The following is a 60,219-nucleotide window of genomic DNA, read 5'->3' as shown; positions in this document are numbered from 1 at the left end:
ACAAAAAAATTCAAAATTTGCTTTATACTTTTTAGTAATATTTTAGTCATTCCTGTACAAAGTTTTTGTAATTTTTTTACTTCAAATTGCTATCAGATTTGTCATCTGCGACCTCAAAATCCCTGCGTAACGGTTTTGCAATTTTTGACACCTGCACCCTTAATCATCTTCCCCATACAGGAAGATGTTTGCAAAAGTAATGGTTGAATACTGTATTGTCTTAGTAACTGTGCAAAATTTCATCAATAGGCAATGTCAGGAAGAATGTTAAATTAAGAATGCAAGATTTGAGGACAAACATGAAAAAAAACATTGCGAGTTAAAATAAAGCAAGTAAAAATACCTCTTAGTTGTATAAATCAGCCTAACAATTTTTTTTAAATTAATTTGAATTAATTAAATCTCAAAAAGAAACATTGCTTCTTTGGTTAACGAAAGTCATATGAACTCTATTTTGGAAGTAAAATAGATCAGGACAAGTTTAGGTCACTCAAATCTCCTATAATTCCTATGCGACTTTACTTAGAAGTTGGCTAAATGGGAAATCATGAATATGCATTTAGTGTTCCTATGGTATGGAGAGAGGCTAAGAACACTTCATCACAAGTAAATTCAAAGAATCTGTTGCATATTCTAGTCTACCTTTGGTCATAAAATTCTATTCCAGATAGTAGAGTTACCTATTCCAGGTTCACATGGAATTTGGAAGAAAATATTGATGATGAAGAAGGCTATGATGATTTACAAAATAATGAAGAGGAAGAAGCTTCAGATTTCCAAGGTGAGAGCACTAAACCTCACAACACTAAAGGAGAATTTAATGATCTGGTTTGTGAGGTTAATTTGTTTAAGATGCAGTCAGAGTTTTGCTTCAAGGTAAAAACACTGGAACTGTCTTGATGACATTAAAATATATTTTTTTCATGTTAGACAACAAGAATTTCAACATCTGGTCTCCTAATAGGATAATATAATATACCACAAAGATGTAAACTCTTTATTGAATTTATAAGGATACATCACAATCCTATGGAATGGAGATTGTTTATAAATTCCTCTAAAATGAGTTTGAAAGCCATCCTCCTTCACAACGGAAATTAGAAACTGTCAAGTTCTCTTGCTTATGCAGGGTAAATTGAGATGTATGACAATATATCAGGCATTTTTAGTGGCAATGATACAGTATGAAAAGTATTCTTGGCACATACATAATCTGAAAATAAAATAATGAGACTGGTTCAGAAAAACTTTTTATTTACAATCCAGTTTTACGTTGACTCAAGGAGTCGACATAAAAGTTTTCCTTCAGTTTTACTGAAGGAGCATCATGAATCAAATCAATACCATGCTAATTTGTTTCTTTGATAGTAATGACATTGTCCATAAGGAATTTTTGCTTACAGAACAGACTGTAAATCAATATGTTTACAGAGAAATTCTTGAAAGACTGCAGAAAAGAGTTGCCCACGTGAGAACAACCATCAAAGACAACTGGATGTTGCATCATGATAATGCACCTTGTCACACTGCATCTCAATTAATGAGTTTTTGGCAAAAAAAAACATTCCTGTAGTTCTTCAACCACCTTATTTACCTGACTTGAGTCCCTGTGACTTTTTCCTGTTCCTGACTTTAAAAAAACACCATTTTGAAACAGTAGAAAACATTAAAAAAATGTAACTGACCATCTGAAGAATATTCCGGTTTCTGTGTTCAACACTGCTATGAAAAGTGGGAAAACGATTTGAAGCTTTTCATGGCTTCCCAAGGGAACTATTTTGAAATAGTCCATGTATAATTGGATTGTAAATAAAAGGTTTTTCTGAACCAATCTCATTACTTTATTTACCGACTTTGTAAGTGCAAATCTAAAGATGATAGCCTTTTTATTAGGACTGCAGCTAGGTTTTATTAAGTACTATTTTGTTTCTTATGCGAATAGGGCAGTAGACAGGAAAAACCATTAAATTAAAAATGATTGGCTGAACAAAGAAGCAGTCATAGATAGACAGGAAAATGTTATTTGTCAAGTTCTTGTGAATCTGCAGAATATGTATCTTTCACCATTATACATAAAACTTATTTTGAGAGAAGTTTGAACATATCTGAGAACATGGCAAGGATATCATTTCCCAGTACTACTAAATCATTCCTGGGCAAAAAGAAGGTTGAGAACCATGCAGAATTGGTGGGTGGCTTTTTTTTGGGTGAAAAACTTTTGTTATCGCCTGGAAAACAAAATATGAAATATAAATACAAAATCTAATAGAATAACAAAAACTAAAACAAAATAAAAACTTAAAGTAGACAGATAAAAACAAAATCAAAACAAACTAAAACATTAAAAACAAAGACAAAATAAAAAATTTTAACTAAAATGTTAGACACAAAACATACAACTACGTAAAAAAATCTAAAAACACTATTAAAAAGTATGTAAGATATTAGTATTCAAGAAAAACAAAGTACCTGGTCCAAAAGTTCCCTATTATTGCCCAGGATTTGATAAAAATTCCTGGCCAATTTAAATTTATGATGCAAGGCTGCATAACATACGCATTCCACATTTGTATTCATATTTGACTGTGCGCCACACAGTCAAGTGGCAGGTGTATCATATGCATACTGCTGACATCAGATACCTGTGAGTAGCCCTCGTATGTCCTCTCCACAATCAGCAGAAGACCACTTCCTCACGATGAATTTTCCTGTATAAGGAGTCCTATGGCAACACAGAACCTTTAATGTGTTGAAGTTTGCTATGTACCATATGAAGAGTGAGTTTTATATATAGTTAATAAAGTTGGATGAAGTAACACAGATAGTGAAGCACCATTGACTACATTCATCTTTAGCAGTGGGATCTGCTAGTTCGTTACCCGGAATCCACACATGGCTAGGGATCAGCAGAAACTCACTTTTTTGTTGTGATTGTTCAACTGTGCAATTGCATTGTAGATTTTGGTGACGATAGGATCTCTGGAATAAAAATCCTCTTAGGCTTGGGGAGCACTACATGAGTCGCTACAAATAAGGATATGATGGTACTTAGGGTTAATGATAATCAAAGTCTTATTTATAGCATACAGTTCAGTAATAAAGACACTCGTAATACCAGGTAGACTGAACATATAGGTTCAGTCATTAACAATAAATGCGCATTCAATGGCATTATTGTGTTTCGATCAATCTGGGTATATTACTGCATCTGGGTTTGTCTTGGAGAGAATATGGTGAAACATTTGTTGAAAGAAAGTCAGTGGCATTGATTCCGTATTGTATATTGTGAGGTCAAACATAAATTTTATAAGGTTGATTTTCCACAAAAGTATATGAACATTGATAAATTAGAAAAATAGAACATGCGTCAACATTCATAAGGTGCAGTAAACGTCAGGTGCAGTATAACATGGACAGTCCTCACATCTCCAAAAATAAGAATTTTCAAGGAATGCGTCAAAAGCCAGGTGATTTGGTTGTCTCTTAAGATGGATAAAAAAAGATGCCAAAACCTGGTTCCATATATCCCAAAGTGATGGCTCACCACAGTCAACAAAAATGCTTATGACAGGGCTTGATCTAAAGGTACTTGTAGAAAGCCGAAGGAAAGCATGATGTACAGCATCCAGCATTTTAAGCACAGTATTACACGCTGAAGAGCAGGCTACACAACCATAATCTAAACAGGAATGAACTAATGAATAATAAAAATGCAACATACATGACTGATCTGCACCCCAATTGGTATTGCTAAGGACTTGCAGCATATCTAAAAGTTTGGAACATCTTGTTTTTAATTCTTTGATGTGTTTGAACCAGGTAAGGCAGCTATCAAAAAATAAACCTAAAAATCTGACATCAGGAGAGATAGCAATTAGCTCTCCACTGAAAAACTTGCGGAATGAAGAGGTCCTGCAGGCGAGAAAAAACTACACATTTTGTTTTCTCAGGTGAAAATGTGAAACCAGTAACCTTGGACCAAGCTTCAAGGCAAGATACAGTGTTCTGTAGTACACTCTCCGCTGTGGCTGTTGAACGGAACAATATATATATATATATATATATATATATAGCAAAATCAACAAATAAAGAACACGAAACATGCATCTGCACACATTTTGTAATACTGTTAATGGCTATAGAAAATAAGGTGGCACTGAATACACTTCCTTGAGGTACTCCATTCTCCAAGGTGACGCTAACCAAGAGAAAATCTCCAACATGAAGACGGAAAGGCCACTCAAGAAACCCCTAATAAAAGCAAGCATATTACCTTAGACTCCCCATTCTTTGAGGGTGTGTAGAACACCACGTCACGTGTTGAACGCCTTTCTGATATCAAAGATAGCAATGAGGTGCTGTTGTGTTAGGAAAGTGTTTTGAATAGCTGGTCCTTGTCAGAAATCACTGTTCTAGGCATAAAAGGCCATGTCTCTTCAAGTATCATGTAAGTTCATGGTTCACCATCCTCTCCATTGCCTTGCATAGGATGCTTGTCAAGGCGATAGGGTGGTAGCTTGAGGGGATGACTTTGTCATTACCAGGTTAAGTACTGGTACGACAGCGGCTTCTGACCAGATGGGTGGGAAGACTTGTGCAGAGAATAGATCATTATAAACATTCAATAGATGTTGTAACGCCGAATGAGGAAGGTGTGACATCATACCGAGATGAATGTTGTCAAGTCCAGGGGACGTGTCATGCGAGTATTTAAGTGCATGTGACAACTTGTTGAATGCGAATGGAGCATTTAATTCATTGACCGAATAACCAATGTTCAATGATAATACTTCCAAGTGTATCTTGTACCTCTGAAATTTGTTACTATATGATGAAGTGAGAGACACTGAGCAGAAAGTATTTGCTGAGTAGTTGCCACTGCTGAAGATGATGAAAGGAGTTCTTCATGAATAAACTCAAGAATAAATTGTTTTGGTGACTAACAAATCGCATGAATATTTTTCCACACAGTAGACATGGGAGTAGTGTGTGAGATCATGTCCATGTATTTCCTCCTGGCATCTAAAAATACCCAACACGACATACCACTCTAGCCTTAGGGTATAAATTTAGATGTTCATCTGTAGGCCTACAGTTAAATTTACATAGTGCCAGCCGTCGTTTGCTAATAGTGTTTTGGCAATCATCATTCCACCAAGGAACAGAAGGACGTCTAAGGATTCCCAATGTTTGTGGGATATATCTATTAGCAGTTTTAAGTATCATGGACATAAAGGAGGAAAGCTGATCAAGGACGTCCGCACCACCATCATACTGTGATGGGAAGGCTTTATGGTAACTGTTCCAATCTGCCTTTTCATCAATTCATCTCCGTGGCTTTTCCTCACCTCACGGTCAACATTAAAAGCAGTAATAATTGGCCTGTGATCACTGCCATGAAAGTCATCAAAACAGACCAATTAAAACAAGGGAATAAACTCAGTGAGCACATGGAGAGGTCGATATTGGACAATATACAAAGTCTTGTCTCACTCTGTTTCATATTTGCTAGAGAAGAGCAGAAAGTTGAGCCCCAGGAAATATGTTGGGCATTGAAGTCACCTACTATTAACAATGGTGATGGGATTTGCATGAGGAGATTTGACATTTCTAGAGCATTGAACTCTGAGTTCGGTGACAGATATAAACTGCAGATATATTATTGAAGACTATAAAAAAATGGGATGTAATATTCTCTAAAATTATAAACATGGCATTCACATTTGGACTTTTTCTAAAAAAAACCTTGGTGATGTAAGTGATGAGCACGATGAACACTTTCACAGACATATTGATGATGAAAATATGCTACCGGGAAAAATTTAGATCACATATGCATGTTAATTACTACTGAAGACTAAGAAGAAACATTAAAGAAGCTGAATGCAGGAGAAAACTAAAAAAAAAAAACTAATGTTAAATAAGATAATATCATCTAATATCAAAATCATATCACAATGTTATAGGCTACATAAATCCTTAAAAAAATCAAGTTTTCTTCAAATCTATGTTAAATTACTAAAAATCCCTGGTCTCCATCAAATTTTGGTTTGTAGATTTGATATTGGTGCAAAAGCTATATAAAACACACCTTGGTGGATGCATTTAACAGAAAAAAATTTTTTTTTTTGTAGACCAGTGTTATTTTTTAACATTTCCTAATTAAACATATACAAATATATTGTCATTATACTACAAACTATCTAAGTACCTAACCTACATACACTTGATAAATTACATTTCGACAATTAATGGACACCTTATGACTGAGCATCCTTTAATAATGCGAGTTACAACAGGATCCAGGCTCTGTCTTAGTTGACTTAACTTAGTTATATGTGCCTGCCCTGATCTTACTTATAGAATTGCCTTAATTTCACAATTACATCTAATTACTGAATAAGATTTGTTATTTTTAATCAATATACTTTTATTCCATTTTTACTTAACTCTGCCCTTCACTTTGTTCACAAATAGTGATTTCTTAAACAATAAATTACATGTAATTGACAGTCCAAATATCTTCAAAATATAGTTTCAAAATATTTTTAATTCATTCAGTAACATAATCCTTTTATAATAATTATATGCATCTAATGGTACAAATCTTTTTTTTTCACTTTTTTCAAATATTTATTTTTTAATAATATAATGAACATATCTAAAACCTTCACTTTAACCAGGTCATTCTATTAACTTTAAATGAATTTTATAAATATACTAATAGTCAATATGTATTGTATAACTGTATGATTGACTTATTGAAATATGCTATAGAAACAGGTGTTATTTACACCTGCTTTTTCCTTTTATAAAATATAAAATCCTTAATAAATATAACTACTAGTTTTGGTAAAAAACCCTTCTTTTTATCTATATAGCTTTAAAAATAAATGTTTAGTGTTTCATATCAAATCTTTACAAATTAACAGTACACTTACAAGCTTCATTATTTCTAAATAATTTCCAATTGCAAAAATACTAAATTTAAAAATAAATTATTCTACTTCTCAACACCTAATGATGGCAAGTATAAGCTAGTAATAATATTATAGAAATGTTTTATTTTTATATATTTTTAAAATAATCTTGTGATGGTGTTGTAGAGTGTATGTGCAAGGTATGCAAAGTAAGATTTAACTGTGCTTTTAAATCATTTGTATTAAGAAAAATTGTATCTCAGTTGTTTAAATAAATAAAGACAAACTTACTTTCATGATACATTTCTGCCCCTATTTTTTAAATCAATTTTTTTTTAGTTTTGGGATCAGCTACTGTTATGGTCATTAGCCAATAATAAATTCAAGCAGCATTAAATGAAAGCTACTCTACTGTTCTTTAACTTTACTTATCTATGGAGAATGGTTAATTAAAAAACATTTTAGCTTAATTTCAAACTTTTGAACTCAAAAATGTTGTCACTGAGACATTCCAAGCATTTTAGAACCAATATGTTGTAAGAAATTGAATTTATCATCTTACCTAGGACACAAAAAGGTTAACTAAATACTACAGTTTCTTCAGTTACAAGTTAAAATGGCAAACTAACATACAGGTTTTAAAAAATCATAGTTTTGTACAGCTCAAGATTTTTCCTAAATGAATGAATTATTACTGTGTACTGAGTGGGATAATAGTAAAATTTTATTTTTACTTTTAATCAAGCCTCCCGAGACACAGCATAAATCGTTTTGATGAACAATATGGGGTAATGAAAAATCAATATAACTGAAATTAACTTTGAAATAGTAACTAATTTTATTACAAATAATATTCATAGATACAAAAATATAACAGAATCACAAATAATTATGCTAAAATATATATATATTATACCTTGTTAATGATAATTTCTTGTAACAATAATTACAAGAAAAAATAAATTTTATTTAACTTATTAACTGAAAACGAAATAAAACTTGAATTAAATATGTAAAAAAATCTTATCTCACAAAATGTTTTACAATCTTAAAAAATTTCAGGATTTTTTCTTTTATTTTAGGTATCTTTTGTATGGTTGCCTATTAACAGATTGGTCATGACACCCACCAGAAACACAAACAAATTGGAAATATTTACTTTCTAAAAAAGTTGTAAAAAGAAAACTGTATAAAATAGTTATTAAGATTAACTGTATCAAATTTCAGAAATGAAATTTTGATAAATCTTAAATTTGATTTTATTTACCTTGATAAAGATACTAATTATATATATTTACGTACATAATATATGAGTATTCATGTATTTAAAACTAAAATAATTTTCATATAGTCTTATTATTACACTGTTTTTTGTTTTAAATATGTTTATGCCATGCACTATACAATTTATAAGCAACTACTTCAGCAGTATATCTGTAAAATTGAATGTATATATATTAAAATATAATAAAGGCAAAAACATTGCTGTTATAGTTAATTACATTTTATGAAGTGTTTTTGTCAAACTATACTAAGTCAGACTGAAATCTACATCATCACACTCAACATATTCAATATGAATATGTTACTTCTTAATAAACTATAATTTTTCAATCAGCATAATTTTCAACAAATTTAATGAAGAAAAAGATAAGAGCATTCCAATTTATTTGGCATTAAATAAACAGCTAAATAAACTAAAAGGTTATTTTTGTTCAAGCAATTTCATAATAGCATCTAATTTACTGTTTTGAGCTATTTCAATATCATTTAATCTCTTTTCTAGCTTATTTGTTAACATTTCCTCCATATCGTTTATACGTTTATCAATATAATCCTTCATTATTTTAATATAATCATCAATATTACCATTACTAATGATATGAACATTATTATTTTTATGATTGTTAATCAGATTAGGAGAGGTAGTTACAGTTGCTGTCACAGTTTGTTCAGTGTCTTTATATATGTTATCACTACCGGTACTAACCAATGTCTGTTGTTCAGCTTTATTCATAACAAACGGTATTAATCTCATTAAACATTTTGACATACTTCTACTAGTTTCTCCCAAGGGTTTTAAATATTCACCCTCAAACATTTTTATTAACACATGCGGATCTATTGCACCACTATTATCAATACTGCTACCACATTGTTGTAATAATTTTTTACAATGCTCTGCTTTTTCTGAAATAGGTCGACTTGACTCTTTTAATATACTATTAACGTTTGATAAATTAATTCCAGCAATCTTTACTTCAGGCAGTGCAATTTGTTTTACAGTGAACATCAATCCATATAACCACATACTGTTCTCATTTTTCATTCTTGCAAACTGCAACATAATGAAAATATTTTAATCTTATAAAAATAGCACACACACACACACACACACACACACACACAGACAGAGAGAGAGAGAGAGAGAGAGAGAGAGAGAGAGAGAGAGAGAGAGAGAGAGAGGGGGGGGTAGATAGGGGGGGGGAGAGGGGGAGCGGAAGAGTGAGAGGGGCTGAGTGAGAGGGGGAGAGGAAGAGAGAGAGTGAGAGATTCTTTGGGTTTGGCAAAATACTTCTTTCAGCTGAACATTAAAAAAGGTGAAAAAAAATGTAAAAAATGCAAAACATAGTCTTTTAAATGAGGGTGAAATTTCACCTAAAATTTTTATCTCACTAAATGTTCAGGTGTGGTCTTGGCAAATAGTTCTCATAGATTTTAATATTAGTAACATATATACTGGTACATTGACAACAAAAGATAAGAATAGAGAACAAGGTTATGAAAGGTAGATGTCATCTTATGTTTCTAAAGTACAATTTCAACTAAAAATAATAAATAGTAGCCTACTAAACAGTTCATGCTGAAATGAATTATGTATAAAATGATGCATGAATAATTTTGGGCAACATTACTTTAAAATTAACAGAAACAATAGATATACATTGCCATTATAAATGGCTTATCTTCACTCTAAGCTAACCTTATCTCAAACGTGGCCTTTTTTGCAATAAATAGTATCACTATATTGAAAAATGAAATTAACTTTACTCACACTAGATTACAATTATCCAAATTTTACTACAGTAAGCCAGTATACTCGCCAACAGAAATAAAATTTTCATCAAAACCTAAGATTTTTAACTGCTACAGATTGACAAATCCTATTGTGTAGTATTATATATATATGGTGTATATTACAGAGCTATAATTTCTTTTTAATCATCCAGCAAGGAAAATGTTTTATTTCATTATTCTCCACATGAAGAAATAATAAAAGTTTTTACTTATCAAACAGTCATTATGCTAATTTTGAACACTTTATTAAAATAAGTAACTGGAATGTAAGAGTACAATTCTATTATATTCCTTTTTTTGTATGGGGTTTAAAAAAAAGGATTACTCTGATGTGATCATTATCTCTTGACACATTTCAAGATAGTTTACACCTTAAATGGCACTATCCCCATAGAAATAAAGTGCAATTACATTAGCACAACGTACTTCTCACCCTATCTTTGAACTGAAGTATATTAACTATTCAGTAGTGATAACATCTACATTACTGGATGTAGGGCAACTGCATCATTAACAAGTTCATTTAACTTGAACCAAACTTCATTTGCCCGCAAGATATATTAGAATAATTCAACATCACCCTTTTTTTTTATTGCATATTCCACACACAATTAAAGTTGCACGTCTGGAATACAATGTTAGGATGTAGCTGCATTGATATGCCTGAATAGATAAGGTTCATTTAAAATATTTTTTTCAAACTTTTATCAGACGTTACTTTCTTTTTCAATGTTTGTGTGGCTGATTTATGAAGTGATTGATAGGCATTTTTTCCACCAGTCACAAATTTTGAGCTGTTAAAGTTGACTGAGTGAGAATAGTAAAGTTATAAATTCTGTTTGCTCAAATCTTTTATTAAAATTGTAAGTTTTTAGTGTGATGAGTATTAAAGAAACAATATTCAAACATTGTCTAACTTTTGAATAATCACGACCATACTATTATCGATTAATCAACATACTCAGTACAAAAACTCAACACACTGATGCAGAGACTAAAAAATGATGTTCAGAACATTTCAGAAGATATAAAAACAGAAATTCAAAACCTGAAACCTCAGAATATCTTGTAAAAATACACTATAACCAATATAAAGTATAATCAATATTGAAAAAAAATATATAGAGAAATAATAGAAATAAACAACAGTAAATAATGAGAACAGTAGGAACAAAATTCAAATAGAATAAATTGCTCTGGTATTATTCACAGATTAATATCTGGAATGAAACTAGTACAGATGAATATGTTTTGAAAGTGAAGAAAGTACTGGGATCAGACTCTTGAATAAGACTTCTGAAAACTGGTATATGTATGAAAACAGGTATATTAACTCCGCTATAGATATTTATGTGGAGTCTGGGAATAATATTGACTACTAAATTCTATTATTAGCTAACACAGAATTAGTTATGCAGAACCACATATGACAGTAGAAGTAAATAAGCACTTTAGTGAGGTGAGATTTGGATAAAAGTTTTACACAGGTTAGACTGTAAAGAACCTGGTGATAAGATTCAGATTTGTTATTGAGAAGGGCACCAGATATAATTTTATCAGAATTCAGTGGAAATTATTGATACACAATAAAGATAATATATTTGAGACACAGAGAAGATACAAGGATGTCTGATATCTGTTAAAACCAATCATATTCTTACTTATTATAAATGATATGGATACATTATGCAACTTTAGCAAATGATAGTATTAACAGTCTTAGATAAGACTTTTCTTGAGTAACATTAGCTACTAGAAGAGTAGCTAATGTTGAGCTACTAATAAGAGTTTATAGGGCCCAGCAGACATAAAATTGTGATTTAAAAAAATCATAGGCGTTGAAATTTTGTGATATGATTTTTTAAGTACTTAGGAATAAATTTTACCACATCATTCTAGTCAACCGAGCACTGGGAAGAAAAATCATTTGCTAAAAATATTTCATATGAGGCAAAAATTCACACCTTTAAAACAGATTCCAGGTCACCAACCTGCTATCGCATACAAATACAGTATAGGAGAATCTGTGAAAAGTTCCTTTTTTTTTTCTTAAGAAAGGTTTCAATTTGTCTACTAAAGCTACTCAAGTAGCTTTTTAGATTTGTCTACTCAAGTTACTTATTGTACCATGGTACTAACCTAATACTAATCTTTTTGTTCACTGCAAAACTCCATTCTAAACATATGCAAAGGTGAATACAGCTACCTTCAAACTGATATCCAAAATTGTTTCTAGGTATATAATTCAAAGAAAAGTATTTTTTCATTGAAATAGAGAAAGAACTTGAAAAATTTTATTACTTAGTGATAGAAGTTTTACCAATTAAGACATAGATTACAACTATACACTAGCTAAAATTAAATTTAATACGAAGCAATAAAATTAAATCAAATATTACCCAAAAATGGGTAATTTACTGAATATTAAACAACCACATATTACATTACTGCCAGCTAAATTCTGTTAAGTAATTTTTGTACTACTTTCTCTGCTACTAATAATCTATTAGCTAAATATTGTGTGTATATGTGTCCATCCAATAAAATCATTTAATTTAATTAATTTTTTTTCTCTTTCATAACAAAAAAATAATGTTAAATAATTAAACAATAATATGTTACAGTATTAATGACAGAGATTCTAAATGAAAATAGAGAATAAATTCTGTTATTTTTCAGTTACGATCAATGAAAAATGTTCATTAATACGAAGGCAACTAAATAAGTTAAAGGGCATTCATTCATGAGTTTATGGGTTCTGTAAACACAGCAATAAAAAAAATCAAGCACTAAAAATGATTATTTTTTATTTTCAACACTAAACATAGTAATTTTGTTGTATAATGTTGTTACAGAAGTGCAATAATATTTCCTCGACAATAAAAACATTCCTTATTCCGACTGGTATATATTAATACATGATACTGTTCAGCCAGCACAAGAATAAAGTTGCGGTATGAGACATGTGGAGGAAAGAAATAGTCCCATTCATCTATCTGTGTCACACACATACGCGCGCACGCATGGTAGTAGCTTGCCATTACAGCATTCTTTAGAGCTCTATTCTAATAGTTAGACATGCTATTTCATGGATAACAGAGGGAACTGCCCCAGCATTTTTTAGGATGGATTGAGGGAAACTGTGGTAAAACCTTGAACGGAGCAGTTCCACAAAATATACAAGTACAATAAAATATCAGTAGTAGAAGTGATAAAATTTCAAATTAAATTTTTAAAATACAAACACATGAAACAATATTAACGTAAGTTCAAATATCGATACTAAGTACAAAAAGAATAACAAAATATCTCACAATTCAGAAGGCGTTACCGAGAATTATTTGAACATATATTTTTTGAATACAATGAATGAATGGAGATTCAAGGATTTTTTGATTCTTTAATTAGCGTTATTTAAAATTCACGCAAATTAAATAAATTGATGGAAAATGTTTTTTTAAAATGGTTCAGTAATTTATTAAAAATGGCAATGGTAGCATAATAAGGCCCCCTTTCTTGTAAGCTGAAGTATTGTGTTGAATTATATGAAAACACAATACCATTATCAGGTTTGACAGAGCTGGATTTTATTATTGTTTAAGAATAGGCAATTATTATTTTATCATAGATGACACAACCGATTAACTTGTCCATAGGTATGGACATTCTAAACATTCTAATAGTCTAAATTTTCTAGATATTAGGCCTACATGATGACATTGTGGGTTCCAAATGAATGACCTGACAGTTCATTATTGTAACTTGAAAAAATTTTACAATTTCATGGAGCCTCCAAGAAATAATATTATATTCCAAATAGGAATATATATAAGAATAATAAATATTTAACAGTAATGACAAGCTTAGCGTTTTATGAAGGCACTTTAAAGCAAAATACACTGGTTTGATATTTTTGCAAACAAAATCGATTCAATCATCCCTAGAGAATTTGTTGCCTGACAAAACATTCAAAATTTTGCTTTATGGACAACAGAAATATTAATATTGTCATTAATGGGAATTCTAACCTTGCAATTAGCAATAATATATCTACCTGAAAGGCACAATTTACCCATTTTTTTGTTTTACCCATTGTCACCCATGTCACAGTTGTATTGAAGTTTATAGTGAGGTCTTATATTTTATTCTTTTTAAAAGAGGAAATTTTAACTATTTATTTATGGTTAATTAAGGTATGACTTTAACCAACTGTAAGCAATTCATCTGAAATTAATGAGGTCTTGCTTTTCATAGTTTTACTATAAATTGTTGGGATGTATAAACTACAAATATTGAAAGATTACTGCAAGATATCAGATTTCCACTGACAGGATCAAATACTGCAACTAAACAAGTAAATTTTGACATTAATATTTAGTTTACCCCTTAATATTTTTTCAGGTATGTTAACTCATAATTAATTAATAACAACAAGAAACCAACAACCTAATTGGATACACTTTATTATACTAATTACCTTAAGTGTGACCTCTTGGGTTGGTGGAAGCATTGATGAAGCAGAATATACTGAGCATCCTTCAAAATCATCCATATGCTCTGCATGCACAGTATTTGTGTACTCTTCATAATTGCCATAGCACTCTATTATCCTAGCCTAAACAAATAAAAGATCAAATGTTCAAAAGATTTCAATTCATAAATAGTTACTCTCAAGAGTCTAGAAAGAATTACATACTAAATATTATTATACCAGCCAAAATCTTCTACATTTAACTTTTTATTAATAATTACAATCACATAGATTAATGATCACTAAAGCGATGTGAGATCAATCTGATCCCAAACAAACTGCACTGTACAAATTACTGTATTAACTGTATTGCTGGCACAATGTTGTATTAATTATCAATTGATTATCTGTGATAACCAGGAAGAGGATCGTGGATAATCCAAAATCATAGCCAAATCGCAGTTATCCAAACATAATATTTAATAAAGTAATATGTGTTAAAATGACCTAATATTGTACTGTAGTACAGTATTTACATGCAATTTACACTAAGGTATAACAGTAAATAATAAAATACCATACACTAGACTACATTATTACACACCCGGTAAAAGTAAAACAGAAGTTTATTCAAAAAAACGTATTACCATATAACAAATTTTCACTATCACTAATACTGTACGTAAATAGATTGTACATGCAGTACTGTATGTACTACAAAATGCGTAACAAACACTTATTAAAACTATAGTAGTTAATGAGAAAAAATTAACATTAAAAAAAAATTGATTTTACTTTCTTTTTTGTTTTAAATAAGACACAATTGACTGTTGTTTTAGCGACTGAAAACGCTTTCTTTTAACTGAACTTCGTAGTGCATAGCACAGTAATACCACACAATGACTACTGTCCTACCATATCCACAATGAGCTATGGTATAGTGTTATCATATTCAAAACATTCATTCAAATAACAAATGAATGAAGTTGCAAAACTCCACAGTATGATGAAAAAACTTAAATTTTTAGTTTCTTTATAGGTTTTTAAACTTTATTTTCTTCAGAGAGGCATCACAGTTAAGTTGCAACAAGATTAAACCACTTGACAATAATCTGGAGTTATCGCTGATAAATTTATTTATGAAAAGGGAGTCCCTTATCATGGTAAGGGTAACTTATGTTAATAAATTAGATATCATTTAGCCACTTTATATAGAAAAAATGTATAAGAAAAGCCAGACTTAATAAAAAAATAACATGATTTTTTTTATATATGCTTACCTCAGATACGGTATCTATTCTTGTAATTACAAACTGTGACTTCTTATCAAGTTTAACATATATTTTACAAGGCACAGCTTTCGGTCCAGTGAAACTTAAATGAACACATGATTCTACTTGAACAACATCCTCCAAATCATAACTGAAACAAAAAAAAATTAATACTGGTAGACAAAACAACTTAACAAATAAACATTGAGAAAAAATGTCTGATAAAATTTTACAAAATAAATTACAGTTACATCAGGAAATGACTAAAATTAAAGAAAAAAAATTTATTAAATGCACTTAAATATTTAATTCTTTTGTAGGAGTACTAGATTATAATCAGTATTAAAAATTATTGAAAGTTGTCTTTTTAATAAAACAGTTGCATTGTAAGATAGAAAATAAAAGATATTGCCTTAAAGATAGAAAACTTATCATCTAAGAAAATGCAGTTAATAGTAATAAAGGAAGATTGGTAAAAAAGGATGGAGTGAAATAGAAAATAAAATAACTTTAGAAAGGTAAATATAGTATGTAGAGAAAAAGATGAGTACTGGCGGGGAAAAAGTCACAATTTATTAATAACAGGGATTTGAACAGAGGACTGTTTTCATAAAAAGAAAATAGTAGGTAGATATTCATAAAGAAAAAGCAGGTATAAAAATGACAATTTCAGAAATTTTGGAGAAAAACAAAATAGAAAATTTTGAAGGTTACACTACAGTAAAAATTCAATTTTAATAATACTAGTTTAACAAAAAAAAAAAAAAAAATAACCCTAGTAAGACTGATAGAATCATCAATCCTAATTGATAGCTTTATTTTTGGAATAAACAAAAAAAAGAAGAAAAGTTATACGACTGGTATAGGCCCAATTTTAAAAGTAAACAATAGTAAGTAGCAAAAAGTGGATAATTAGTTAATTAGTCATAATACAGAAAACATTTGCAGAAATTGTTATTTAGATAGTATATTGGAACATGTGGATAAATATGTAAGATAAAAGGAATCGGTACAAGAAAGAAAGGTTCTCATTCAAAAAAGAAGACTGATATTACCAAATGCTGATTTATAAGTATGTTGTTGAAATCTTGAATTTTTTAAATGTATGTCTAGTATACTCATACATTGTAACACGTATAAAGTAATTTTCTAAAGAGTGTCTGCAGTTACAAATCTTAAAAATTAGATGGTTGACAGTCAACAAAACAATTAAGAGTTAGATTTGTAACAAAGTTTCTTGTAGAAATAAGAAAAACGTTTTTTGGGTCAAACATTGAGACAATTATTGCTTAATATCATATTACACTGAAGAACAAAAGATAATTTTTTGTCTCACGAAGAAAGATAAGCAATTCTGATAGTATTTTTTCTCCTGAATTCATATATGATAGTGCTTTTTCCCTATCACGCAAGGTTTCCAAGAGACAGGCATTTATAATTTCAAACATTTTAATACTTTCTGCATTCTCAACTATACAATATTCAATATTTGACTGACCTTGTAAGTAAGAAATGACAATTTTCTGCTATATTTCACCTGTGGAACATCCCTCTTGATGGTCCAACAATAATTGGCCAGCATATGAGGATTCCAGTTGCCTTGATACCTCTTTTCCATAGCTGAAAGTGTTCTCCACCCTCATTGCTTACTGCGCCAAGATTTTCTGGGAAGAAATCTAGGTGCAGGAAGTGTACTTTTAAGGACATACTAAAACTCAAATTTTTATAAGATTGTTGACAATATCACAGTAATTTTCCACCTTTCGATTTCCCAAAACCACGGTAATTTTCCACCTTTCGATTTCCCAAAAAAATCTCAAGTAAATTTCTGAATGTTTGCCAAGCTGCTTCTCCAGTAGATTCAATAGTTTCTCAAACTTTTCATCATCCATTAGTGATCATACTTGTGGACTCACAAGTATTCCTTTTTTAATTTTTGCATCACTAATTTTAGGAAACTTCTGTTTTAAGTACATGAAACCAGGAGTATTGTCCATGGCCTTGATGAAATTCTTCATTAATCCTATTTTGATATGTAATGGAGGTAGATACACATTTTTCGATTACACAATGGATCATATGTTTCATATTTTTCTGTTCAGATATGAGTGAATCGTGTTTAGGCCATTCTTTTCTAATGAAATGATTTTTTCTGTCCCTACTATCCCATTCACACAAAAAAATAATACTTTGTGTTGCCAAGCTGCAGACAAAGAATAAGTGAAAAGCCTTTTGAAATTTTAATAGCTAAAAATTAAATAACATTAACAGCAACCTGATAATCATATTACATACAAAAATCAACATTATGCTACACTTAATACAACACTAACTCACATCAACAGAAAATAGTAAAAAAATAAACATAGCACAATCATACACGTAATAAAAAATAATTCATAATTGCAAAAGGCCACACATATGTAATTTCTGGAACAAAAAACCAGAACGCCATCATTCATAAAATAATGTTCCAGAAAAATATAAACTTAATTATTTTGAGGAATCTCGAAGTTTACAAAAATCTGCAATTTTAAAGAAATAATGAATACATAAAAAGTATTCTGAAGCAACAATTCGCATTTGTCAATTTAAAGACACCACAAATATGTCACTTAACAAAAAAATCTAAATATTCTTCATACAAACAAAAAAGGACCACATCCTAACAAAACTTAGCATTATGATGTATACAAACCTAAAACAATGCAAATTTAATGAACAGCTGCAATTTAAATCTATTCAGTTAATCAAACACATTTAAGTTTCTCTTTGCAACTCAAAAAACTGCCAATAATATCTTCAGATCGAACCACAATCTAAAACAGCAATACTACCGCTGAAGGGAATTTGGAAGATTAACAGAAAATTGGGGAAAAAATTTTTCAAATCAGTTTCATCATTAAAATGTAAATTCTGTGTAATACTCAAAAAGGTATAAAAAAATCTCATCTTCCTCCATTTTTACTGGATTTAAATTATTTTACAGACAGATGCCCTTCCTGAAAACAACCTACTAAAGGATGGGAGCAGAATGATATAAATCAAAATGTCTATTAACTTTCATTATTACTTAATATTAAAGTTTAAATGAGAAACAGTGTATTCACATGGTTAATGTCAAACATACTGATTAAAAAATAATAAATCAATGATCATTAAATTTGTTGAGCAACATATTACTTATTTGACAATTAATTAATTACTTTTCTACAAAATGTTATTTGGTGGGAAGTTTTTTTATAATAGCAAAGCAATAAATTTATGTCAACTAAACAAATAAAATTCAACTTCAATTTTATACTTCACTTTGTTGACATTTTCGGTTAAGGAAATTTTAGAGATCTTTGAATAATCTTCAATAATGCATGATGTTCTATCTATTCACAACATAACTTTTAAAACTGATAAATTATAACAGTTAACAAATTTTAACTGAAAAATTACACATACAGGACAGAACAGTAATAATCTCTTCAAAAATACTATGCATAAATTATGTATAAGGTTGCATTGTTGGAATTATGATGTTTTATTGTAGAACAGAAACAAATTTATTACAATTTTACAACAGCTAAAATTAACACTTTCAGAGGCAAAAAAGTAACAATGTTAAAAAAATGATCAAAAATTATTTTTTAATTAATAATAAACAGAATTTAACTGCATATAACAGCAATTTACTAGATAAATACCTATGCTTTGAAGAGAATTTGACAGCGTTTTTCAAATCCTGACAACCAGAGTCCACAACCCAAGAGCAATTAATTAAAACGCCGTTTTTTAAAGAACACTCTAATTCCATTTACAATGCTAATGAAAGTTAATTAGCTAATTCTGCTCTTTAAACTCAAAATTATATTAAACCACAACACACTCCACGCATAACCTCAAAGTAACAACACATTCACCTCCTTTTACTTCAGTACGACTACAATTTAGAATAATAAAGTATTGCACACGTATAACAGTGTAATAGCCACCAGGGTCGATATCGTTAAAAATGTAATTATAAAGAAAATAATCGATGAAACTGTTATCAAAAATAAGATTAAAACGTATCTTTTACAAAATATTTTGGTAAAATTAAAAATTTTGATAAAACACAATGAGATATTTTTTCGTATTAAAAAAATGGAAAAGGTAGTTGTAGTAAAGACGGCATAGAAAATGCGCGCATATATAAAATTGTTTAAAATTTAAAAATAAGAAACGCTATTTCTTGTCCACTTTACACACCGTTTAACAGTTCAGAAATAAAAAAAAATCCCTATGATCCTATAACTTCTGGAGATATTTCAGAAAAATGTAGCATTCCACTAAAAAAAATTAGTTAAGATTTTCTTTATTAAAGAATTTTAAATTATCATCACAACTTCCTTGTACCCGTTATATTTTTAATATCTATATTTTTTTTAACCTAATAATTATTTTCTCAGTAATTTTATTTTATTGATTTCTAGAATAACTATTTTGATGGTTATTTGTGTTAAAAGCGGACATGCTACATGCACATTTTAACAGGTTTTCTTAAATAATACATGAAAAAACTGGCAGGCAAGTTCAATCAGGCTTTTAATTAAAATCACTGATAATGTAGTAATAATAATTTCATTTTTTTCATGTGTTCCTCTTGAACTTGTCAACTTCAGCAAGTGGGGCTGTAATTTTCTCACATCTTTTTTTTCAAATAGATATTTATTTACCTATTAACAATGTGGCTGAAAAGTATGTTAGATCTAAATTATCTACTCATTTATCACAAATCATAGTGGTGTGTTTTGTATTTTATATATTTCATTCCATAATGTTAAGATAACATATTTTTTTGTGTATATGTGAAAAATATTTTGTTATCAGTGTTGATGACTGAGTTTGTTGACAAATTATTATTTGTTATTATGTTGGGCTTTTAAGGATTCTTATTTTGAGATCCTGTTTGAACAATGTTGTGCAGTTTAGTTTACATATTCCAGTACAAAACAATCATAACCCACTGGGTTGGTCTAGTGGTGAATACGTTTTCCCAAATCAGCTGATTTGGAAGTTTAAAGTTCCAGCATTCAAGTTCTAGTAAAGTCAGTTGTTTTTACATGGATTTGAATACTAGATCGTGGATAACGATGTTCTTTGGTGGTTGGGTTTCAATTAAACACACATCTCAGGAATGGTCGAACTGAGACTGTACAAGACTACACTTCACTTACATTCACACATACCATCCTCTGAAGTATTATCTGAAAGGTAATTACTGGAGGCTAAACAGGAAAAAGAAAGTACAAAACAATCAAAGAAAGGATATACAAATCCCTATTTTCTTTTGTAGAAGGTGAAGTCATATTTATGTACATTATGCATTTTATGTAATTTTGAGTTCTTCTGTGTAGTCTTTACATAATAGGATTTGTTAAGTAATCTGTTCATTATACTTCTAAAACTAAGCATGTTACATGAGGCTGGGAAGTTCTTAACTATACTCAATCAAAACACTGATGAACGCGTCTAACATTGATGGTTCTCTATACGTTTGAATATCTTCAAGTCTAAATACATGCTGATCAGTATGTCAAAACATGGTGGCAAGTTTTTAAAATATAATATTTTCAAATTACATGCAAGTTGGGATTCCAGAAATCTTTTTCATAGTTAATTACAAAGTTCCTTTTTCAGTGAATCTGTTATGATATACTTTTGCATTTATCTATGCAAATTTCTCTAAGCGTCTGTAATTGGATAATCTTCTGTCCTCACTATTTGCAAATGTCTCATGAATTACACAGTATAGTTTAATATTATTAGGCCCTGAGCAGAACTAAGGAGATAACTACTATTCAACTTTTACATCAAGATTTATTTCACTTCCTGCCTCATAATAGAAATTTATTTTTTCAGATACCTGAAAAGAGGCCAGATTGATTGAATTTCATCCATGATCTCATTACTGTAAATGTTACAGTAACTCAGGTGTAAATATTAGCGGTCATGACAATGTCTTTTTCTGAATTCTAGTTTTTACGACTTCTACCTGTAAATAAATCCTGACCTTACTGTAAATTCTATTTTGTATGTAATTTAAAGATTATTATTATTATTGAAGTTTTATTTTTGTTGTCATTATTCTTCTTCTTCATTACTATTATTATTGTTATTTATTTCTGATTATTATTATTCTTATTATCACTGATTTATCTTTTTTTATGTTATTAAACTAAAAAATTGTAATTATATAAACATTTTCAATTGCTGAGCTGTGAACACATAACAATATTGTTCAATTGAGATTGAGGAAAGGTAGCCTCACAGCAATATGCTTTCCAATCTTTACCTATAATTATTGTTATCTCAAACTGAAAACACTTTTTTTGCCATAACAAATAGGTTATGTCCTCCTTATGTTCATCTTTCTTATTAAACACTATTCTGTAATAAGACGATTCAATCATTCAGTCCATTTAACATAATATCAAGAGGTGTCTGAAATTAAACGATTTTATATTAGAATTCTGATGAGTTACCCAAATGATATCAGAAAAAAATTTTCAACATATCAGGAATGCCCACTATTTATTCATTGGCAAAGGACTTAAAACTGAACTGTGGAATGCCATTTCTACTCTCATAGGTCAGCTTTAATCCAGGTTTTAAATTAAATTTTTACTAAATAAAACCAGAATAAACTCACTACTCATGTTTTGTAAAATTACATTATTTTCCAGCGCTATTCTACTAGTCATGTTTGCAAATGTACAGTGAAATCATTTTATCATGCACATTATTTGTCTTTAGCACACTGACATTGAGTAATCAAGAGTAAGAGATGAATTCATTTAGCCCTAGTGTCCTACGACAGATGTAAAAAATATGGTGGGAAGGTTTGGGCATTCCTTCAGGAAAATGATGGGATATTTCCAACATTTGCTTAAGACATTTACCAGTTGCACATAACTACATTCCATGAATGAAATCAAATGAGAGTATCTCTATATTATAGTCTATAGTGGAATTATAATGTATAATATCATGGATGTGGACAACAAAATGATCACACTGTATTAATTAATGTCTAATGTATAATAGAATCTGTACTTTTTCAGCTGTTTATTTATATGTTGATCTTTAAAGACAACTTTCTTTGCAAAGAATCCTATTGCGCAGCATTAATCATTGTAGCAGGTGGTGCATTATGCAAAAAGAAAAAATGTTTGGCCTATAATATCGATTTGGAACAGAGATTTTTTTATTTCTCCATTATGAGAACAGTATAGTTAGACTAGTTTTACAAAGAAGTTGGCATGTTAATAAGTATGTTGCTGATCTGTCAATACCACATAAAGAAGTTGTACAAATGACAAATTCTTTGCAAATTGAGATAATTTTGAAAAATATCCTACTATTTCTCTTGCTAGAAATAGCTGGAAAGATTATATCTTGGAAAGGAAAATTTAGCATCTATTAAAATTAAAACTCACTCCAAGCTATTGAAGTGAGACTTGGTAGAAGTTTATACCTAAGCTAGGATGATTAGGAGGAATGATGGATATCATAAAAATATACAACAAATTGCAATAGTGAAGGATGCTTATGGTAAAAAAATCCTCTACTTTCTAAGAAAGCTAAACTTTTAAAATAGAATCTTGGTAACAACTACAGGCAGGAAATTACAGAAATTGATTAACATTTGTAATAGGTATAGTTACAAATTTAGCTACATTAACTATAAAAGAAAGGAAATGTTACAGTCACAACACTCCCTAAAATACACAATTTTCTAGTGCAAATGATCAGCCTAGATGCAGACTTATTTTTTGTGGTTTCAGTTTCTAAATAAATTTCTTTAACCATTTATACAATTGCAAGGAACCTGTCTTTCTGCTAGTGTTTTCCATACTTTTCTGAGGATGCTTTCAAAGGCTTTTTTTGCATTAGTATTTATAAAGGTTTGTGTGTGCATATACTTTGATTTATTCCAATTCCCAATTCTTCTTAACTGACTGTTATATGACAAAAATTAAAGCAATTGTGGATCTTTGAACAGAGTTAATGGCCATCAAAATGAGTTGCATTTCATCTAGCTAGAAACACATATTTGCTTGTATTATGAGAGGGTATTCTCTAAAAGCTCATTAAGAAGAAAATTTAGATAGCATCCCCTAAGAATCAATAGTTACATTATGTGAGGTCACTTCAGAATTTTCCCTATTAAATTGCAACAGATGTTTATTAAAAAACAAAGTTGAAAGTTTGATTTAAATGTAGCGTGAGGATTGCTTACCTCATGCAAATATGGTTGTCAATACTATTATGTGTAAATATTGCTTTGTCTCTGAACAGTATTTGGATGGCTAATGCATTATTTTCTAGCAGCTACAAGTTCCTGAAAGTAGTTGATTCTCAGATCACATCACACAATTTTCCAGATGTTGAAAATGGTATGGTAGAAGACTTTTATGATGTAACGTTCTTCATATTCTAGTGTGCAAAATATGCAAACATGCAAAATCTTCATCTACGAGGGTAAATCAAATACAAATGAATTTTATTTAAAAAAAAAAATTATTTACTGAAAAATAAAAAGGCAAATGTAATTTATTTTTCTACATAGTTTCCTGCTTTAGAAATACATTTTTCCCAGCAAGAAGGAAGGTTTTTATCACAGCATCGTAGAAGGAAGCTGGTTGCATAAGGAGCCAATTGCACACGAATCCCTCCACACTCTTGTCATCTTTAAATTGTTGCCCTCCTAGAGCTTCTTTAAGTGGCTTAAACAGATTAAAATTGCAGGGCGATATGTCCGGGCTGTAGGAAGGATGATCAAGTTGAGTCCAGTGCATTTCTTCTAGTTTTGAGACCGTTAGAGCTGCAGGTATGGGGCCTGGCATTGTCGTGGGGGATGGCCTCTTGAATCAGTTGGTCTCGTCTTTTGCCGTGATATGCAGCCTTTACCTTGTTAAACAGCTCGCAGTAGTAAGAAGCATTGACTGTATGTTGCTCATGCAAAAAATCAATCAGCAAAATGCCTCGCGACTTAAAAAATGGTTGAAAGAACCTTGCCAGCTGACAGTCGAGTCTTGGCTTTCACTGGGGCTGCCTCCGTGTTTCTCCACTACTCCATACTGGTTTACTTTGACTGGGGAGTGTACTGGTGGACCCATGTTTCATCGCAGGTGATTCTCCGACTCAAAAATGCATCACCTTCTTTTGCAAACCTTGCTGCAAGCCTCTGACAGACCTTCAAGTGTCTCAACTTCTGATCTGCGGCCAAAAGGCAAGGGATCCATCTGGTATATATGTTATGAAACTGTAGGTCATTTGTGATGATTGCTTGACAGCTTCCATAACTTATTCCGACCTGTTCTGCAATTTCAGATAATCTCACCCGTAGATCATCTTCAAGAAAGCCTCGAACCGCATGAATGTTTTTGTCTGCAATGCTGGTCTGAGTAAGACAATCATGTTCCTGATTTTCCACTCGTTCTCATTCTTCCTTGAACTCTTTATGTCAGGCAAACACATGAGTCCTTGACAATGTTTGGTCCCCGAACTGTACATTCAATCACTGAAAAATTTCCATCTCTTGAACTACTTCATGAGCACGAAATTTTATAATTATGCATTGTGCAGTGGAGGGGTGCAACTGTTGGTCCGACATCGTGAGGGTTACTGACGAATTGGTTGGGAGTGTGGAATGGTTGGCTCTCCCCACTTCTAATGACCCTACCCAAGCATACTAGCACGGGCCCAGTCCTATCAACCGTAGACGGTCAGGAATAAAAATCCTGTTTATACTTGATTTATCCTCGTACTAGTTAAAGAAATTCGCTCTACCATAGTGAATATAAGTTCACAAGTATTACTTCCTATTCTAAATTTAGTATGAAAGGCCTCTTTCAATTTATGAGCGTCTGTAAACACAAGTCTATTAAAAATAATTTGATTAGAAAATCATTGAAAATTGTGAATTTATACACACTTTTCTGTGATATTGTTCCAAATCTTACAATAATTTTAAGAATACAAAAAAAAATATTGATCAAATGACAGCTAACACCAAAATCGCTAATAAAAATTCGAGTTTTCACACTTTTATTTTACACTGAACTTTAAACCTGATGTGTGTTTAGTACATATTACAACAGAGTTTTAAACAATCTGTGATATGTTTTGAAACTGAAGTATATTAATTAATATTATGTAGATCAGCACTCCTAGCAACTAAAACAAACAATCTACTAAAAGGAAAATAAAAGATTAAACATAGTATAGTAGAATTTTTTTATTCATTTGTAGCAAAAAAGTTAAAAATATTTTGGTTTTTAATAAAAATGGATTTTTAAAAAAAAATTATTCAGCTATTAACTTTAATTACAAAACTTTTCTCAGAATTAAATTCTCTACAAACTTTGTCTTAAAAAGCTTTATTTGGTTATCGGCAATTTAACTAAATAAATCTATGCCAAATCTAAAAAGCGTAATTTTCAACTTCAACTTTTTAGTTTTCACAACAATATTCTTGTTTTTTCTTCAACAATCTTATACTGGAGATATAGTTTTGGAATCCAATGTTTTAAACATTTTTCATGCAATATTGCAATAAAAAACTAATTTCCTTAATAATTTTTCTCCATCGAGTTTTGTATAACATTTGACCTTTACAGCCAAAATCTGGGTAAGATCTTTCATTAAAAAACAAAGCATTTCTGGATCTATGTTCACATGAATCTCTTCATTATTTAAAAACAAGGAATACACCTGTAAAGTATGGAAGTAACCTTCTGAAACACCCTGCGTATACGAGGTGCTACCCAAAAGTTCAGGGAATTTTACCATAAAAATAAAATAGCTAACCATAACTTATAATTTCCACTGTCTCCTTCAAAGTAATCCCCTTGAGCATTGATACAGTGATTCCAGCATTTTTCCCATGATTCCATGCATCCCTGGAAGTCTGCAGGTGTAAGTGTTCAAAGCATGTTCTGAATTTCTTTCTGAATCTCCTTAATTGTGTTAAAACGACGGCCTTTCAATTGAAATGTTATTTTTGGAAAGAGAAGAAAGTTACATGGGGCAAGGTCAGGCGAATAGGGTGGGTGGGGAATCACTACCGTCTTTTTGGAAGCCAAGAAATTCCGAACGGCTAGCGATGTGTGCGCGGGCACGTTGTCATGGTGCAAAACCCAGCTGTTGTTACCCCACGGATCTGAACGTATGCGCCTAATGCTTTCACGTAACCGCTTCAAAACTTCACAATAGAACATACCATTGACAGTTTGACCAAGAGGAACAAATTCCTTATGGATAATGCCTTTGATGTCGAAAAAAACAATCATCATGGACTTCACGTTGCTGTGAACTTGGTGTGCTTTTTTTGGCCGCGGTGAACTTTGTGACTTCCACTGCGACGACTGGTGCTTAGTTTCAGGGTCAAACCCGTACACCCATATCTCACATCACTGGTTATGATGTTTGAGATGAAGTTAGGGTCATCTCTTGCTGAATTTTTCAATTCACTACAGACAGCTACGCGATTTTGTTTCTGGTCGCTGTTCAACAGTCTCAGAATGAATTTTGCAACAATGTGTCTCATGTTCAAATTGTCCGACAAGATGCGTTGCAATGGACCCATATGACATTTGTACGACTGCACAAACATCATGGATTGTTTGTCTATGATCTGCAACAATAGCCACTCGCACTTTCGCAATGTTTTCCGGTGTTGTGCTTGTTGATGGTCTTCCTGAACGCTCATCATCATCGACTGTCATTCGTCCATCTTTGAATTGTTTGTACCACAAAAAAGTTTTACTTTTACTCATAGCATTGTCACCAAATGCTTCCACAAGCATGCGATGGGTTTCTGCACCAGGTTTTTTAAGCATGAAGCAAAATTTGATGCAGGTTCTTTGCTCTTTAAAATCTGCCATTTAGTACTACCCCAAAGCAGTAAAACACAACATTACACAACCGCACGAAAGTCAACAATGCAGCCTCTCACCGTCACAGCTATTGAAACACTGATTCTCAAAGAGTACTGTTAGCCACATCTAGCGGCAGCAGATTGTACCAGCAATGGTTCGCGCGTGAAATTCAAATTCCCCGAACTTTTGGGTAGCACCTCGTAAATCATATACATATTTAAAATCAAACTCTAAACTAAACAGCTCACAATCTTTTATGTCTTTGTATTAAAAAAAAACTAACGTAGAGATGGACTTTTAATATCAATATCAATTTGTATATCATTTTCAAAGCACGATGCAAAAAAAAAGGGTGGAGCTAATTTTAATGAAACTTGCATAAGGAGTAAATCTCAAATATGATTTTTAAATATATTTTCTATATTTTAATGTAAAACATTTACTGGAGGAGGGAAGCACTTATTCAACAATTTTTTTTACAGTTTAATTACTTATATGAATTTAAACAAAGCAAAAAAAATTTGCTATAAGATTGTTAAAAAGGTTTTTTTCATTTTGATGGTGCTCAAATTGTTTTGGTGAATGCGGCAACAACAGGATTTCCTTGCAAACAGGACTGTCGCAAACGTTAACTTCTGCAGGAAAAGTTTGTGAAATTTTGACCAAGCGATTGTTTCTATAAATAATAAGTATTACTCAAAATTCTATTCTCTTTTTGTCTATTTGGTGTTAAATGTCTTTTCAGGAATAAGATTTACTGTTTCATGAGTAGGTACAGGTAACAGAGTAGCCCAAATGAAGACAGGTACTACCACTTATTTTACATGTAATCTCACTCATATACATTAATGTTAAACATGATACAGTAAAATTTTAAAATACGTGCATACAGTACTTAAAATCAAAAAATAAATTCTATTCTCTCTAATCTACAAATTTTCTTAAATTACAAACATGTTCAGTATAAGGGTTTGTTTTAACTACGAGAGATAGAGAATTAGTATGGTTATGCTAATTGCATTTATTGATATACTAATACATTATTTGGCTGAAAAATTCTATTCAGGCATTAAAAGTAATTACACATGTATAAACTAAAACTTAAAAAACTATTTTGAAATGTAATTTCTTCAGAAAATTTTTAAAATAAATTAATAAATTAAAAGATTTCATGAGAAAAATTGTAAATGGATAAAACATACATCATAAAGATTTTTTTTTTGTTTGTGGCTTTAATAGTCTTGTTCATATAGAAAAAAAAGTCTCATTGAAATGATCTAATATCCTGTTGGAATTCTAACACAGGACTTTTGATTTAGCAGTCAGGAACATACTGATTGAATGAAACAAATAAAAAATGTTTTACTTACTAATCTGTACTAGAGAATAAAAAATAAAATAGAAGAGCAGAAGAAACAAAGAAAGATTACAGTGGTACACTCAACAAAATAACTATTGGTATTTCCACATTGCAGTTCACATTATAAAATCTCTTTAATAAAATATTACAAAAATATTCATTTGAGTACATATCAAAATGTTTATATACAATCTCCAAGGAATAACCATAATTAAAAAGTTTATATATTTTTAATGACATGTAATACTTAAAACCAAAAATAATACTCTTATACCAAAAAATACTTATATCAAATATACAATACAGATAAAAAATATAACATCTAATAAACTAAATACTATGAAGGTGTTAATTTTGACAATGGATCAATTAGAACAATAATACTTATTATAGACGATATAGTACCCAGCATACCAATGGTGCCAGGACTAAGTTTAACAAATCCTAAACTAGTCAATGGTATAAAAACATCACAACTATTTTTAACTGTATCTAATACAACATCTTTATGTTCTGACAAAATATTTAATAACATCTTATTACCACTCTGATAATTATTGTAAGTAATGCGAGACGTATTTTGACTATAACCACAAACTGTTTTAATACTTTTAGATTTATTTACCTTATTATTGTACAATGATATTATTCTAAATATTTCATAAACATCACGTATTAGATTACAATATATTGAAAATAGCCAATATCTATTCGCTGTAGTTCCCCACTCTGCTGTATTAATGTCAGCTAAGCCAGCTCGAGCAGCCCACAACACATGATCACATAATAAATACAATCCATTTGTTATTTTAGACAATGTTGAGGTCAAACGTACCATTGGTTCAGTATAATTTATGGTAGTCAGTGAGCTGTACAATACGTCTATACACCTACCCAACCTCAATACTGAAACAATAAATGAAACTAACATAATAAAACATCATGAAATAGAATATGTTTAAGCAATATACGTATAGTGTAACATATGAATATATAAACTTATAATAAAACAGGCTGAAAGAATTTTACTGTTCAATCTAAAAGCATTAATTCTACACAACTAATGGAAGAATAATAATTACATCTGGTAATATAATAATAGTACCAATTACTCTAATAATGTAATGCAAGCTGTTAAGCTTTCCTTAATTAACAGTTTCAAAAACTGATTTTAATTAGCAAAAATAATAAATTTAAAGACTATAACTTAACAAAAATTTTTGATTATTTTATATTATGTAATTTTACATCAGGTGTAACTACCATTTTTAATTGTTAACAACCAAAAAAACTTACTTAAATTTGCACAATGCACAGAATTCTTCTGCCAAGTTCACTATCTTCACTGTCTTTGTTGTAACAGTCACTTACAAGGCTGTAAATAAAGTAATGAGACTGGTTCAGAAAAACTTTTTATTTACAATCCAGTTATACATGGACTCTATCACCTTCAAAATAGTTCCCTTGGAAAGCCATGCAATGCTTCAAACGGTTTCCCACTCTTCATAGCAGAATTGGAAGTCAGAAACCGGAATATCCTTCAGATGGTCGGTTACATTTTTTTTTTAATGTTTTCTACTGTTCCAAAATAGTGTCGTCCTTTGATGTGTGTTTTTAAAGTTGGAACAGGAAAAAGTCGCAGGGGCTCAAGTCAGGTGAATAAGGTGGTTGAGGAACAACAGGAATGTTTTTCTTTGCCAAAAACTCATCAACTGAGATGCAGTGTGACAAGGTGCATTGCATGATGCAACATCCAGTTGTCTTTGATGGCTGGTCTCATGCAGGCAACTCTTTTCTATAGTCTTTCAAGAATTTCTTGGTAAATATATTGGTTTACAGTCTGTCCTGTTGGTAAAAACTCCTTACGGACAATGCCATTACTATCGAAGAACAAATTATCATGGTTTTGATTCATGATGCTGCATCATGACAATGCATCTTGTCACACTGCACTCTCAATGAGTTTTTGGCAAAGAAAAACATTCCTGTAGTTCCTCAACCACCTTATTCACCTGACTTCAGTCCCTGCGACACTTTTTCCTGTTCCCAACTTTAAAAACACACATCAAAGGACATCATTTGGAACAGTAAAAAAAAAAAAAAAAAAAAAAAAAAAAAAAAAAAAAAAGTGACCATATGAAGGATATTCTAGTTTCTTAGTTCCAACACTGCTATTAAGAGTGGTAAACTCATTTAAAGCGATGCATGGCTTCCCAAGGGAACTATTTCAAAGGTGATAAGAGTCCATGTATAACTGGATTGTAAATAAAAAGTTTTTCTGAACCAGTCTCATTACGTTATTTACAGACCTCAAATAATACATTTTCATATTATTTCATCTATGAACAGTTTAACTTTTAACGAATCTGGTTACATTTTTTTTTCACAATAAAGTATCCGTCACTTTTACTCATTCTTGATATTATTCTAAGTTAATTTCTGAACATCTGACATCAGAAATATTGAGTTATGACTAGCTATTCTAAGAATTCAAGTCTATGTTCTTCTAGAAGTTCATCAAAGTGATACCATTTTATTATAGTTTTGTGTATCTTAATTGATCTATATAACAGTGGTTTCAGTACTGACGGAGTAAGTGGAATATGGCCCTTTTCCAGCCAGCCAGTCATTTCACTTTTCTTGGAATTAAAATTCAAACCTTTATCAATTAGCGAGTTATGTGCAATGTGGGGCATTATCGAGAACTACCACTGACTACGGAGATGGAATGGGGAGTCACTTTTTACATACATATTTTATATTCACATTGCATCGATATTTACCACTATTTAACTGGCTTCCCAAGTCAGCACACATCTATAACAAACCTGATTTCTACTCCAGCACAGATTATTATTAAATGATTAGATTTGATAATCACTAGTTAAAAGTCCTTTACCACATCGTCAGATCATGACTTCAAACCTGTGATCTTGATATCCCAAAAACAGTAGAAGTTCTTTCTTTTCATTTCTGATGGCTTATTAAATGCTTGTTATCTATTAATTTTTCAATCTTTTGAGCTTCTTTATGAATTCTCTTCATGAAATCATAAATATTATTGATAATTTCATGTGCAGATTATGAAGTTTTTGTTCTTAACAATGGATTTAAATTTTGTTATAACAATTCAATCACTAACAATAACAAAACCCAAAACCAAGAATTTTTTAATACACTTCAACATATAAACCACAAAAATAATTTTCAACTAAAAAATATAAAAGAATGCAGTATTATAAATACCTAATATGTGATTATGTAACACACCTTGAGTAATGTAACAGGGCATGCTAAAAATGAAATTAAATCCATTTGTTCAAGATGCAAATGGATAAATTAAAATATTAATAAAAAGACATGACTAAACAATACATTATCCATAAATAAATACATCAGTCATTTGCTTTATACCTTACCAATGTTTATAGGCATGAGCCATTGTACAAATTCCCTTAAAAAATAGTTTTTTTAAATAAATGTTTTCAAAATTAATATGTATAAATAATTTTTATATGTATATTTATTTATTACATGTAATACAATAAATAAAATATAAATATATAAAACAAATGTACAATAAAATTTGAAATCAGATGTCTTACTTACAAATAATAAAACAACAAACTGGGAAAACATTAACAATTTCTTTTGTCTAAATTTTTCATTTATTATTAAAAACAAATAAGCATGGTTAATGAAGAAGTACAATGTTACAGAAAAAGGTTGCACAAAAAATAATCATATGAATGTACCAAATCTTATTTTTTATTGTGGTTTAACTCAATTAAATATAACTGAGGCTGCAGGATTCCACAAAAGTACTTTCGTAGTAAAATTAAGGTATGATATATATATTATCTCAATATTCTGTATTAGGTGGTTTACATTAATAGAATTTAAAATATAAATTAAAAATGTATAATGTTCAATAACACCATCCATTTCATTTATCTACACTAGAACTTTTACATTTTACCATCATAAAACATATAATCCATCATAGTCCTGCGAAGGTCGTTCAATCAGTAATGTAAGATGTCTTTGTTTAATCTTTGTCTTTACTTGAAACACACATTCAGAATTGCCATCCATCAACAAGCACTTCCTCACCCTATACCTTTTTGCTTCCTACATTTCTGCTTCACTATTGTTTTCATATTTGTATCTCTGTGATATAGTCAATAGTCAACTTTTGCAAGTCTGTACTCAAAGAAAATAAATGTTTAGAGTTCATGTTGAAGGGCGGATGTCTTCTTTAAATGGTTCCATCCAACCAATTATTTCTTCACCTCCCTTTCTCACAACACCATTCCCACTTCATTATTCATCATTCCCTCTTATTTTCAATCCAATCTACAGATAAAATTTTCTCAGGATTTTCATTCTTCCACTTTGTTATCAATAGGGGTATAGTACAACCGGCATACACGATACAACAAATCAACTGCTTTCCATCGCTTCAACTAGCTCTTAAAGATTGCCTGAAAAGTCTGTATTCCTAATAGCAGTTTATTTCCATTCAATTTTTATTGTTTTTAGTCCTCACCTTTAAAAACTTTGCACCAAGCAATGGCATTCTAAACTTATCATAGATGTTACTTTTCAGTTCCTGGAGATCCATTATAACTATAGTAGTGGTCCTAGGGCACAACAAGTCCCTGTTGTATTAGATTTCAATAGGTATTCCCTTTAGGCAATGTTGGTTCCCAGAAAAATGGATGAAATATTGCAAACAACTGCTATCTCATAGATTAAAGACTATCATGAACTCAAAAATTCCAAAAAAATTCATTTTTACAAATTGCTAAACCTTTTTGAAATTTAACATCCATATTAGGAGTAAAATAATATTAAAAGTTGTAAACTAGAGAAATTAATTACAGAAAAATCATAAAACAACAAATAAAGCAGCTTTAAAACTTTATTTATACTAACTACAAGATAAACAAAACTCTTTTTTACACAAATAAACCACCCACAATTAAACAGTTAGCAAATTCAAATATAATTAAAATAATTATATAATTTTTATAAACAATATAACGTGTTTTGCCTAAAAAAAATTACTTGTATGGCACAAGGAAACGAGAAATTTTGAAGTAACTCTAACAAAGGTAAAAAAAATTAATTTTCAAGTTTATTATTGAAACACATGCAATTAAGTGTCCCAACACAAAACATTTCAATTTCTAAAAATAATGTCTATACGGTAATGGCCATTTGAATGTATGCATTCCTGGAAGCAAATGCTGAGATTTTGAATGGTACTTTGAAACACTTCCATGGGAATTAATGGGACCATGTGGTCTGATGATTTCAGTTCCTGTACAACTTGAATTTTGTAAGGATGAAGACTTCAAATCACTGTAGAGTATTCGGCAGACAGTTTTTCAGTTTTAGGTTCAGTGCTGCTGCTAGTTTCCTTGCTGACCATCGTGGGCTCCTTTCAATAGAGGCCTGAACTGCTTCAGTGTTTTCTGGCATTTGTTAACCTCCTGGTGATTTCTTTTTTAGAGCTGAACCCGTCTTCTTGAAATTCTCAACCCATGTCTTGATGGCATGGCAAGATGGAATATAACCATGATGTTTGAATTTGTATTGAGCAGCAGTCACACTGTCACCATTCTTGTAAAATGCCTTCACAACAAATGCATGTTGTGTATCAACCCACTGGTCCATGATTACTAAATGGCAGGGGATGCCATTCCCACCTTTCTACCAGGTCTTCAGGACTACTACCACTATTACTTTCAAAATTTCCCGTTTTCCTGTGCCATTCACTATCTATTTAGTTACAGACGACTTATGATTTTTTTTCTATTAAGCTCTCTGTTGTCTGAAGATCTGTATGAAGACTTTGTCATCATTTTATTTTTTATGAATATTGCATGTAAAATTATATTTTAATTTTAAACTATTTTTGGCCAGTCACATGTTTACGTAATGATAGAAATAAACAGAAAACATATCTCAAATTTATAGAATTTATTTACAAGATTTATTCAATATAAAAAATTACAAAATAATAATTAGGCTCTGTTAGCCATACAAAATTAAAATAAATCATGATAAAAACATATCAAAAACATAACTGTAGACACTTTCATCATGTTTTTTCAAGAATGAGGCCAATGATAATTATTTACAATTAAATCAACATTAGCAAAATCTGTATATATTCATAAAAAATTACATATTTTAATAAAATAAAGAATGAACAACTTACTTTTTCTAAATGTGCTAAATGTATATTCAATCTGCTTTAATTTTTCAACAGATTTTTTATTGGCATTCCTTTGCTCCATATAATGCCAGACAACACGGCTTAAATACTGAATAAGCCTGAAAGAAGTAAATGAATTAATTTAGATTTATAAAACTTACAAGCAGAATAGAATATTTTTGAACAAACAAATAACAGCTATCAACAGAGAAACAGTTTTATCAACAATCACTTCAGTGGTGAAATGAAATAATTCAAAATGAAATATTTGACAGAGTTCTACATCGTTTTCTATTCTACAGTAATATTTTTATCTCAACATATTTGCTACTATCTTTAATTATATGTTTCATGTATCCTAATATTTCTATTTCCACACAAATTAAAATTTGCCACAAGAAATCCTTGTGATTTCACTTGAAATAATTTACCCTGACTTTTTTCCAAAATATATTTCCTAGGGAAGTCTCTAAGTTACCTAGAATTACAAATCAGGATAAATTCATATTTAACATTAAAAATGTTTTCTAAAATAAAAGCAAGTAAGCATTTCTAATTAAACAAAATTTGCAGTATTGAATTCATTAAAAAAAAAATTACTATATATCAATTCGGTAAATTATCCTACAAAAATTACTAGCCCAATCTAATTACATCATCTTAAAACTTCTTCTTGAGTTCTTACCATGAGATTAATCAGGAGAAGGCAACCAGAAAATATAAGTCCAGTGACATTTTTAAGTATGAGCATAAAATGACAGAAATGTTTAATAATTACATGTGGAAGATTAGCTGTATTAAGAATTAGTGAAGTAAAAAAGATAAGTGCAATTTCTGATTAGGAAAATACAGAATTTAACATTAAATAATTAAAATACTATCACATAATGAAATCATAGGAATTGGAGTAATAATGAATAACATACCATGTTGTTATAAGCAACATTTGACAGAAAATTATTTCAGTCAGGATACTTTCACAGCCCAAGTTTGTAACATATATCAATAATATATGATTAACATAGAATATGATGAAAATCAACTAGTAATGAGGGAAACAGAGGAACAGAATCCTACAAAATAAGTAAAAGGGAAACTAGCTGGGGAACTAGGAATTTTCAGTTATATAAACCATTACCTTTATAGTCTTTTTTAGAAAATCACAAAGGTGGGACCAGTTTTTAAAAGAAATATAAGTGAGGCCAATAAGAACAGCAAGAGAAGGTATCAGATAGACAACATAATGATTAGGCAATATAAAATTAGTATTTGGAAATCTATTTACTTATTCTTTTAGCTATATAAAACAAATAATTATAACAGATTATTAAAGAAAGAATACAAGTATGGTACCAGACATGAAAATTTACTATAAACAGTTGGACAAAGAATAAAGTGCTTGTCGTGTAAGTTAATCAGAGTTTTTAAAGTCCGATGGGGTATAAAAACAATAGATCAAACTGAATATTTAAGATAATTACATATTTTCTTTAAGCAAAATTTTTGATAAATTTTATAATTGGTAATACAATTTTTATCCAAGAATTTTGCTCTGCTTCTTAATGTACATATATGTACTTTTTTGTAATTAGGAAATCTACAATTAATTAATTTTTAACAGATGGTAAAACCTTTATGTAAATTATTTATTCTTTGCTATTTAAAATGGATGAAATTAAATAAAACCAGTGTTAAAAATTTCTGAAAAGGCACACAATAAAAAAAATTAATGAAATATATTTAAAAAGGAAATAATCTGGGGAGAAGGCAAGATATTAAGTAGAAGGATAAAAGTTATAAGTAAGATGGAATAAAAATATATGACAATGGATGAATAGAGAATATAGAAAACAAAAAAATAAGCAGAAGGATGACTGTATATTACTTTTGTAAAAAGTTAAAGTGACTAAGAAAACAAAACAGCAACAGAAACTTTGAGGGGAAAGAAAAATAGTGAACAGAAAACAAAAAAGAAAACAGAAAATGCTAGACACAGCATATAAAAAGGTAAAAGAAATTTTTAAGGAAATGATGCAAAAATAAATCAATATAAAAACTTATAGATGAAAGACTGCTGTTAAGGAGAAGAAAGATTTATGGAAAGCAGCAACACATGAGGAAATTAATTACTTTCTGCTAATTATTTTTTACAAGAGGATAAAAAACTAATTGATGAAGTCAGAGTAGGAAAAAAATAATAATTTCAGTAGATAAATAGTATTTCTAGATGTGAATCTGAGAGCTCTAAAACATTAAAGAAGAATAAGATAATGGGAGCAGATGAAAAGCCATCAGAAAAAACTGTTTTGACAACGTATAGTAGTACATGTTAAACAAGTTAGTATAGTTGTCCCAGCAAATCTATGAGCTTGTGACATCTAATTATATTATTATTTTTCAAAACATTATTTTTGTGTGTAATTATTATTTTTATTTTATTTTTCGACTTACAAACAATATGGGTACCCAAACAATAGATTTATGTTATTGTGTGTTAAATTCTTTCCACTTGAATTGATTACTTACATCTATAAAAATGCTTAACGATTCAATTTTGTAAACAATAACAATTTCTTAACCAATGACACTAATGCTTTGATTGGTATTATATAGAGGCCTATAAAAATTTATACATGCAGTTGAAATGATATCTGTCATGATTATATTTAGTTCTGTCATTCGTAGTACACAATGTGTGTATAAAGAAATAAACTTTAGTCCAGTTTATATCATGTTCAGTGAAGGTATTCAGATAGAGTTTTTGTGCAGCCATATTATTTTATAATTACTCATTGTTTTTCGCAAATTTTTTTTAATATGTTATTTTTTGTTTTCTTTTTTTCATGTTATGGATTGTTATGACAGACTTTAAATCCATTGTCAAGAAAAAGAACTTAGGAGTCAAGCATGTGAAATTATCAATAATGTTTATGATTTTATGAAAAAAGAAGCACTAAAAGTAAGTAAATTAACTGACAACAAACATATAATAATTGGCATTCAACAATGCAAAGAAAGAACTGCAGATGCTTGTGGGATATCAAGAACATAGGTTCAAAAACTCAGAAGAGAAAAAGAAGACATGATTCTTCAATCAATATCCCAATTGTGTTCTTTCGGCATGCTGAAAAAGTATAAACGACATTCGAAACCTGTCAATGGGATGGACAGTTTTGATTTAGTTGTAGTTAAAAAGAACAGTTAATGAATTTCATTTAAAGAAGAATGAATTACCTATTTTTAAAAAAAAATATATGACAAGAACTTCAATCTATTGATTTTAAAGGCAGTGAATCAACTTTAGCTGTTATTTTGAAAGAGTTAGGTTTCAAATGGTGTAAAATTGAAAATAACAGAAAACATTTAATTCAGAAATTCGATAACAGGTGGAAGAGAATTGAACATTTGCAGGCAATGGCTAAGTACGGACAATGCAATGCTTCAACTGTTTATTTGGATGAAACATATGTTTTAAGTTTGCATTGTTCGACAAAGTTGTGGTGATCTGATGGTATTGTTGATGGACTTCATGTGCCGATTAATAAAGGTGACTGTTTAATAGTAATTCATGCTGTAGGAGAAATCTGTTTTATTCTGAACGCATTACTAACTTGGAAAGCCAATTTGAGAAGTGGCAACTACCATGACAACAAGAATACAGACAATTTCATGAAATGGGTGCGTGAAAAATTGATTCCAAATCTTCCACCAATGTCAGTAGTAGTTGTTGATAACATCCCTTATCACAATACAGGTATTGATAAAGTGTCAAATTCTAACTCAAGAAGAAAAGATATGACTGGTTGGCTGGAGAAAACCCGTATTCCGTACAGTTAAAAAATGCTGAAACCACAGTTATATGAATTAATAAAATGACATAAAACTAAAGTACAAAAATATCACTTGGAGGAACTTTTGCAAAAAACATGGGCATTGTCTTCTTAGACTCCCACTGTACCATCCTGATTTGAATCCGATCAAGATGGTATGTCAATTGTGAAAGGACATGTGGTGAGTCATAACACATTTTTTTTTCACAAATGTTGAAAAATTAACTACAGAGAAAATTAATTCCATGAATGAAGATGACTGGAAACCCTATTGTGAAAAAGTAAAAATATTAAAAACTGGAACCACTGATAGATGAAATGACAGAACATTATATTATATGTGTAGACTCTGTTAGTGAAAGTGAAAATAAAGTGACAGTGATTCATTTAGCGAGGATGGTGAACTTGCTAGAAGTTTGAATTAGATGCATGAAGAAAATTCAAGTAAGCTTTTGTTTATTATTAGAAATAAATAATTTAGTACAAATAAAGATTATACAAGAATTAATTATGTATTGTTTATAATTTGAAAATGTAAATATGATAGTTACTACCATGTACAATATGATAATAAGTAATACTTCGATTTGTTACGCAAAGTTGATGTTTTCAGGCCAGATAGTAATATGCAGTCTGGTCATGACATCACAAGCTCATACACTGACTGGGCCAAGTATATGTAGGAACTTATGGATCTAGATAAAAGATATTAATAAAAGTAAAAGAACTGCAATCCCAAGAAATCAGGAATTAGATAAATACAAAAACTACCATACTTTCAGTATGATATCTCAAGCATAACAAATAGAGGATAGTTTATAGAAAAGATGAGGTGGAAACTGATTAAGATTAAGTCCATCTTGATAACCCAAACAGGCATCCAGTTCGAGATGACTGCTCATTCCATTACCTCCTCCAACGTTCAGTTCCAAATAGTTTATAAATAGTAATAGCATTGAACAGTTTTTAAAATTCTTTATCATCCATGTCCTTTATGGTTTTTTCCTTCCCTTGAATTACCAATTGTAGAAAAACAAATCTCTCTGAATGTCTCAGTCATAACAATTTTAACTCTTTCTTCTTAATACTTGATTATTCAATGGAAGATATTCTTTATTAAAGTCAACACCATATTACTGAAATTTCTAGTTTCCTTGTGATAATCTCAGCCGATGTCCCATACAATAAAACCACAATACACAATTATAGTCAAATTTAAGAAGGAATTTTTCAGTACAGAACTTATTTTAGAGAATGCTACACATGCTTGCCCCATTGTAAGATTAATTTGTATAGAATGAATCCAGATTCATTTATAAATTAATACTAATTTCAATTTTATAGTACTTCCCAGGTATGCAAGTTTCTCTATTTTCTCAATTTCTACAATGTTCCGGGATAATTTTCCTGTTTGCTAATGAATTTGAGAGCTGTATTCTGAAAATTCAAAAAACAATGTCATTCACTAATTTCTACCACTCATTCATAAACTATTATTGTAAACTATAAACAGATAAAATCTGCACACTTCATATTGTTAAACTGTATTCCATTTACAACTATTCCCCGATCCAGCTTTAAATATTTGATTCATGCTTCCCTAAAGATGGTAACTAAAAGAATAAAGGCTACATCAGAACCCTGCTTAACACTGCACTGAATTCCAGCTTTCCTAGAATTTACTTCTGTAATTCTAACACCAGTGGATTGGTTCTAGGTTCTCAATCATAAGTACATTTTTTGTAGTCTTAGTCCACATATGATAGTCATTAGCTTTTTACTTAACTGAAACAGACATCTTTCTCAACAGGCAAATATATTGTAATTAAAATCATTAAATCTCTTAAATATCATACATAATAATACATCTTGGTTTCAATGTTCCTAAAGCCAGCTGACAATTGGATAACTCTCTTTACCCTTCCAAAAAATTATTGTGGATAATTTTAAGAAAGGTACTCACATGGTATCTTAGGAAAGTTTACATTTTTACTTACTGATTTTTCTGTATCCAATGGTTTTTAGGAATGGATACAAATCCTGAATGTAATCATTCCTCAGTTATCTCTTCTGTACCCTATCAAGTAAAATGTTCTGTGATACTGTCACCATGAAAACAGTCACTATTATCTATATCATACTTGAAAAATTTTCTAATTCTCTGAATAATGATTACTGTCATTTTCATCCATCATTCTTCTTGCTCTTTTGGGGTAACAGAAGCCAACTGTTTTTAACCTTTTACCTTGGCTCTTTTTTTCATAATTCTCCTTTTTATCTCTCTACCAGCAGTTACATTATTGATCTTACTTTTGTTATTAAGCTCATATCTCCTTTCCATCACATTGAGAATTTCCACATTTCTATATACGTTCCTACAATGGCAATGAAAATTATATGTAGGTTGAATATACAAGTCCCCTTTCCATATTCTTTAATATATTCCCTGTACAACGTTATAAGAAACACATTAATATTTATTTCATTTACACGTCTTGTATTTCAGTTTCAATCTGTTCAGTTGAATCAGTTGACAGTTACCATTGTTAGGATGAAGCCTGTCTTTTTGTTTAAGTTTAAAAATGCAACCAAAAGCAGCAATTAACATTTTGTGTAAAATTAGGGAAAACAATCTAAACCTATCAGATGTTTAAAGTTGCATATAGTTAAAATTGCTCACAACTACAAATGGCTGACAGAAATGGTTCAAAAACGGGCAAGAGTCAATAGGTGAAAAAGAATAGAGAGGCTATCCTTCTATTACCAAAGCGTAAAAATTGGCAGAACTGATTCAAAACTTCTTGTCCAAAGGATGTTCAGATTGAGATGTTGCTCAAGGAAAATAGTATCTCTGATGAATTTAATGATACTCTGGTTTTGGTCAATAATTCCAACTTCTTTCAATAAATCTACTGAACTACACAATGAATTTTGAAGTCTAACAAGCAGCCACATATTCTGCACCCATAGATGATAGGACCCCACATTTTTGTAACCTACTCTTCTATATGATTGGTCCAGCATTGAATTTTAGCAATGTGCCACTTGTAGAATGTCTTGTAATTTTTATCTCAAGCATGGTCTGCATCACTATATGCTTTGATTCTTAAAATCTATTTTTTCTTGAATTCAATCCCATAATTTACAGTCACTTTCAAATATCTGAGTATTGTTTCACTAATTTTAAGTATGCTTGAGTTGGTGTGTCCTAAAGTCTTGAAGGTACATTAACTGCTTAGACTAAATCCGATCTGGTCCCCAGGACTATATACATTAAACTACCAATGATTTCACAATGGCCATTTTTATCTTCTGCCAATCGTGAATAACCTGGCATCCAATCATGTTCAATAGACACCATTGATGGCTTTGCATCATTCATACAAAATTTTTGAAATATTTTATTCACATATTATGCAGTTTGAGGAATTCTAATATAATCATGAGATTTATCAATTTTCGTTCCTAAATAACAGTCTACATCTGAAGTAATCTCAAAATGATGGGTCAAATTGATTATGAATTCAACGACTATTTCCTCATTTCCCATAACTAACTCATCATCCACATGGAAAAACAGAATCAATTTTTCATTATAAAACTCACAAGAATCTTCATAACTCTCCTGTAAATTACAAGTTCCAAGGAATTCAATTACACATTTATACCAACATTATGAAGCTCGTTTCAGCCCACACAAACTTTTAAATAATTTACATACATGACCTGAATTGTTGGTATTTCCCTATGATTACTGCATATATATATATTTTCTTCTAAGGTACCATTCAAGAAACCTTGAATGGTATCCACAAAAAGCTCCTTTAATGCTTTAAGCCTTTAAATGAGACCATAAAAGCATGGCTCCTTTAAAGCAGCTTTATCTGAATAATTTTATCTTTGGAATTCATTTATATGGTGGAAAAATCCATCTAATATCAATGAGTGTACTTTGAGACAGTAAATTCACTAATTCCCACATAATATTCTTGTATAACAAATTCATTTCATCACCCAGTGCAGCTTTCCAAACATTTAATATCCTCCGATTTCAAAGCCTCATCATATTTCATCAACATAACTTTTAGGCTCGGTTGAAATGATTCATCTTGATAGTGTGCAGGTTAATTTCTTGCCTATTTCTCAGATTATAACAATACTTTTGATTATATAAAAAATCTGTTCCTGTAGCTCATTTTCAATCTCAAATTGGGAAAATAACATCCTCGTTTTGTATTTAATTCACAGCAATTGAATTTTGTAAATTGCTCTCACTCTCATATACCTCAAATTGTGAAATATTATCCATGGGTTGGTTATCTTCTATACTACCTGAATTTGGGAAACTACTCTCATCCTTGCTTTCACTTGAAATTTTTAATCATTTATTCATGTTAATCTACTTTGGTTTTTATGAGAATTCATCTCTTAATTTTGTATTTCTAGAAATATAAACAGATTTTTCTTGAGATAAGTAAATTCAATAACCATAATCAGCATAACCAACAATATATCCTCTAGTAGATTTTACATAAAATTTATTTTGCTTCTGTTGAGTAATCCGTAAAAAAAAACATTCTGTGCTAAAAATCTTAAAATGGTGAAAATAATTATTGTTCAAAAATAATTCTAAGTGATTTTAATTTTTGTTGGTGCAGTTCTATTTAAGGTATATGTCACAGCAAGTAAAGCTTCATCCTATAAGAACTTTGGTGGATGAATAGCTGTTTGAAGCTATGAATATGCTATTTCACATATAATCCTACTTTGTGTTCAGCAACTCCATTTTTTTGTGGAGTGTTAGGGAATTGTAATCGTGTGTTTTAGTCCAATAGTCTCAGCATACACTCTTACATGTTATCAAATTCTCTTCCTCCATCAGCAAGTAATTCTTTTATAATCAATCTAACCTGTGCCTTCAATAATTCAATGAAATTTTTCTTTCATTTTCATTATTTTTACTTACTAGATACGTAACTCTGAAAGTATTTAAAATAAAAAATAACAGTAACATTTAAATCATTCTCCTCATCAGGCCACAGACATATCAGCAAGGATCAATTCTTGATGTAGTATATTCTCAATTTTTGGCATCAAAAGTGAGTTTCACATGTTGTTTATTTTGATGGCCAAATTCTTCATGCCAACTTTTCAATGTACCTCTAGCCTCAGAAGAAGCATAAAACTTTCATTGATGGGTGAGTCTCACTGCCAACTGACAATGTTCATTATCTTAATTAAAAATAGCTACAGCAATAGGTACTCCCCCTTTCTACTGTAAATCAATGATTTTCTATTATTCTGAATCTATTGGTCAATTCCTTTTTAACTGAGAAAAAATTGCACATTCTATCTGGAGAGTACCACAAATCTTCAAACAATCTATATCAAACCAATCTTGACCATCAAAAGTTTTAATATTTATATTGCAGTACCAAGAGCTCCTAATTTAACTCCTTGATAAGTACTATCCATTTACTTTGGTACTTCAAAAGGTTCCAAAAGTCAGATCAATCACAATGATTTGTTAAATGGTGTGTGCCACCACTATCAATGCACCACTTGTCACAATTCAATTTTTCAATGATAACTGGAACAATTAAATGATTAATAAAATCATAATCGACAAACTTGTACATACCACTCTCAATGTTTTTTATATTTCCTTCCATTAGATTTTCTTAAGATATCATGGCATAATCTTTATTTTCATCTCCATCAGGACAAAGATTTGATCAACGACCCTTCTTTTTACATTTGAAACAAACTACACCAATCTTACAATCTTGTGATACATGTCCAACTTTTCCATATGAGAAATATTGCTTTTGATCATTCTGTTTTAAATGTTTTAACAGAAAGACCTTCTGTTGATTAACCTTCAATTTTCCTTCTTTTGTAATCTGTATACTAGATTTTGATTTTGATATCATCACTGGAGCCATATTTGTTTCACTTCTATTTATCAATTCAAGTTCATAATTCAGAAATTTCGCCCATGTTTTCTTTGCTCGAGGTTAAGTCATGCCAAGTGACATACATATAATCAAAATCTTTTGGTAGATTTTGCATCTATCAAGTACATATATAATTTTCATTAACTGGATTATAAAGTAACAACATTTTTGCCTGTACTAATCAAATTTTGTTAAATTATTCTGCACACCAACTGCTGATTCCCATGGAATATTATGAAACTCAAGATACCTCAATAAATCTATATTTTCAGTAGATTGAACATCATAAACTTTATTTAACTTATCCTAGACATCTCATGCAGAATTGCATCCAGCTACATGAAGTAATGGCTTCACATCGAGAGATAAAATGTTTCTTCACTTTTGCATTTGCCTTTTTCCATATACCAAGATTTTCATAATTTTCAGAACTTGCTTCAGGTTTTATAAAATCTACCACAAAATACATTGAACACTGCACTACATTATAAAATAGTTATAAAAATTTTCCAAATTGCCCAATTTCCTTCAACAATAAGCTTCTCTACTTGTTATTTTTTCATCATAATAGATATATCATTGTTTGTTATTACCAAAAATTAATGCACAACTTGCACAACACAATACAACTTCAAAACCCATTTGCAATTACTTCAAATATAATACCAATATTTAAATTACTACAAATTTTCTGTTTTTTTAGTACTAATTTCCAGTTTTTTTAAGTAATTAGTCCTGAATTTTTTGGTACAGAACATTAATGACAATTTCCATCAATTATAAATTTCTGTTCAATAAAACAGAAAACATCACTATTCTGTTCACAAGTTTGATTTTCTGTTCTGTTATAAATTTCTAATAAACTGCATGTATTCATAAACTACTCTATAATCATCTCCTGATAGACATCTCCGATTGAAAGATTAACTCAGCATTCTCTACAGACCCATATTTGAAAGATTTAGCACAACAGATAAATAAATTATGTTCCCTTAAAAGGAACTTTAAATAGCAAATTCATACACTGAAACCTGAGATTTTATATTACAATGTAGAGCTGCAAGTAGATACAAAGCCTAATTTACTACACAAAGCTATTTAATTTTTCTTCATGTAGTTACTTACGAACCATAAAATTTTACAGAGGTATACACTTCTTTGTTAAAATCATCTCACTAGACACAATTTTTTATGTTCCAGTAACTTTTGTTGAAGGAGCCTGAAGTGACCAGCCAGCCATGGTTGGTCACATCTGTACTGCATCTAATGACAAGGAATATGAGGCTATGATAACTTGATGATGGATACAAAAATTTCTTTTATTGTCTACTGCGTTTAATGTACAGAAATTCTTTAAAAATCATTTAATTATTAACTGATTGTTTTGTTTTATACATTAGGATTCCTTATAATAACACAAACAGAATTCCTTAAATAATAATCACAAGGTAAGGTTGTGTAATAAATCACAATTGAAATCTTGAACACTAATCAAAAACTTTATATAACAAATCTGAATGAATATGAACATAATATTCATGAGAAGTGAGCAAACCCAAATATACTAAATGCTCAACTGAAAATATGTTCTTTTTCAGAATCCAACAGCCACTTTTTTCAATTTTTTCTTCTAAATTTGTGGGTGTTTGTAGAGAAATTATAAATATAATCTAACCAAATGTAACCTATACTGGCTTCGCTCATAAACCTTGACTAACAAGTGAAGGTTAAGTTTGGTTAGATTATAATTATAATTTCTCTATAATACTTCTAAATACCAACTGACTTGGAAGAAAAAATTGAAAAAAGTGGCTGTTGAATTCCAAAAAAGTAACAAACATACATTTACTATAATTACAATACAACTTTTGTTTTAATATCAAATAATTACCTATATAATACTCTTAAATTCAAGCTACGTAATGTTCAACTTAAAAGAGGCCCATCACATAGTTTAGTCAATAAATAATAGATAATATTATTTATTGTGAATTGTGGCCACCAAGACCTTGGTGGCCACAATCCTTTATTAATGAGTCTTCTATCAAAAAAATTCTGTAGCATCTCTATAGTAGAGCAAGCTGTTCGACAAGTGAAATTGTCCTGCTGCAACCAGCATTCACACTCATCCTGTTTAGGGCTATGAACTGTTGGATAATTTTTTGAGAGATGGGAGCATACAGTTTTTTCAAAAAAACTAGAGTTCTATTACTCGTTACCTTGAAACCGTACACCATATATGCCTATTTTTTTGTGAGTGTAGGGGAGAGTCAAAGAAAATGTGGAGATTTTCATTACCCCAGATCATGTAATTTGTCTATTAACAAATTCACCTAGGTGAAACCAAGTTTCATCTGTAAAAAAACACAAAGTGGCACTGTTGTTTCTAATGAAGGTCTTGAATCACTGACAGTAGTGAACCCTTTTAGCATAATCAACATTAGTTACCTAATTTAAAAAGCGCATTCATAAGGATAATATTTTTAGCATTATCCTCACTGTAGTGCGAGGTAAACCTGGTGAAATGTTCTTTTCCTGGCTTAATCTCCACAAAAATAGATAAGGAGATCTGTACAATCTGCACAGGTCATAAAGGACAAGTTTGTTAAACCTGGACAGACAGTTTGTTAAAACTGACTTGTCTTGGGTATATTTCTGGTCTAACACTGAACCTGTTTCACAAAATTTTTTAACTAATTTCTGAATAACACTTTTTGCTGGTGCTTCCTTTTTAAATTTCTCGCTAACTTTTGCTGATAAACATGGGATTTCGTCTGTAAATAAGTTTCCATCACGAATACACGTTCAACAGTTAACTGCATTTTAACACACAACATACTATTACACAACTTTATTCAAAAGCCAATACCCGACACAGGCTGGCAGTACTCAAATTTCCACGCAATAAACAGTTCTCCCTACAAAAGCTTCAGTTGCACTAACATCTTCCACATTATTTTACCCATCACACACTAATATACGCATTTAAAAAAAAATATGCATTAATAAAAACAACTGAAGCCTCTTTTAATCTGAACACGCAGTTCTTTTAATTTTAAAGCTCTTAAACCTTTTTCATATTGTATCATCATTACAATAACTAATAAATTAATAAGCTGTTAACTAATAACTAATATTGAATTCAAATATTAATCAGAGGTGTTAACCAGTTTTTAACCACCTTTGGATGTTCTGTACAGAAATGAAACATGGATAAAAAGTAAAGAAAATGTAATTAGCCTTGAATCTTTAGAATATAGTCCTACAGAAAAAAGCAAAGATCAAGTGGTGTGATAAATTGATAATGAGGAAAATCTGAGTACAATAGAGGAGGAAACCAAATTACAGAAAATTTTAATGAGTTATTAGACAAATGCATAAAGTGACAGTAAAGAAAAACTATTATAAATCATGTAGGAAGGTGATTTATGGGAAAATGAGATTATTTTTACACATTTAAAACAAACTATGTAATATGTGGGAGTGGAGGCAATCAGAAACTGAAAGGAAAATCATTACAAAGAGCTACTAGGAACTACTAACCAGTTTTCTCTCAACACTGTAAAAGAAGAGCTAGAAGAAATGTTAACTTTAAATTTATTGTATTCAATATTAAGACTTCTTTAAAATGTACTATTGTTTCAGTCTTATCAAGATAGAAGAATTGTAAAACATTCACTATGTCTATTGATCACCCTAAATAAGCTAATTAACACAGAAATGCTCAGTAAACCGACATTATTAAATTAAGACTATGAGTCTAAATTAATAAAATAAATTCATACAGTAGTAAGTCCACTAACCTTGCTAATTTAAGCTAATTAACACAGAAATGCTCAGTAAACCGACATTATTAAATTAAGACTATGAGTCTAAATTAATAAAATAAATTCATACAGTAGTAAGTCCACTAACCTTGCTAATTTATCACGTCCCAAAGTTTGGTTATTTAGTTTGACAATAGTTTCCATGATAGTATGATATCAAGAATGTGAAGTCAGATCCACAAAAATATCGTAAATGTTACGCAAAAATAAATTATCAAACAATTTCTTTACATTAAGAAATAAAATCGTAGTCCATTTTCGGATAAACTTCATTCACATTATATACATATCTGAGAACTGCAAGTAATCCTAAAGTAGAATGTAGGTTAACTGTTATCAAATCGAAAACAAACCTTCACAAATTTCAATCATGATCACGTAATTAATACAAACAGAAAACAAAATATGGTTATTTTTCATTCAAAATTAGTGAATTTATCAGAGCAATCAAACATTAATTTTATACTTATAAATCCGCTGTTATTTATGTTCTAAATAGAGAATAAGCAACATATGTTAAAAAAAAATCCGGAGGCCACCGCGTAAATTTATGGCGGTCTTATAAAAAAAAACTCCGTCATCTCGAAACTTCTCAACTCTGATATGAAATAAATTTTGATAAAAGCTGGAAATACTGTATAAGAGTATTACCCTAACAGTCTAATGGCTATCGCCATTAAACTGTCTAATAGTGATTATGCTTAAGCTGATTTCAAGTAATTAAAAAAAATCTATTACTCGTTATATTATTTCGTATATTTTTAAATGAAAAACTACAAGAGGTAATTGATCTAATAGTTTTGGAGATTTTCAAGCCACAAATTTTATACATAGGCGTATAAATAGTAAAGTAACATTTTAAGTGAATTGTATTAACGTACTCCTCAATCCCAAAAAAGTAAGTATAATTCAATTTCACTTACCAATCTCACTGTACAACCGAAAGTAATATTTTTCTTAGTAAAGTTGGTTCAAATCATTACTTCATTATGAAATTTTCATTTGTACAAAAAAAAAAAAATAGTACTATTTATTTTTAAAGTTTGTTCTAATATATGTCAGTTGGCTTATAAAACCTGAATCGTATTAATCACTTAACACAGAAATACTAGAGTTCAAAGTTCTGACAATAAACTTCAAGTATAAACCATGAGAAAGTATAATTTTACAATAAAGAAAACTTTTAACTTTTCAAACATGAGAAACTAATTCATTACTGTTATGTTTAACTGTTACTATGAATTAGTGTTACTATGTATTTATGTTGTAAAATACAACTTCAATCAGGTAGGATAAAGAGTTTTTTCTTTACTTGTAAACATAACATTCTGTTTTAATCTAATAACAATTTTTTTTAACAAGATGGCAGTGCATTTTTTGTGTAAATATATATATATTTTTTTAATACACAAAGATTTAACTGGCTTTAAAATAAGATAAAATAATATTTACATCAATTTTTTTACAAAGTTTGATTTTCTACTTTTGTTTAAATTTATCCTGGATGATAATTTTTTTACATTTTAAATATGAGTAACTAAATTTGCTCATTAACATATTATTTAAAAAGAAAGTATATTGTAGATTCATATAACAGAATTTCTTTACATTATTTATCACCATAGCACTAATTCACAAAAATCAATTAAATATACAAGTAGCCATACTTTTGAGTAAATTCTTTATTAACTTTTATATATACGTGTTATTGTGTGTGATGTGAGTCGTTTCATATATAAAGAAATACTAATTTCAATAATGCGTATTAACATAATTAAGTATAAACAGCTGGCAACCATGGCAGTAACAAAATAACAACCACCCCTGGCTACCATCCTTCCTGGTACAGCTGGGGTGTATTACTTCAGGAAGGGGAAAATATGCCTTCACACACATTCAGACACCACAGTCAATAGACACCGACTTCACAAACCCACAAGGTACCTCACACCAGACTAAAATCACACCACACATTCCACGACATCCAATAATTACTCCAGAATACATATCTCATGCTGCACACTTCACAGGCATACTTACCTCACGAGTCACCATTGGACGTGGAAGTGGAGTGCCCACGACCTCATTGCACCCAGGCGACCCCCACATATACCCACACACTCAGCTTTCTCTGGCACCAAACTGAGTCCCGCCTCAGCCATTCAAGCTCCAACTGCAATGTAGAAGTCCCTGATTTTGCTGGCAGCCTCCTCCCTCTGGGTATTGACCTCTATGACAAGTGCTATGTCTGCAAATCCAATTATTGTTACTTTAGAAGGCAATGGGACACTAAAAACGTCATCATAAGTAATATTCCAATAGGTTGGTCCGAGGACCAATCCTTTAGGAACACCCTTGTGTCGACCACCCGCTCAATTGCACCGCCATCCACCTTACATATGAATCTTCTATCTGCAAGATACAAAAAAATTATTTGCACTAAACATTGTGGTACATGAAATTCCTGCAGCTTATGCCTGATTGCAACATGGGTTATACTATTAAATGTATTTACACATATAAAGTGCGACCAGGATTGAAAAAAGTTTCACATTTTTCAGAACATAAAGTTCAATGAATTTCTATCTAAGGAGGATTTAACAAGTCTATTTTTGTACAGTTTATGCATGGAAATTAGGATTCATCTTTAATGATTGGCCAAAAATACTGATGACTTTTTTGTTGTCAGCAATGGAAGAATAACGATTTTTATCTAATAGAGGCTTTAAAACTATAATTTTTCATGACTTTGAGCAAAACTAAAAAACCTTTTGTCTTGGAAGTGGACTGGGATACATACAAAGGCAATTCAGAAGTCTAATTTTATTCCTTCAGCCATTCACATCACATAGTATGCAACCTTAAATTTCAAAAATACAAACATTTTTCAACAGCTTCTTTATTGGAGGTCTCTTGCACTTATTTTATAAAATTATCCCTGATATAGTCAACTCAGTCAGTTAAGTAAAAACAGTGAGAAATAAGATTCAGAAGAAATTATAAAAATAAAACAAATAATAAAAAATGTATTATTCTACTGTGGAGTAGGATAACATAAAATATCCTACTCCAGGAATAAAGTTAGACTAGAGAAGACATCTCATTAAACGTCTTCTGTGATGTGTTAGTTATAGTGAGATTCTTAGCTCTTTTAAGTCTCTTTTTATGTAACTTCTCTGCAATTCTTTTCTTATTTTTATCAAATTACAGGTTATTTGCTTTTTTTAATGGCAAATTACTTTTTTCATAGAGGCTTGTTGTTTTTAGGTCTATCTACGACAAAATTTTTAAGGCTTCTTCATAATGCAATTAAAAGTGTAAATAAAATATACTAAAAAGTAACATTTACAATTCTTTATTAATCAACTTCTTTTTTACAAACTTGCTTGGTGAATTACTAAAATTTTAACTTTTCATAGGGTGCAAGAGTTAGCAGTTGATAGTTGTTTCTAATTTAATTAAATGAAAAAATTTAACCAAACTAAAAAATAAAACTGTTGGATTTAGTTAAAAGAAAAAATATTTTGTCAAAGACTGAATTTGTGGGATCTTTAAATGAATATGTAGCATTAAATTGTGAAGTAAGGAAGCCAGGAACTTTCAACGTTGACAATCATTTTGATGATGCAGCTGAAGATAAGCAAATAATAGTAAGTGAATTAAAATTTTGAGAAGCATATATGGTAGGAATACACTGAACAAAAATTCAAGAGCCTCAAAAGAAGTTGAGAATCAATTTATTAATTAAAAGGATGCCATACACCTTTATTATTACATATATAATGATGTTTAAGAAAGCTGTTACACATCAAGGTAAAAAAGATAATTAACAATAAATTATGAAAATTATTAGCTCATTAAGAACAGACCATGGGAATAAAGAAGTAACAAAAAAGAGACCATGATGTATTTCAATCAAATAAAAAAATGTAGCCATTACAGTAACTTGTGGAAATAAACATATGCATGACTATAGAAAAAGTGTTTTTATTTTTAATGAATTATAAACAAACTGAACACTGCTTCATGGTAATAGAATTCGTAATGATTTATTTAAAGCATGATCAATTAAACTGGAAATCATCACTGATTCATCTATCACTAATTCTCCTATTCCCTGGATAACTAGAAAAATTGAAATTTGACAGTTATTTAGGAAAAATATCTTAATTAACAACCCTGAAGAGGTTAAATGAAGAAGGAGTTGGAAAAAGATGCAGAAACCTTAAGACCTGAAAACTTGGCTCTGATACTCTTAGTGAACTATCCCTCAGAAGGGATTTATCTTTATCTTATCACCCTTGAGGATGAAAATAAATTCTTACCAATTTAGGAAAAAAGTAGAAATACTGAAGCTTGAAAGAAGACAAAGATGACATCCAACATTGTAGGTTTGCCTTCTAAACTACCCCTAAAAAGATGAGGTGGCATTAAAGGTGGATTTCACAGTTGAAATCCACCTTTTGGTGGTTGATCATTAAATATATACATATATGACAAAAGTCAGCTTCACACTCTGAATGAAATTCCAACATCTTTGAGCTAATTTGGGCTTGCCTTTCAAGATTTTTGTTCATTTTTTTAAGTACTTATTATAAAAATCAGTAATTTATTAAGTTATCTTTGTCCAATTACTCTGTTTATTAAGGGATGAGATCTTGAAGATAATAAATGTTCAGTAATTACCTAAGAGTTCAGATTGATTGAGGTAAAGCTTGAAATGTTTATTAGTTTGCTTAACACATAACTCAAGTGAATTATTTTGTTCCTTTTCATTCAGCAAGAAGAAAGTGGTTGAGTCTTTTCAGGTTACATAAATTAAATTATGAAGTAAACAAAACTCCAAAAATTTGACTTTTTGTGACTTTCAAACAGCAAAGGTGCTTGCTTAAACATTCAAGACTGAAGAATGTATAATGCTTCCTTACTGTTTTTAAATCAATTAAAATTGTAATAGGTTTTTTATTTTTATAAGGTTGAAAAATAAACTAATTATTTTTCTGAAATTTTTTCTTATAATATTTGTAATAATTTTTTGGTTTTTCTATATTTTTATTTTTACTTTTGCCAAATTTTTTCTTTATGTACAGAGAAAACACTGATGAGGATTGTTTGTCTGGGTATTATTATTACAAAATTGATTATCTGATTTTTAAAAACTATCTGTTTGATAAATATTAAAGTTAAATTTATTGATATTTAGTAATCGGCATAAGCCGAATACTAAAATGTTAGGAAATTATGTAATATTTTGACAAGTAGCAAAAATTATAAATTAAATCATAATCCATTTTCTTATCAAAAATATTCAAATGATAAAACTAAATGTTGAAGCTAGGTGACATGAGATGTAGTATGTGAACAATCACAGATTTAGCACTAAACTTAATATTTAAATTTTTTTACAAAAATTGGACTAAATTATAAATTGGTATAAATTATATTATATATAATTAAGTCTTAATCATATTCTTCTTGTCTCATCAAACTCTTTAAAATGATATATCAGACACAGATGACCACTGGTCCCATTTAAAATTTCTGTGTTGGCCCTTGCCCCTGCCACCCAAAAATAAGAAAAATTATATACATATTTATTTAAATTCTATTAATATAAACCACCTAGTACATAACATAAGACAGTTAATTTTTTCTTAATTTACCAAGAGGATTAATTTTTCATGGTATCTCAATAAAAGTACTCTCTTGGTAAAATTAAGATAGGATATATATTATCTGAATATTCTGTACTAGATAGGTGGTTTATATTAATAGATTGTAAAATACAATTTAACAGTGCAGAGGAATAATATGAATTTTAAAAAAGATTAATTCCAGTATAAATAAATTAACATGTATAGAAAATTCTATCCTAAAATGAAAAAGTATTTTTATACATCATAATTGAATTTAGCAGTATTTTTCTTTACTGTAAGGTTCTCTTCTTTTGTTAAAAGGACTGTATTATATTATTTAAACTATACTGTGTTGATGGAATAATTTTTAAATTTAATTGCAGAACTCTGAAATATTCTTTAACTGTTTTAAATAATGTAGTTTAGAAGAAAACCCCTAGTATTTACTTCTCAAGTCTTTTTAGACAGGAAATTTGATTTCATTATTGCCAACTGATTGTTTTTTTTTGTTTCATATGAACAATCATTAAACAAATACAGCATTAAGCAGTTTTGCCTTATTATCACTTTTTTAAATAATTAAAAAATGTTTTATATTATTTTAGTTCAGCGATTTGATATTATGCTATTTTAACTGGTAATTAGTTAACTGAATTAACTAGAACTGATAAGTTATTTTCTAAATTTATTGGCATGCATTCTGTGATACTTCCCAGCTCAGAAGTTGTTGGTGGCAGAGATTTGGAGTCTACTGCTAAGGATTCTACTAATGATAAGCCAAACATGTCATACTCAAATCCATAATCTTCATGTCCTTGTTAAAATCAATTCTGCAACTAGTTGAACACCATGACAATAAGTCTATATCTTTAAGTGTAAGTAATCTTTAATTAATTGATCATTGCAATATCACCAAGAAAATTTCTTACAACCTGACAATGTGATGTATGATAATGCTTTATGATTAACAAGAAGCCTGGAAAACAGGCTTCTTGTTAAGGAAGATAAGAGCAATAGGATCATATTAACACTAGCTAATTTAATTTTTAAATGCTATAAAAATATGTTTTTACATATCATATAGCACATTTTGATGGATAAAAATTGAAGCCATTACCACTACAAACATTAATTCAAGGAAGATAAATTCTTGAAGTGAAGATGTACGTAGAAGCTCTAAATTGATCCTAAGCACAAAACTAATGCTATTATAATACCCCTGAAAATTGAATTAACATTTTTATAAAAAAAAAGTTCAATTTTCAATTTTCAAAAATGGTGACAAGGCAGAAAGTCTAAAGCTATCAATAACTTAATTACCCTGTTACAATTGTAGAGGTATTCAGAAAAATGAAATTATAAATATCTATGCTATATAGGGAATACAGGATATCTTGATGTTAGTGACGGAACTTATGCTAGCAGCATCTCAGCTACCAGTAAATTCTCCCAAATCATGCTGGTTAATGGTTAGGAGCAATTATAATTATTCACAAAAATGTTTGTTCCTCAGGTTAAGAGTAGCATCTAATCTCTATATCTAAGAGTGCTTGCAGTCAGCTTCTGTCCTTGTGTTAGGAGATGCTGATTGATTTATAGACAAAATGTAATGGAATACCACTACCTAATGATTCTCAAAGTATTTATATCATGGCATAGTCTTTTTTGTTAAATGTTCTGCAGTTTTACTTTCCTTCTTGTTACATGTTACAATGCATTATTCAGGAAATAAAATGGGCAAAATAGGACAGGAATAAATTTAAAAAAAGAAATAGCAACATATAAAAAGCATGACTTTTTTTATTAATGGTAGTATAATTAGAGGAAAGTAAAGATTGTAGTAGGATAATGATGTGGGATTGGAATACTGTGGTAGGCAAAGGATCATATAAACAAGTCACGGGAAAGTATGAATTGGGCATTCAGAATTAAGTGTAAGAAAGGGTTATTGTCTTATTAGGAAAATAAAATGCTTATTACTTAATTTAAAACCCATAAAGAAAACTACACTTGAAATTCATCAAGAGATAGAAGAGATATCAAATTGCTGTATATATTTCAAAGAATGATTCAGAAATATAATAATAAAGGTAGAAGGATTGCTGTCATTGACAGTGATCATATACTTATGGTAGAAGAAATAAATATAATATTGATGAAAGTTAAGAGAGTAAAAAAAGTAATTTAACAGAATCTGGGCAAAATAAAAGTAGAAAAGCTTTTAGTATGAAAAGAAGTTAGCTCAAGTTCTGAAGAGAAGTTATGGGAAGAATATTAGAGAAAGGCATCACAGATACAATTGAAGATAGAAGAAAAGATAAGAACAGGAAAAATTAAGAAGTTATGATGAAGTTCCATATAAAATTTATTAATGGATTAAGAAGGAAAACATAAAAACAAGTAGAAACTGTATACAGATGAATGATCAGCTATAGAAGATTTAGATATAAGGGACAGTATGAGTAGTAAAATTATTTAAGTGGATTAAGGGTAACCAATAAAGAGATTACCAGTAGAAATTGCATTTGTTATACAAACTGGAAGATATGCTAAAGGTGAAAGGAATACATGGAGTAATCACACCGATCTTTGAAAACAAAATTATTTTTCCACAGATCAGATGGAAATGGATGATGTGTCTTAATGAAGAAGGATTAAAAGAGATGATAAAACTATAAAATACAATCTAAAGTAGAGGAAGGTAGACTTATAAAAAAACCCCCCCAAAAAAAACACGATTCCAGTCTAAAAATCATAGTGCAGTAAAGCATCAAGATTACAGGACTATCAATCTGATTACAAATTTTACAAAGATGCTTTAGCAAATTCTGAATAAAACTGGGGCACACTTATTACTTATTACATTAGTGAGAGAAGAGAAAGAGAGTGTAAAAGAGATAAAGTAATAAGTATATGCTTTATAGATATGGAAAAAGTAGGAGAGATGATTGGCCAATGAATTATGCACAAAATAATGAAGAGATCCAGTAAAACAATTCAGATTCTTAGGTACCAGGTTAACAGAAGATTGCAAAAGTAAAACAAAATAAAGAAACAAGGCTAAGGAAGCATTTAACAGGAAGAAATGCTATTATTATATAGTAATAATAAGCAAGAATGAAGTATACTTCTTTGTGGACATGAAACATTGATTCTCTGAAAGAGAGAAAACAAGAAGACTGAAGGCCTTTGAGTGGAAAGAATGAGAATCAAAGTTTACTTAATCAGACTAATTCAAAACAGGAAACTTAACTGGCTAGGACATACGAGAAAGAATGTTTAAAACAAGGGTAAGTAGAAGGGCAAAAAAGAAAGTTATCAAGGAATAAGAACTTTTTTGACAAGGAAAGTGGGAGTTGTTAGAATCTTTAGTTGAGATTAGTGCAAGGAGCCTGTCTCATAGCAGGTGATATATGTTGTAATATTAATAAAATTAAATTTATGGCCTGTTTACTGAATGGATAATGCTGGTCTACTACACAGACTACATGCAGAAACCATTTGTTTTTGTAGTTTTTATGTTAAGGTTTTTGTATTGACAAGTGACAATGTACAAGAATATCAGATTTACATTATTACAAACATATAAACAAAAAGTTGAATAATATTTATGATACATTATTGTGTAATTTTTTAATATTTTTATCAGTGAATAAACTGTATACTTTTTATATTTTATAAATTAGATAATCAAAAAAATAATTTAATAGTTTAAAATAAAATTATATTTAAATATACTATTATTATTTCTGTTAGGAATTTACTCAAAAAAATTCTATTATTACTAATAAAACCATGTCATTTTCTTTGTCTTCTCTTCTAAATTCACCGAGAGAAAATAATTTTAATATGGTGGCCTTGTAGATCTACATCTTAAATCCATGAGTGCATACAATCAGAAGTCTGTAAATCTGCAATGCAGTTTCTATTTTCCAATCATAAGCCCATGTTGAAAATTTAAACACCCACAAGTGCAAAACTCTATGTCAATAGTCTTTGAAACCAAAGATGCACAAATGGTGTATTTACAATTTATTAAGTTTAAATTTAGTTTGGTGTATCATTAAAAATTAATCATTGTGTATAATCTTCACTGGCAGCACAAAAGATGACAAAAGTAATGTTGAAGTGTGGTTGAATACTGAAGTTTTGAATTCATTTATTTCAAATTAACATCTCAAACCACAATAGCTTAAATGCTGAGATTATACAATATTTTTTTTTTTAATTGCAATAGTTTCATTTCCAATGTTGTTCTTGAAGTTTCTTGAGCATTTCAATTTCACATAAGTGTACTTGTCAATTAATTTAAAGAGAAATAATATTTTTGCTTTATCTTCCCATTATTTTGTGTTTTCATGAATCTTTGTTATAAAACTTTTGCTATGTTTCTATTGCTGGTTTTTGAAAAGAATTGTTTAAATGTAACTGAACATATTCAATCATCTTTGTAGTGGTTTCTGTGGTTCTCAACCTTTATTTATAATGTTACATAATGTTCATTGTGAATGTTGACATCAACAGTGATGTACTGAACGAGGAATTCAAATCTAACATACTTTTTACCAAATTAATACGAGGGCTATTCAGAAAGTAAGGAACGTTTTAGAATTTTAAAAAAAACCAAGTACAAGAAAAACTTTTTATTATATACATGTGAAAGAGGGACTAAAATACTACTTTTCAACATAATCACCATACAAATTCAGGCACTTATCATAGCGGTGGACAAGCTTTGAAATTCCTGTGTCATAGAATTCTGCCGCCTGTGATCTCAACCACTCAGTGACGCGTACTTGGAGCTCCATCTTGCACAAAATTTGTGGTAGCCTAGCTTCGGTGTGAAACAATATCAAACAATAAAGTAAGTGAAACTTGTGGTAAACATAGAGAAAGCTCAGTTATTGTGAAACGTTGGTTTTCACGAATCTTTTCGTCAACTTTGGAGACCAGATTGTCAGTCACAATGGTCGGACGTCCACTCTTTTTATCGTGAACGTTTGTTCGGCCATTTTTAAACTGAATGCACCATTTCCTGACAGAACTTTCACTCATTACACGTTGTTCCCGTACACTTCACACAGTTCCCGATTAATTTCTATTGGTTTTAAGTTTTTGCCAACAAAAAACGAATCACAGACCGCACCTCACAACTGGCAGTATTTTCGATTGCAGCACACATTTCAAATTTCTATATAAAAAAACAGGCAGTGCGCTGATGTTCCCGTTGTCACGGCTGGACGCTGACTGAGGTGCTGAGCACGAGCACACCAATATATATGCGACTGGCGTCAGGTGGAAACGTTCCTTAGTTTCTGAATAGCCCTCGTGTATATATATATATATATTACACACATGTACAAAATGTAATAAAAATTCTCCCAGAACTTTATAACCTACTCTACTCGTGAAAATAATGGAAAACGTTTATATAAACATATGTACTAAAATGCTTTGTTTGTGAGTTACAGCTAGTGAAAGATTTCACTGATTTTAGCTATCCCACTGAAATGAGGCTGTACTGACATTTTTAGATCATTAAGTAGCAAAATGGTGATTTCTTATGGTTTTTTACTTGAAAAATTGATAGAATAGTTCCCACAACTGCATCTACTGTCATTTGGGGTGAAATCAATAAATTGGGGTAAAAACTCCTGTTTTATGTTTGATGTACAATAAGGTTATTAAACAATATTAAACACATAAAACTTTTAAACAAAACTTATAT

General features: G+C 30.1%; 2 protein-coding genes across 4 annotated transcripts; both read right to left on the bottom strand.

The window, feature by feature from the left end:
- Window positions 1–5,916: 5,916 nt before the first annotated feature.
- Window positions 5,917–19,800, bottom strand: LOC142321637 (uncharacterized). Its single transcript, XM_075359891.1, has 4 exons — window positions 19,436–19,800; window positions 15,750–15,891; window positions 14,476–14,613; window positions 5,917–9,258 (listed from the first exon to the last, which is right to left on the bottom strand). Exons 1-4 carry the CDS (start codon window positions 19,543–19,545, stop codon window positions 8,626–8,628), a joined length of 1,023 nt encoding a protein of 340 aa, XP_075216006.1. The 5' UTR covers window positions 19,546–19,800; the 3' UTR covers window positions 5,917–8,625.
- A 6,348-nt stretch (window positions 19,801–26,148) lies between these two features.
- On the bottom strand, window positions 26,149–49,391 carry Pex11ab (peroxisomal biogenesis factor 11ab). 3 transcript variants are annotated; one of them, XM_075359895.1, is made up of 4 exons: window positions 48,944–49,391; window positions 35,245–35,360; window positions 29,641–29,921; window positions 26,149–26,489 (listed from the first exon to the last, which is right to left on the bottom strand). In XM_075359895.1, exons 1-4 carry the CDS (start codon window positions 48,997–48,999, stop codon window positions 26,316–26,318), a joined length of 627 nt encoding a protein of 208 aa, XP_075216010.1. In that variant the 5' UTR covers window positions 49,000–49,391; the 3' UTR covers window positions 26,149–26,315. The 3 variants fall into 3 exon arrangements, with proteins under 3 accessions (XP_075216010.1, XP_075216007.1, XP_075216009.1); XM_075359892.1 differs by lacking the exon at window positions 26,149–26,489 and having other exon boundaries at window positions 29,117–29,921; window positions 48,944–49,386; XM_075359894.1 differs by lacking the exon at window positions 26,149–26,489 and having other exon boundaries at window positions 29,117–29,921; window positions 48,832–48,957.
- Window positions 49,392–60,219: the final 10,828 nt, after the last annotated feature.

The sequence above is a fragment of the Lycorma delicatula genome, chromosome 3 (assembly GCF_047948215.1).
Source record: "Lycorma delicatula isolate Av1 chromosome 3, ASM4794821v1, whole genome shotgun sequence".
Lineage (NCBI taxonomy): Eukaryota > Metazoa > Arthropoda > Insecta > Hemiptera > Fulgoridae > Lycorma > Lycorma delicatula.
The sequence above is the reverse complement of the archived record's forward strand: the minus strand, read 5'-3'. Positions and strand labels throughout refer to the sequence as shown.

Excerpts from the sequence above, each read along its gene's own strand:
- Pex11ab (XM_075359892.1), bottom strand. The coding sequence starts at position 48,999 with ATGGAAACTATTGTCAAACTAAATAACCAAACTTTGGGACGTGATAAA. Across the intron at positions 35,361-48,943 it reads GGACGTGATAAATTAGCAAG|GCTTATTCAGTATTTAAGCC; the intron begins GTTAGTGGACTT and ends TACTTCTTTCAG. Across the intron at positions 29,922-35,244 it reads ATTTAGCACATTTAGAAAAA|TATTGAGGTTGGGTAGGTGT; the intron begins GTAAGTTGTTCA and ends TTATTGTTTCAG.
- LOC142321637 (XM_075359891.1), bottom strand. The coding sequence starts at position 19,545 with ATGGAATTAGAGTGTTCTTTAAAAAACGGCGTTTTAATTAATTGCTCT. Across the intron at positions 14,614-15,749 it reads GAATAGATACCGTATCTGAG|GCTAGGATAATAGAGTGCTA; the intron begins GTAAGCATATAT and ends TTATTTGTTTAG. Across the intron at positions 9,259-14,475 it reads CCCAAGAGGTCACACTTAAG|TTTGCAAGAATGAAAAATGA; the intron begins GTAATTAGTATA and ends ATTATGTTGCAG.